Source organism: Akebia trifoliata, chromosome 11 (genome assembly GCF_017979445.1).
Source record: "Akebia trifoliata isolate Shusen 1 chromosome 11, ASM1797944v1, whole genome shotgun sequence".
NCBI lineage: Eukaryota > Viridiplantae > Streptophyta > Magnoliopsida > Ranunculales > Lardizabalaceae > Akebia > Akebia trifoliata.
This window is the reverse complement of record NC_141385.1, coordinates 30,051,088-30,103,312: the sequence shown is the minus strand read 5'-3', so window position 1 is coordinate 30,103,312 and position 52,225 is coordinate 30,051,088. Positions and strand designations below refer to the sequence as shown.

Genomic DNA, 52,225 nt, shown 5'->3' with positions numbered 1-52,225 from the left:
CTCATGTTTCCCCTCTCTCCCATATCCCTATCAATCTCATTCTTCTCCTCTTGCTCATTTACCTGAGAGTTCAACCTTTGTTTTTGACAGCAAACAAAAAAAAAAAAATGAAAAGAAAGAAAGAGAAGAGAGAAGAATAGAATCACAAGAAGGAGGAGACAACAGCTCCCATTGCTATCTTCATCTTCTCTCTCAGCCCTCTCTTTACTTTATGTACCTACTACATTCGTCTATCTTCCACCTTTCTATAATACCACGTCCCAGCATACCCATTTTTCTATCCTAACTCTTCAACTCGCTACGAAGGTACATACAAAAGCATCTCTCTTAGCCCTCACCTTCAACAACATCCTACATTGATTATCATCTCGGATTTTTCCTGCAATTTGGCGTCTCACGTTATTTTGAAGTTCTTTCTTAAAGGAATCCAAACATCCGAAATTATTCGGCAAAGGTAATTTTATTTATTTTTATTTTTTTATTATTTCTTAATTTTGTATGCATTTGAATTAATTCGTCGATTTTTGGGGTATATATGGCACCAATGGCAACCTCTAAACTTCTGAAATATTAGTGGATCGATTCACTCATTTTTGTTGATAGATTGATTGAACCAACTCGCTAATATCAAATTGGTGGACTGACTCATTGTATGTTAACATTATCGGGTTGATTCATCGATTTATGATGTTATTGGCCCAACTCGCTAATATTGATATTAATCAACTCATTGATTTTTGTATACATGAAAATTTTAAAATCGATTTTCTCAATAAAAATCAACAGGTCGACTCACTGATTTTGTATATTGTAAATTTAAAATAAAAATTTTCTATGAAATGGGTACGTGAGTCAACTCACTGATTTTGTATACATTGGAAGTTTGAAATAGAAATTTTCTATGAAATGGGTATGTGAGTCAACTCACTGATTTTGTATAAAATAGAAATTTTCTATGAAATGGGCACGTGAGTCAACTCACTGAATTTTTATACATTGAAAATTTTAAAATTAAAATTTTCTATGAAATGGGTACGTGAGTCAACTTACTGATTTTGTGTACATTAAAAATTTGAAATAGAAATTTTCTATGAAATGGGCACGTAAGTCAACTCACTAGATTTTTGTGTGCATTGGAAGTTCCAAATCGAAACTTTCTATGAAATTGGGCATGCTAGTCAACTCACTAATTTTTATGTGCATTGAAAGTTCCAAATCGAAATTTCTATGAAATTGGACATGCGGGGTCGACTCACTGATTTTTGTATGCATTGGAAGTTCTAAATTGAAATTTTCTATGAAACTGGGCATACGGGGTTAACTCTATGATTTTTGTGTGCATTGGAAATTACAAATCGAAATTTTCTATGAAATTAGGCATGTGAGTCGACTCATTGATTTTAGTACACGCGACAATTCAAAAAATCAAATGTTTTTTATTAATAAATATGTGGGTTAACTCACTGATTTTAATACACGTGACAATCGAATTTCTTTGGTTAAAAATATGTGAGTCAACTCACTGATTTTAATACATATGGCAATTCATAGAATCAAAATTTCTTGGGTTAAAAACATGTGAGTCGACTCATTGATTTTAATGCACGTGACGATTCAAAAATCGAATTTCTTTGATAAAATGTCGTCAATGAGTCAATTCATTAATTTTGTGTACATAGTATTAAAAATTGATTTCACATTCTTCCAAATGTGACTGAATCGATTCACTAAATTTTGGTGCCATATAAGCCTTATTAAATCATGGGATTCCATTATGCGAAATTCGAGAAATAATGTAATTATTTTAGCCGTAAGATTTATTTAATAAATTCAGTACAATTTGATGATGATTGAGCCCTAGTTTAACCTTTAGTCTTTGAATGTCGACCATAGGAAAATTTTGGATCGTAGTAGAGATTGGTCATCTTGATCAGGCAGGTTTAGTGCCTAATACCTTCCGAAATTCGTAATCTAACCCCTTACCCATTACTCGTGGACCAACTCGATCTATTTTGGAGTTATCTATGGTTCCTAGGCCTAAAGTAGGTGGCAACTCCCTATTCTTTTAAAAATCTCTGATTTGCGTAATCGGACCCTTAGTCGCTTTTTAGCGGACAGCCGGGTCGAGGCGATTTCAGGTTTTAGTTGATTTTGTTTAGATTACAAGTTTGTAATGGTAGATATTCTTACAAGTTCAAGAAATTGGTTTGTTTAGGGTTTGGATTTGAAGTTAAAGCCCTTTTTTTCCTTATATTTTTATTGGCTATTATTATCTATTAGATTTGATTTTATGAATTTGTAGTTTAAATTTTTATTTTAATAAGTTCCATTAGATGAATGATACTCTCCTGGATTGATTTCAAGGAACATAGCCTAATTTTAGAAGGAATTAAATTTTAATATAGGTGTTTTTTAATAGATTTTCTGTTACTTATAATAAAACAAAGAAGAAGAATGAAGCTTATTCTGCATCAAGGCTTTATTTTTCCAGGACCCAATCAGAATTCAATTGTGAAGCGACAAAGCTTAGAGTATTACTTTATTAAAACCTATATAACTCCACCAAGACTATCTCTAAACCTAACAAAAATATATACAATACAATTGAAGTAGTCTCATCCTGCTAACGAAGAAGGCAATGGTTTCACAAATCAGATGGAAGCATTCCAGCTATATGAACCACGGTGAAACCACATGACTAGCACTTCTAGTCTCATGTTTGTTGGAGCCATGACTCACTAGTCACATTTGAAGTTTAAATCCTCAACCAAGAGAGAGAGAGAGAGAAAGTGTGTGTGTGTGTGTGTGCGCGCAGGCACGTGCATAAACCTCTTTGAACCTTGTATTGAAGGAATCCATAATTACTTGATGTGGGTCGGAACAAAAAGAAAGCTAGGGTACATACACCAAGTACCATAGTTTTTAAAATATCAATGCGTCCTTTTTTCTTGTTTAACACACATGCTAGTTTTCATGCCTGTTGTGACTATGCACATTAGTCTTGGTCTTGTGGATCTCCACTTATGGTCTTTTACATGATATATAGGAAGTCCACCAACAAAACAGCACCAAACCCAATATTTCATTACTCTTACCAATCTCATCTATTCAAGCATTTCCCCAAAACATGGCTGCAATGATTTAACTTAATGAGTACTGAGCAAGGAGATTACAGTGATTTTTCTCATCCTAAACAAGAAAATGAGTTGACCAACTCATCGGCCAAAAATAGGTGATTGGAGACATATCATACATTAAAAAATTTAATGTAATGCTGATTGAGTCAATGCATAAATTTTCAACCTAATGAGGAATACATAACAATGGAAATTAGAATATGTGAATACATAATTTTTCAGCAAATTCTATTTTTTTTAGGTCAATGTTCAAACAATTACACAGACCTGTAAAGGACCATATAATTTTTCAACAAATTCTGTTAAGTGCCTTGTTCCCATACACTTTCATGTCAAGGCGTGCAATGTGAGATCTAATCTTTATAGTGGTAATGCGCAAGTTGGATTTCCACCATGAATTGACCTCAATTATTATTTTGTTTAAGAATTTTTTAAGAAGTTGATTTTAAGAATTTCAGTGTTTGTCTATCTATAAAATATATGATTTTGTGTCTATAACTTCTATTCATTGAATTTCTAACCAAGACGAAAAAAGAAAATTATTGTTTAAACATGTATACATAGAGGTACAGAATAAGCTAACACCCAAATAATCTGAATTCAAGAGTTGATCTTGAGGAAACACTGTCATCAATAGAGGAATCATGTCACGTGCAAGTGTTTGTTATAGAACGCTTGAGAATGTGTTTCAACTTGGCCATTAGGGTAGCAAAAGCATGGTAGATTTATAAAAAATCTCAAGGTTTTTTATATGGTGGATGAGGCTTAGAGTAAGCCCTTTTTCCTCACTGAATTCTTTTTTGGGTGACAAAGCAAATTTGAATTTCAATTGAGACTTTAGGAGTTCATAGAACTTGTTAGAGCAGATAACAACTTGCAAACGATCACATATGCTCGGAAGTACCTTGCACCATGGAGAGCTACCCATATGAAAGAATTACAACGTGTCATGGCAACATTGGCCTTCAAGAGTAATACTGAATGTGCAACATACAAGGTAAACCTAAATTGTATAGTGTTGTTTATTGTTTATTTTTGTATATATTACTTCAATTGGCTATGAAAATATCTTCTATTGATTTCACACTTCCTCTTAATTGGTAAAAGAATATGATTGGTAGTCATCTAGTTTAGAGTAATGCTAGCGACACTCCTGCAAATTGGGAGAAAAAGAGAGGAAGCAACCGCTCACCCTCTTTGTTGAAAATGCATACATGTATAAGTATTAGTAAGTCCAACAATGGAGAAGTGGATTCATTTTTATACTTGCTAGCCAACATTCTTCTATAGTTTTTTGTTTCCCTTTCTCTTTTTTTCCGCAGCATTCATGAAAGAGTTGATGTGTTATTTTGCATTCTGCATTGTTTTTAATCCATAAATCTTATTGTTTAAGAACTTTGTGGTTGGAATTGGAATTGGACTGAATTTGTTCTCATTTGGCTAGGATGGGGGCATTAAAAAAAAATGAAAAAAAAATTGTTGTTTACGATATCACAGTTAACACACATACATATAAATAGCCAAGCCTGTTAACAAATCTTGAGTTCAAGTTTTTTAAATTGGTTTTAAGAAGATATTTTGGTTTTGACTTCCATGGATGCTCTCACTACTTCAATCCTCGACCATCAATACCTTAACCAAAAAATTGATTGTTGGTTGAACTAATCAAGTTTCTATTATTTAATTCTGCACGTTTACTGTTAATTCTAGTATGTTTGTATCCTCTCATACTACTTTGATCCACATCATTTTTTTATGTGCCTTTTGTTTTACATGGCACTCTAGAAACACTACTTCACTTTAGCCATCCAAGTCTTTACATTTTTGCTAAATGGTTGGCATATTCGTGCTCATTCAATTTTTTTATAGATTTTAAGTTGGTTAAAGTTAATTTCCTTCCATCAAGGGTTATAAATCAATATCATATTTTACTAATTCCTTAATCAACAGCAAGAGCTTATTTTATTTTTATATTATTGGTTTGGTTGGATTCCGTCATACTGACTACCATTTATCTTTGTCTTCTTTAGGGTTGTGTTTACATTTTTGAAGCATACAAGATTTACTGGACTTGCTGTGTCAAAGGGGTTCACACAGGACAAATGGTTCTTCAATTAGTTGAACTTATTGGTAAGATTCTTTAATCTTCTCAGTTACTAGAGTTTGATGTTTGTTCGGTTAGTGTTTTGTCATTATCTTTCAGGTTGTTTTTATTTGCACACATTTTCACTTGCTGCATGTTTGATTGTAATTGTATTTGACTTTTCAAATTTATGAGGCTATGACAAAGTTCATCCCCTTTTCTTTAAAAAGTATGAGATCAATAATTGATTTTGTTTCGTTTATTTTGGATCTTTCTCTTCCATAGTTCTTTGAGTCGGAGTGACTCTTACTAAGCAAATTGAGGTAGAGTTCTTAATGGTTTTTCACCTAACTTGAACTAACCCAACTCTAGAGATGGAGGGGAAGAAGTTTTTGTTGTTCGGCTCCATACTCTTCTCCCGTAGTTGTAGAAGCCTAGAGAATAGGAATCTAAGAAGACCAAAACCATGAACAAGAAGCCCAATTTGATCATATAACAGTTTCTTGAGGTCAAATAGTAGAGAAAACCCTCGAGGATTGGTTTGTCTAATTGTCTTACTAAATAATCTATACTTATCTGTTGTTGCTGAAACATGCCCATTTTTTCACATTTCTTTGTCTTACAGGTAGAATTAGAGAACTTATTCACCCATGCAAGCCCCCCATTAAAATAAGAAGTCTTCATACTTTTAATGGTTTTACATAAAAAATTCATAAGCTGTCCCTCAACTTCCCACCCCCCATGCATTTTGTTTGTTTAGTCCATTTGTGGACTCTCTTGTGGGACTTTTGGTAAGAAAATGTTTGTGAGGCATAGACTATCTTGAAGAAATATGTCAATTTTAAAAAATAATGACTTATGATAGCATCCTCAATAATTTAATGCAACCTTCTTAGCTTGATTTAATAATACTAAGTTTACGGTATTTTTAAGAGCTAGGAAATTCACTAGTTTCCAACAAAATTGTAGACACCCCAATTTGAACATGCCCTAACTCGAAAGAGCCCAAAAATACCAATTTTTCAATAAAATTTACCAACGGGCCTCAAAGGCCCAAATCATTAAAAAACTACACTTTGATCAAACTGAGGTCCCCAAGACCCCCTGAGGGTCTAGTGGGCCTACCCAAAAAGATTTGGTATACCCCCCATCTTCACCACTCCGCTTTCGAAACCAAAAATACCGGATTTCAATAAAAATCGCCAACAGGCGTAAAAAGCCCAATTTGCCAACACGCAACATTCTGATTAATCCAACTATTCCAAAAATTCCTAAAAGGATAAAAAAAAATGTAAAATGAGACTTGGGATACCCACTACCTTCCACCGCTCCACCCCCGAATCCGAAAAAATCCTAAGCCCACCTAAGGCCCACAAACCTTCAACTCTCCAAAATTAATTTCTCACCTTATCCCCTAACCTAAATCCAATCCCACACCACCTAAAACTTAAAACATACCCACCCTCAAAAACACATTCCTAAAACAACCCTACCCAATCCTCAAATCTTTCATAACCCAAGCCCAATACACTAAAAGGCCCACAAACCCTTATCCATATCCAATTTATATCTAACCCATAACCCTAACCCAAAAACCACTATCCACATCAACCAATCACCATTTTGATCACCAAATATGACACATGTCATCACTCCCTCTCACCTCCCTCATCTAACCACCTACCTCCATCACTTTTCTCTAACATTCATCTACCCACATCATCTTTCTCCAAAAATCATCTCAACCCATACCCTTCCCTAACCTACTCACCTCACCTTCTCTAACACCATCAACCACCCACATCACAACCCATATCCCCTACACCCTAACCCATCACATTTCTCTAATCACTCCACCAACTCACATCACAACCCATACCTCCCCTCATCATTTCTTACAAAACCATTCTTACAAACCTAACCAACACTCCTCTTCTCTAAGCAAACACCTACTCTCACCAATCAATTCATATAATCACCCCATCTCCCCATCATTTTAACACATGTCATCATCTCATTAACCCTCTCAAAAATCCAAACACCTAACCCTTACACTACCCATTCTTCTTCTAAATATAAATACCTTACCTCTTCAATCAACATAACACTCAATCAAACACCTAATACCTTATACCCCCATTCTCTCTATCACATATAACTCATCTCACCTCACCAAACACTACACCCAAATAAATTGGGTAAGATCCAACCATTTGGATCCAAATACTACCTATTTTTCACTCATTACACAATTACCCTCCCCTCCACTCTAAATTTCATACCCCTCACCTTTAAAACCTATGTCATTCTCTACTCTCCCAATAATTCACCCCATTATATCCCTAAGTACCCTCAAAACACCTATAAATACCCCCCTCCCCTTCCAAAAATGGTTACCAATTCTCCTCCCAAATCTTACATAAAATATTATACTTAACTCAATTTTCTCATCATCTCTTTCCTACTCCTTCAATCACACAAAAGAGGTGACATTCTTATAAACCATTATGGACATAAAGAAGAAGAATCTAAGAATAAGAAGATTGAAGCTTCAAGGTGGGTTCAAAGATACCCTCCTCCCCTCTCTCTCTCTTTACCCTCTCCACCTCCATCTTCTATTATCCTTTCCTCTCTTTATTTTATTTTTAGATGGACTTAGGATGAATGTTCCCCCTCCCTTATCTCCGATAGATTAGGCTTCGATTTAGTCAAAAGTATAAGGGTTGTAACCTATTTCCAAACAAAATCGATTTTGAACCCTTTAAACTGTTTTGAGGCAACGATATTTGAATCCTTCTCAACTCATAAAAATGGGTGTATAACCATGGCCAACACTTTTCAAATATTGATTATGTCCAAGGCTAATGCCCTTTTGGATCATCCTTTTCGATGAGATGACCCTTACAAACTAAAGCCAAAAGCAAGTCCCTACTTAGGGAACAAGTCCCCCAACATGTGGCAATTCATTTTATTTTTGTTTTCAATTAAAATGATCGAGTTGAGTTGAGGTGACCACCACTTAATGGGGAGAAAAAGGTGCCTAACACCTTTCCTTTTTTCCAATCGAGCCGTTTACCCCGATCTCAAGGTTTGATTAGTACTTATTCAAACGAGAGTCATTAAACGTCAAAAATTACATTATTTTAAAAATGTACATTCTGGGTGATCATTCATACCTACTTACAATATGAATGGTGGCGACTCCAATCCTTAGTAGATGTGATACTCGTAATCGAAAATCACATATCTACAGTTGATGACTCCACTGGGAAAGCTAGGCTCACCCCTCGTGACAACTCGATCATTTAAAAAAAATAGATTTCTATTTGTTAACGTTGTTTGTTTGTGGTTTGTTTCTTATGTTTTGTTTTTTATTTTTTTACATGTCCAAACTGTAATATTTATTTACTTTTGTTGCTTTCATTACATGTTTGTAAGGGGGTCGATGGAAAGGAAAAGAAATGAAAAAATCTTGTTGCACGTGCACTTACGAGCATAGTCCCATTGCAAAAATCATCCCACCCTCAATATATCTAACCCCGATGCTTAGTAGTTCTACGGCTTGAGATCGTTATTTCAAGTATCAGGGATGAACACATCAAATCCAATCACCAAAAGTCAAAGTCCTAATAGAATTCTAATTAAATAATAACTTTATTTAATAGAATTCTAACTAAAATATAACTCTACCTAAAACAATTCTAATTAAAATACAACTCTACCTAAAATAATACTAACTAAAATATAACTCTAACTAAAAGAATTCTAATTAAACACTAATTCTATCTAAACAAACCCTTAAAATAATCTATAAATAGGGGTCCTCACACCCTATTTTCGTATCAAATAATAAACCCTAAGAGAAGTAGGTCAAAAAGCTTCCCTAACCTCCCATAAACCCTAATTTTAAAGTCCCAACTCCTTACCTAAGATCCATACCCCAATTTTAGATAACAAAACTCCCCGAAAGCCTTTCCAAAATACCTCAAAATCCATAAAAAAATTAGAAAACTCATAGATCTAAGAAGGAGATACTTCAACTTGGAGATCTGAAACGAATTCGGTAACAGAACGAAGCAAGGAGTGTTGTACCAGGAGCGGTTTTATCAGATCTGAGGCAATAGAATCGTTGCGTTCGAAGGTAAAATTTCTTTTATTATTTTTTTTTATCTAGATTTTTTGTTAGCAATGTAGTCTTATTTGGGATAAGTAGAGACCGACATTGGCCGGGCGGGGTTGGTGCCTAACACCTTCCAACCCCGTAATGTGATCCCCAGACTTAGTATTTCTTTAGTAGATTAGTCGTTTTTATCCGTTTCGAGTTTATATTCGGTTCCTAGACCGTAATAACTAGGTGGCGACTCCCAAACCTCAAAGGTCAAAAGTGGATCCGCGCACCCCGCGGATCGAGGGCGCTTTCAGTGGCGACTCCACTGGTGACCTTGAGGATCAGACTTGAAAATCCCCAAGTATGGGAAGTATTGCTAGTAGAGACCTTTTATTTTTTTATGTTTTGTTGTTTGTTTTTTTATATTTTATTTATTGTTTTAGTTTATCTGTCTATTTTTATGGTTTATCCCTCTCGTGCCTCTATTAATGATCATTATGTTGAATATTGTGTTTAGCCCATTTTTTATGGTTCAATAAAGGACCATTCGGAATGGCCCTAGATGATGCGAAATTTCGAAAGATAATTTTATTAAGGATAATGGTTAATAGATCATGGGGATCGTTAAAATTTTTATTTTTATTTTTTTGTCTTTCTAAGTTATTATTCATTATTCAATTTTTTTAAACACATATGGATCCATTCTTTAGCCGTGTTATTATTGAATTTTTTTTTTTTTAAAGATATTTTTTAGGTATGTGCAAGCAATTTTTTTTTAGTCTTTTATTATTTTTTTTATATTAAATTGTTTGGTTAATTTTTCAAAAAATAAAATAAAAAAAAAGTTTTTCTATGATTAGGCGTGTTGCCCCTTTGACAGCAAGGAGGAAAATTGAAAAAATAACAAAAAAAAAGTTTTTTTTAGGCTCTGTCAACAGCACAAGTTACTGGAGTGGTTGGGGTGCCTCGAGTAAAATTATTTTTTATGTTTTTTTACACCACATTAACAGCAACGATATGCTGGTGTGAGTGGTATGTTATAAGTAAAATCGATTTTTTTGCTCTACCCACATCATCTTCTTAAAAGACATTCACTTGGTTTCATTAACAGAAACCGATTTATTCTCTCTGTTCAGTTGATGGAAATCAGCTTAGATCAACATAAAATTAGCATAAAACACTAATTTCTTTCCATAAGGAGCTACGAAGTTTCCAATCGACAACCCCCTAGAAATCTATTCGAACTAAAACGATTTTAATGGAAAGTCGCCATTTCTTTCATCTGTTGAAGAACATTTCATGGTGTGCCGGTTCGAATCGTTGGGAGACGTTTTGACTTGAAATATTGGATCCTGCTTGTGAAAGTGCCCTCGATCCGCGGGGTGCGCGGATCCGCTTTTGACCCTTGAGGTTTGGGAGTCGCCACCTAGTTATTACGGTCTAGGAACCAAATTTACTCTAAGAAAGGTAAACATTACTAATCTACGAAAGAAAAAAGGGTCTGGGGATCATGTTACAGGGTTGGAAGGTGTTAGGCACCAACCCCGCCCGGCCAAAGCCGGTCTCTACTAATTTTCCAAATAAATTACATTGCTAAAAAAAACCTAGATAAAAAAACTTAAGAAATTATACCTTCCCGAAGATAACTTTATCGTTCCCTCAGATCTGATTAAGTAATTCCTTACTTCGGTCTGTCTCCGGATCTGATTTCTGATCTCCGAGACGAGGTATCCCTTCCTTAGATCTGGATTCTTCGAGTTTGTTATGGATTTTGGGGTGTTTTGGAAGGGCTTTTAGGTATTTTTTAGGCTAAAATCGAAGGAGAGATGTTAGGTAAGGAGTTGGGACTCCAAAACTAGGGTTTATGGGAGGCTAGGGGGGCTTTTAGACCTACTTCTCTTAGGGTTTTTGATTTGATCCGAAAATAGGGTGTGAGGACCCCTATTTATAGATTTTTTAGAGGTTGATTTTGATGGAGTTAGTGTTTAATTAGAGTTCTTTTAATTAGAATTGTGTTTTAGTTAGACTTGTTTTAGGTAGAGTTGTATTTTAATTAGAATTATTTTTGGTGGAGTTGTGTTTTAGTTAGAACTCTATTAGATAGAGTTATTATTTAATTAGAACTCTATTATGACTTTTGGTCTTATTTGATTGACTTTTAATATTTTGACTTTAGTCTTAATTGATTGACTTTAATATCTTGACTTTAGTCTTGCTTAATTGACTTTAATTTTGACTTTAGTCTTACTTGATTGACTTTTAATATCTTGAATTTAGTCTTGCTTTATTGAATTCAACTTTTTGGAACACCCCCCTCTTTTATATCTTTAATTCTTTGAACCCCCAAATGGAGGGGTCCTTAAAGAAATATCTCACGAACCCTCAATAATTTTTCATGAGAGCCCGATTGATCGATATTTTTAGTTCAAAATTTTAAATTAATTTCATTAATGTTTCAATTTAATTATTTAATGTTTTATCTATTAATTTCAAAAATTTTAATTATGAAAATTGTGAAATTACCGTTTTACCCCCGGAGAGGACTTTTCACGTTTTAAGTTGATTTTTAATGTTCTAGGATGTTTTAGAATCAATTTTTCGTAAGGAATTCAATGAAAATATTATTTTGTGTTATTCATGAAATTTTTTGTGTGAAATGATTGTGAACTTTATGAAGGGCATTTTCGTAATTTTGTCAAATTTTGTGAAAATTGGCGAAATGATTTATTTGGTTTTTATTTGTTGTTTTATGTGTTTGAGAGAGTTTTCTTAAGCGTAACGTAGGCTCTAGGGTCATTTTGATGTTAGGGGTATTTTGGTAATTTGGTCAATTTTTAACGATTTTTATCATGAAGCTTCTTTTCGTTTGCAAGATGATGATTTCTATGTTTCCAGAGTCGTATTTTCCTAGCGTAACGTGATTTCTAAGGTTTTGTCAGTTCGAGATACCTCATCCGAATTTTTGAAACACATTTGGTAACAAAATAAAGCAATGGAATACACATCCATCATTGGGAATCATTGCGATCGGGTTGACGAGTTGATTAATCAGGCAAGTGAAAAAATGGGGTGTCTACAGATGCTCCTCTTTGGCAGAGGGTTGAAGCAAACTAGATAGCAAATCTATTTTGGTAGATAGAGCGATATCTGAATGCCAAAGCTAGTGACAGTTCATTTTGCAGTCTGATTTAGCAATTCGTCAGGATGTTTGGATCCTTGAGCGTAAAACTCTCTCCGAACTAAAAAGTTGTCAGGTCCTTGAGCGTGAGCTCTCACTGACAGTATCAGATCCTTGAATTTTAGAGAATTCTCCCTAACTAAAAAATGCAAGTGTGAGTGTATGTATTGTGTGAAACTGAGCAAAGATTGAGAAAAAAAACTAAGCATAATCTGAGCAAAGTGAGCATAATCTGAGCAAAAGTTGAATGTCTTCCTCTACCTACCCTAGGTGAACGAGTAATAAACTAATTTTTTGAAAGTCCTACTCTACCTGCCCAGGGTGAAAGAGTAATGAACTAATTTTTTTGGGAAGTTCTACTCTACCTACTCGGAGTGAAAGAGTAATGAACTAATTTTTTTCTGGAGTCCTACTCTAACTGCCTAAGGTGAAAGAGTAATGAACTAAAATTTTTTTTTTTTGGAAAGTTCTACTCTACCTACTCTGAGTGAAAGAGTAATGAACTAAGCTTTTAGGAGTCCTACTCTACCTGCCCAGGGTTAAAGAGTAATGAACTAATTTTTTTGGGAAATTCTACTCTACCTACTCGGAGTGAAAGAGTAATGAACTAATTTTTTAGGAGTCCTACTCTACCTGCCCAGGGTGAAAGAGTAATAAACTAATTTTTTTGGGAAGTTCTACTCTACCTACTCGGAGTGAAAGAGTAATGAACTAATTTTTTAGGAGTCCTACTCTACCTGCTCGGGGTGAAGGAGTGATGAACTAATTTTTTTTTGGGAAGTTTTACTCTACCTACTCGGAGTGAAAGAGTAATGAACTAATTTTTTGGGAGTCCTACTCTACCTGCCCAGGGTGAAAGAGTAATGAACTAATTTTTTTTTTTTGGGAAGTTCTACTCTACCTACTCGGAGTGAAAGAATAATGAACTAATTTTTTTGGGAAGTTATACTCTACCTACTCGAAGTGAAAGAGTAATGAACTAATTTTTTGGGAAACCTACTCTACCTGCCCAGGGTGAAAGAGTAATGAACTAATTTTTTTTTTGGGAAGTTCTACTCTACCTACTCGGAATGAAAGAGTAATGAACTAATTTTTTGGGAGTCCTACTCTACCTGCCCAGGGTGAAAGAGTAATGAACTAATTTTTTGGGAAGTTCTACTCTACCTACTCAGAGTGAAAGAGTAATGAACTAATTTTTTTGGGAGTCCTACTCTACCTGCCCAGGGTGAAAGAGTAATGAACTAATTTTTTTTTTTTGGAACGTTCTACTCTACCTACTCAGAGTGAAAGAGTAATGAACTAATTTTTTGGGAGTCCTACTCTACCTGCCCAGGGTGAAAGAGTAAGGAACTAATTTTTTGGGAGTCCTACTCTACCTGCCCAGGGTGAAAGAGTAATGAACTAATTTTTTTGGGAAGTTCTACTCTACCTACTCGAAATGAAAGAGTAAGGAACTAAGCTTTTTGGGGATAAATGGGGGATTTACACCGCATTTGATTTTTTTATAAATAAAAAAATGAATTTTATGAAGGTCCGGTAAACATTTTAACTCTTTTTGAATCTGAGAAGTTTTCAAAATTGCTATCAAGAGGGTAACCTTTAATTCAAAGTTAACCTTATCCTTTGGGGTTGAAATTGACCAGGCATCAGAACAAAAATGCCCCTAGTTTGACAAGGAACATTGCACTTGGGATAATTGAACATAATTTTGAAAACGAATGCCCCTAGTATAAGGGGGAAACTATATTCTTTAGAAAAATGAAGTGCCCTTGTTATGAAAGTTTGAAATCCTTGATTACCGCAAGCGCAATAAAGGTTTAACTTTTAATTTTGACTCTTTATATTGAAGATTTTGAGTCAGGCTCAAAGAAATTGGAACAAAATATTTCTTTCTGAAATTCATCATAGAATTTATTCTTTCTCCCCGTCGGTTCACTTAGGGACATGAAACTCTTCAGATCAATCATAGACAAGATACTTGTATCCCCTGAGTCTATATTTGGTTCAAACTGAAATTTGATCACTCGGACTTCTGATGTTTTTGCTCGGACTGTCTTTTCAGCTTCTCAACTCAACTGAGATTTTCTTTTATTTTTTTTATTGCTCTAAGTTTTGCCTAGATTGCCTTTTCAAGTTTTCAATCTAGCGAGAATGCTCTAGCTTTTGCCTAGATCACCTTTTTAGGTTTTCGATCTAGCGAGCTTACAATTTTTTCTCTTTTCTTTGCTCTGATTGTCGCCAAGGTCGTCCTTTCAGATTTTCAACCTTGCGAGCTTGCCTTAATTTTTGCCTAAGTCGTCCTTTTCGGGTTTTCAACTTAGCAGACTTTTTTTCTTCTTCTTCCCTTCTGAACTTCTGGAGTTACTGTCTGATCATGCTCTACTACCTTCCTTGACTTTTTTCACACGGTACTTAAGAGGACTTTTATAGGTAGGCTTAGGACTGGGCATAAAAAGAAAGGAATCTTGAGGCTCAAAAACCCAAATGCCCCTTGTGTGGCATTTTCTTTTTAATTATTTTCTTTTTCTTTTGAATTTTCTTCCTACTTTGACAATTTTTTTCTTTTGAATTTTTTTCTTTTTAGATTTTTTTTTTGTCGAGGAATCTATTTTTTTTTTATTTTGATGTGGTCGGGCCTGAAGTAACTTCTCAGGTTGCCTACGTACCCCAGAATTTTGGGATCAGACCAAGACGTAGTTCAAATTTTTCCCTCCCCTAGGTTAGGTGATCAGGCTGAGAAAGAAAAATGCATCATTTTTTTTAAAAGGCTACAAAGGGCTGAGAAAGGAGATATTGAATTGGGTAGCAGGAAAATTGATTTTGCCAAAGATGGCCTCCTTAAATGTAATACCGTTTGATCAGGTCAAGGTTGGTTGACTCTAGTAATTCGATTCCATCATGATCTTGAAGTCTAACAATTTTTCCAGATAGTATTTCCTTAATGATTGAATATCTCCAATTAGGTTCAAACTTTCTATGATCGAGGAAGAATGCTCAATTTTTTTTTGGTAGTTTGATGCTTAGATCCTTGACTTATAAGTGATGAACTTTGACTTTCTTGTCAAACATGCGAGTAACTCCTCTCCATTGACAGACCCAATCTATTTCTAACAATTGACTTCCATCAAGACCTTGAGATACATGATTTTCCCTTTTAACCGGTAAGATTACTTCCATATCATACTAGAGTGACTCTAGTAGAAGACTGTATTGAAGTGTAATATGTCCATAATGCGAATGATAACTTCTCTGGCCAATCCCGGTGTGATGTGTAATTGACACATTTTCACGATGATTGTCTTGAGATTTTTACTGGCTGCTTCAACTATTCCATCGATTTTAAAATTCCAGCACTGATATATTTTATAATCCCTCCTCTGACTATGTCGGTTTATTCTGGTTTGTATATGTGGTGTTCTCACAGGATGGGTATATATTTCATGTTGAACAACACTCCAGATTTAACCGACATATCCTCATAGGACCATGTAAGCAAGTCTTTTGAATTTTCTGAATAAATTCATCATCTCTTTGTGCTCCTCTGGGGATAAGTTAGTTCCAATCTGAATTTCTTGGGAATTATTTTTGTTCCGAGGTCAATGACCTTTAGTTCCTCGAGCAAGACATTTATCTTCTCATTCAAGGGGGGTTCCTTTAGAGAAATTTCTCCTTAAAGCCAGTTATTAGTTAATTCGTTAATGCGCTCGAGGTATTCAAAAATTTTCTTTATTCAGTTAAATTTAGATGGGGCGACTGACACCAATGCAGACTCGACAAACTAACTTGACTAGAACAAAATAAGAAATAAAAAGATAGACTTGATTACTGAATTGATAGAAAGAACTGGACTCAAGACTCATAAACAACTAAAAACAATTACCCACAACGGGCTTGATTACAGACTGAGACTCGAGAAACTATTTCCACGCGATTGGACTGAGTCTTCTTCTTCAGATTCTTTGCATTCTTCAGACTTACTTTCTCTCTCTTTGCCAAGACTGCATTTGGTGGTGAAAACTTCATTAGGGACCGTCACTCTGGTAAGAGGGGGGCTAGGAGGTTTATGATTGACTGATAGGATGAGAAAGATTGGGTCAAACGAGAGTTGAGTATTGGATATCATGTTCAAAGTCTGAGGAGGTTGGTAAATGGGTAGAGGGTTGGTAATAACATTTGGCTGCTCAAGGACAGGAATAGTAACTTTTTTGGCATCAATGAGGTCTTGAACTGTATGACGAAGAGCAACGCAACGATCAGTAAGATGACCAGAATTTTGGTGAAACTCACAAAATAGGTTGGGATTGTGAGAAGTAGGGAGTGGACTTGGTAAAGGTCGAGGTTGGAGAGATGCAATGAGCCCTTTACTTAATAATTTTTGAAAGACAATGCTCAAAGGCATACCAAGATTGGTGAATTTCCTATGTGGTCGAGGTTGATTAGGGTTAACTTGGTTACTAGGCAAGATAGTAGATTGGATGGGTGTAGTAGACGTATGGGCTACATAGGCGTGATCAGCGCTAGACTTGGAATTGGTGAAAGGCTTTTTGAACTTGTTGTCCGAAGGATTGGAAAGGATTCCGGAAGCGAAAGCATCTTCCAATTGGTTACCAACTTGCAATAGAGACTCGAATGTAGGAAGGTATTGGGAGACTAGATGTCGGGCATACCCTTGCGAGAGATTTTTTAAGATAATAGCTACTTGTTCTTTCTCTGAAGGTCTATCCCACATTTGTGTAGCCTTGGCCCTCCAACGACCGATGAAGTCAGTAAATGTTTCCCCATTCTTCTGTTTAGTTGATTCCAAGTCCCTTCTTGAAGTTTCAATTTCGATACTGTATTTGTACTGATGCCAGAAAGCCTTTGACATATTCTCCCATGTACCTACTGTAGTTGGGTCTTGAGACATCAGCCATCGTAGAGCTGATCCTGACAGAGTTCGTTGAAACAGTAATGTCATATGCTCGTCGCTAAGCCCAACAATGCGCATGCTAGTAACATACACTTTAAGATGCGTTTTTGCACAACCTACCCCACTGAACTTGTCTATTTCAGGCATCACAAACTTCTCTGGCAGATGAATTCTAGGGATACGGTTCAGGGCTTCAATGCCCGCTGCAATTTCATCGATACCCTTTATACTCTTCATAGCTGACTCCAGTTGAGACATTCTATTGGCTAACACTGGATTCTTATACTCTTCGTCTCCATCGAGTTCGAAGACTTCATGGGCACGTCTCGCTGTATTTTCTTCTACCCTTTTTCCTTTAGGATCATCAATGGGATTGCCAGTTGATTCTGAAATCTGTTCTAAGACTTCCACTTTGCCCTTTATACTGTTGATATCATTGGCAAAGGTTGCCAAAATCTTACGAATTTCTGTGAGCTCAGATTCTGAAGCCATTTTTGCCTGTTGACTTGGTACCAACGTTCGTTCTAACCGACTGGACTTACGACTCCAACTAGGAGGTGGACGCTTGAGTTTGGGTGCAATGATAACCCTGAAAATCCCATCAAAGGTGGATTACTAGTTATGGATCCTAGAGTAGACTTTTAATAAATAGAGGTTTCTCTTGATAGCATAGGTTAAGTTAACCCCTAGATTCAAAATCTCTAACTAATGAAATATTTCGATCAAAAAATACTACATGAATATGATTTACTGATCTTGTTAAGTATGTAATATTCAGTCCATTAAATTAAACTGGCCGATGCAAGGTGATTGGGACAATGTACCCATTTAAGTTTGGCCCGGTTTGACCCAATGGATCTGAATATTCTACTTGCATCACTTCATCTAATATTTTTAAGTCAATTAGTTCAACCGATCCATATGTTGATCCATAAGATCCATTTACCAATTGGACAAATTGGTTTAACTTGATATTGACCAGTATGTCTCATCAATTAAGTTTATTGGGTTGGACCGATATTGCGGGTTTGATTGGAGCGATGTGGACCGATCCACCCACTTACCTTTTGGTTGGATTAAATAGAGCAACCCGGGAACACCCACGATAAGTTCGAGTTGTGACCTATAGGGGAGGTTTCTAGACTCTAAGCTTACTATGTGCAATGCATTTTATCTGGCCACCCTTGCCCAAGTACACCTATATACCTCTTGAGCGTACTCAATCAGACGGTACGTGGTGACTTGGTTTGATATACCGTTTAGGTGATAATCTAAAATCTCAACTCACTTCTCTGAAGCCAAAAACAGCCAGTTTGATCTCCAGTTGAAAGGTGGCGCACGATGCTGAGCAAGGGCCCACTTATGCTGCGTTTGGAAAAGCCGTGTGAAGGCTAATTTCATCCAAACACGCTCGGTTTTTTGGAACTTCAGTGTTTGGGATGGAGTAGGACTCTTTTTATTTGCCGATTCCTTCGTCAAAAACAGTCGACTCTCTCGACTTCCAACTCTTCAACGAGTCTCCGCAACATCACACGGTTCTTCCGCAAAAACAGAGTGTCTCGACTTCCAACTCTTCAACGAGTCTCCGCAACATCACATGGTCATCTCTCTCTGATTTTACAAGCAAGAAATCTTCTCTGCAACTCCCTCAGGTAAGTAATTTTTTTTTATTTTTCAATATTCGCGTGTTAAAGCAATCCTTCCCACAGCATGTTATTCATTGGAAATTTTAAGAGAATCTAGAAGGAAAAAAAAAAAAGAGAGAAAAAAGAGAAAAAAGAGTAAAGTCAAAAATTTACCTCCATTCACCCATTGATTTCAATGCTCACTCACCCACAAACCTTTGGTCTCAACACCATTGTCATCTTCTCCAACTCAATCGAAACCAAACTCACCCTCATTCTCTTCGTTCCAACACCTACAAGAGCATCATATTCATCTCCCTCACTCACTCATATTCACCATTAACACACAAACATCATTGTCTTCTCACCCATCACTCACAAACCTTCATCATCTCATCTCCTTTTAACTCCAAATGCTCAGCTACACAGCAACACCGCAGCCATCCATTAATGGCCAACGCAGTATCAACACCCTCTCTCACTCACGACTCACCCATGGAACCCATCTTCGTCACACTCAACTCACCTTTGGGCTCTCGACAGCATCCACAAGATTCACCCACACAACTCTTTGAATCTGAATTGAACTTGAGACAGCAATGTTCTCCCGCAACCAAAGAAACATGTGGTTAGAAACAGAGTTAAGAAAAATAGAGTTATATTGCCACACCAACTTTTGTTAACGCACGCCAACTTTTGTCTAATAGTTGACATTGACCTTTTAGTTGATTTAAAGAGTTGTGTGGGTAGAGCTCTTGCCAACGGGCTTGCCAACTTTTGTCTTATTTTTCATCCATGAGATGGATGACCTCATCTGGAGAGTTAGAAAGTAGTGGTTATCAAAAAATAAAAAAGTTTGAATTACAATTGCCTTTCAATTTCAAGAATTTGTTACATGAATATCATTTTGAAATTTTTAGAGAGTTGTATGTTGATCATTTGTAAAGAAACTTGTGTACAGTTTTTTTTCTTTTTTTACACCAATTACAAATACTAGATCCACATGAAAGGGTAGGAGCACGTCATTTTGGTCAAACTACGTTGAACCCTTGAAGGGTGGCATTGAAATAGGTACAAAAGGATGACCTCAATGGTCAATTGCCTTGGATTGGGTCTCAACAAACTAATGATAAGATGGTAAATGTCTTTTGGGAGAGCGAAAGGTCAAGGCATGAATACTTGCTCAATAAACACCATCAGCAACGGCAAGAACTCCCCCATTGTAACCACTCACTAAAAAAGCATATTCTCCACCTCTGTCAATCTTAAGAAAGACCAAAAGAGATATGCAAGTGAGATGCATTTGACAACAAATCAGTAATTGATGCAAACATGGTAAACATTGAACTTTATTATAATCACACAAAGAAAAAAATTGAGGTAAATAACAACGAATTGCTCGAACATAAATCCAGAAGACTAGAGTTTCACAATGGTCACTCTACCTTATTTGGGTGTGGTATGAGGTGAGAAGATGTTTATGACTTGGAATCACCTTTATTTTATTGCTTATTACCAAAGTTGAATTAAATATGTGATGGGTTGTATTACGTAATTATAAATTGTTGTGTTGGATGCGAACATAATGAGAAAAAATGGGGGGGGGGTGTGGAAGGCTACCATATGTGAACTACAACGTTACAATCACATCTGTACTCAGGCCCAAAGGACTCTGATCCGTTGGTAAGTGAAGGACCAAGCAAAATTTGTATTTTAAAAGGCCTTTTTGAAGCCTTAAGTCTCCTCTTGATGGGCCATTGGGCATTTTGAAAGAAACTTAGGCCTAGCCCTACCCTACGGGTGTTTGGGCTCTCAGGTTCGGTTGGTGTTTACATGTCTTGATTGTTGATATGAATATTGTACGAGATGAGATTGCTCAACAAATTTATAATGCCATATATACATGATGTAAAATTTTATTTAATTATTTATTTGATAGACATTATATATGTTAGTATAGAAAAAATGAAATTGAATTTTTATTTTTATTTTTTAATATTAAATCCTATGTTTATACTTATTGTTAACATATTATTACTTATATCAGATAAATAATCTTTTTTTTAAATATTATTTTTAATTTCATCCAACAATTTTTAGACAGCAGGTTACCAAACAGTTCAACATCTTAACAGCACAGTTAGACAGCATGTTACCAAATAATATACTCAATTCAGCATGTTGCTTCAGCAACAGCAACAGCAACTTTTTCTCAGCTTCAGCAACTTAATTCAGCATCAGCAACTTTACATACAGCTTTTCCAAACGGAGCATTAAATACCTCTCGTCTAGAATAGACGTAGTCTATCCCCCTCGTACAGTAGGGTACAGTGGGGCAAGATCTCGCTTAGGTACCGGTTTTGACCAAGAAGTGCAGTTGATATACTTAGATTATCTTTTACATACCTATGGGTACGAGTCAAGAGTTGTAGCTTTCATAAATGATTTGGCATCCCACGAGGGGACCGACCACGTACTAGTACTACGTTGGCAATCGCGACATGTGACTGTGTGGCTTACAATAGGTCAAAGGCTCAGGTCGCTCCAGCCTGGGTGCATCAATATATCTTTCAGAATCACCTGATCAGACGGTACTAAAGTCCCAGTTTGATATACCCTAAGGTACGTGACTGGAGTTGTGGTTTTCATGAATGACATCGCATCTTCGAAGAGATCGGGCCACGCACTAGTGCCACGTTGGCTATATGGGACGTGTAAGTGTGCAAAACAGTAAACGTGCATGTGGTGTGTGCAAAACAGGGTGGGGTGTGCCCAGGGCCTTTTTCAAACATTGGGTTGGATCCAATCATCATACTATGACTATCTCATAAATATTAATCGAAACTATTACACCAAGACATGCATATCAAAATTATCTAATAATCAGGATCGCGATACATTGAATAGGCAAAAATCAATGATACAAAGATAATTAATCCTAGGCCAATCAATTAAGTTAAAAAAATGGCTTTTTCTCCATGGCCCAATCGAGGACTATTTTGGGTAGCCCAAAACAATTCGGGATTTCAAAGAATATTACATTGAAGATAGAATGATGGTTGTTGAGGCAAAGAGTGATTTATTTATTTTTAAAAAAAAACTAAATAAAAACTAAAAATAAGAGTCTAAATAAAAATTGTGTAAGAGACAAATGAGCCATTATTGCCATACCACCTTTTGTTAATGTCCCACCAATTTAGAGTTCGTAATCACAAACAAAATTAGCTAATATTTTAGTGATGGGGGATAAACAAAAATTGGTATGACAATAAAAGTTCAAAAGGGATCAACCAAATAACTACTATGTTCACCAATTACAAAAAATTATCCAAAATTAAATTCTTTTAACTGTTATTTCATCCAATCCACCGGTTTTGATCCCAAAAATTCTAGTAATTCACCAGAAGACTTCAAGTCCCACTTTCACTATTCGAGCGATGCCCCAAATTGAATTGGCATTTTCAGTAATTTCTTTGCTTTGCTTTTACTTTAAAAAGTGTAATCACCAATATATATATATATATATATATATATATATATATATATATATATATATATATATATATATATTTTAGGAAAAGCCGAGAAGAAGGGAAGGAGGTAGATTACAGAAGATCGGGCAACAGATGTAGACCGAAATTCAAACCAAGATCCGTGGAAGATTCCTCCTCATTTTCTTTGGCTAAAGAGATGATTGGGGTTTGATTTAGTTATTAGCTCCAGATTCGTTTGAGGATAATTGAACCCATCTGTCGAAGAAATTCAGCCACCTCTAACTCAAAGCCACAAAAGCTACACCAGAAACTCTAAAATCTCCGATGACAGATCTTAGGACTAAATTATTACGAACCATTTCGAATTTAATATCTGACAATAGACCCGAATTAAAATCTAAACAAACAGTTCGCCAACTGAAACACCCCTACAGATATTCAGTCTCAGTGATGCTTACCTCTCAGAAACCTCACCAATCCATTTTTTTGGGATTATGAGTCTGAGACGCATCAACAGGGGATGGAGATGTGATTTCGATGTCTTTAATTAACCAGAAGATAGTTTTTCTTCAACGATTTCTTTCGGACTCAATTGATCGGAACACTTTGACTTGAATAGAAAATCATATGGGTTTGGTTTCAACCGAGATCCCTTCCGCGATTTAACAAATTATTGTAAATGGAGCATCTTTGATCACCAGCCCTCAGATGCAGTTCGTTGAATCTCAAATCTAGAAGATACCGTTGGGATGAATGAAGAGAGTTTAGATCGAGGACACCAAAAGCTTCGACTTGCTCTATGGTCACTGGAGATGAAATGGTGACAAACTTGATCGGTTTAAGTGTTTGAACAATCTGTCAATTAGACGAAAAAAGCTCCTACAGCTCGAGAGTAAACTCCGATCTTTGATTGGGGTGGACATGTTGGCTGCTTTCGCAGAGAGAGAGAGAAGGATGAAGGAGAGACGTTCTCTCTTGTTGTGTTCTTCTTCTCCTTTGAGAAGAAGATAGAGAATAGTAAGAAGACGTTTCTGCTAACAGCACACCCCCCAATTATACTAAACACATTAAGGGTTTGGTGATTAAAGTTAACTTTTTGCTAAAGGCACACCAATGCTTGGCAGCAACTTAAAAACCAATTTTTTTATTGGGTTTTCTTCTTGCTGCCAATGGACAGCATGTTAAAATTTTTTAATTTATTTTTCTTTAAAAAAAACAAATAAAAAAATGTTGTCGAAGGGTACATCGCACATCGGCCATCAAATAAAAAAATGTTGTTGTTCCTAACAACAATTATTTTATTAATTTTTTTTTTAATCGAAATATACTTACATGTGTAAAAAAAATCATGGTCCAAAAACCATTATCCCGTCCTCAATAAGACTATTCCTTTGAAATCTCGCATTATTTAGGGTCATTTCGAATGACTTTCGATTGAACCATAAAAAAATGATAATGCAAAAGCAGAATATCCATAATCCAAAAACACAATCAATAATTGAATGAAAAAAAGAAGAAGGATAAGAACAAAACAAAATAAACAAGCAAACTAATAGCTAGAAATAAAAACAGTCCAGGTCGTTTTAGCAATGCTCCCATACTTGGGGTTTTTCAAGTCTGATCCTCAATTATCCCCAGTGGAGTCGCCACTGAAAGCGCCCTCGATCTGCGGGGTGCGCGGATTCGCTTTTGACCCTTGAGGTTTGGGAGTCGCCACCTAGTTATTACGGTCTAGGAACCAAATTTACTCTAAGAAAGGTAAACATTACTAATCTACGAAAGAAAAAAGGATTCGGGGATCATGTTACGGGGTTGGAAGGTGTTAGGCACCAACCCCGTCCCGCCAAAGCCGGTCTCTACTAATTTCCCAAATAAATTACATTGCTAAAAAAAACCTAGATAAAAAAATTAAGAAATTATACCTTCCCAAAGACAACTTTATCGTTCCCTCAAATCTGATTAAGTAATTCCTTGTATGGAATTCCTTGCTTCGGTCTGTCTCCGGATCTGATTTCTGATCTCCGAGGCGAGGTATCCCTTCCTTAGATCTGGATTCTTCGAGTTTGTTATGGATTTTGAGGTGTTTTGAAAGGGCTTTTAGGTGTTTTTTAGGCTAAAATAGAAGGGGGGATGTTAGGTAAGGAGTTGGGACTCCAAAACTAGGGTTTATGGGAGGCTAGGGGGCTTTTAGACCTACTTCTCTTAGGATTTTTGATTTAATCCGAAAATAGGGTGTGAGGACCCCTATTTATAGATTTTTTAGAGGTTGATTTTGATGGAGTTAGTGTTTAATTAGAGTTCTTTTAATTAGAATTATGTTTTAGTTAGACTTGTTTTAGGTAAAGTTGTATTTTAATTAAAATTGTTTTTGGTGGAGTTGTGTTTTAGTTAGAATTCTATTAGATTGAGTTATTATTTAATTAGAACTCTATTATGACTTTTGGTCTTATTTGATTGACTTTTAATATTTTGACTTTAGTCTTAATTGATTGACTTTTAATATCTTGACTTTAGTCTTGCTTAATTGACTTTAATTTTCACTTTAGTCTTGCTTGATTGACTTTTAATATCTTGACTTTAGTCTTGCTTGATTGACTTTAACTTTTTGGAACACCCCCCTCTATTATATCTTTAATTCTTTAGACCCCCAATGGAGGGGTCCTTAAAGAAATATCTCACGAACCCTCAACAATTTTCCATGAGAGCCCGATTGATCGATTTTTTTAAGTTCAATTTTTAAATTAATTTCATTAATGTTTCACTTTAATTATTTAATATTTTATTATTAATTTCGAAATTTTTAATTATGAAAATTGTGAAATTACCGTTTTGCCCCTGGAGAGGACTTTTCACGTTTTAAGTCGGTTTTTAATGTTCTAGGATGTTTTAGAATCGATTTTTCGTAAGGAATTCAATGGAAATATTATTTTGTGTTATTCATGAAAAATTTTGTGTGAAATGGTCGTGAACTTTATGAGGGGCATTTTCGTAATTTTGTCAAATTTTGTGAAAATTGGCGAAATGATTTATTTGGTTTCAATTTGTTGTTTTATGTGTTTGAGAGAGTTTTCCTAAGCGTAACGTAGGCTCTAGGGTCATTTTGATGTTAGGGGTATTTTGGTAATTTGGTAATTTGGTCAATTTTTAGCGATTTTTATCGTGAAACTTCTTTTCGTTTGCAAGATGATGATTTCTATGTTTCCAGAGTCGTATTTTCCAAGCGTAGCGTGGTTTCTAAGGTTTTGTCAGTTTGAGATACCTCATCCGAATTTTTGAAACACATCTAGTAACAAAATAAAGCAATGGAATACACATCCATCATTGGGAATCATTGCGATCGGGTTGACGAGTTGATTAATCAGGCGAGTGCAAAAATGGGGTGTCTACAGCTTGAGGAGCCAAAGATCTGTGTTGGCTTTCTCCGAATATCTGATTCGTCCCTTCGGATAAAAGGGGTAGTTTCGATCTCATTCGAAACGTTAAATTGCAAGTGGAAGTGCTGGACCTTGTGTTTTAGAAACAAAAGCTTTGGGATTATTTTTGCACGGATCAAATCGAACCTGGTTTTGATCAATTCCTCTTTCAACCAAATTTTTTTTTATAGAAATTCTCCTTTTTTGCATTTTCGTTCAGAATATCAAAAAAAAAAGCAAAATTTCAGAAAATAAGAGGAATTAATCCAGATTTCTATGGATTTGGAGATGGGAAGGTCAATCTAAAATTACAGATGAATATCTGGGTTCATCAGCTTTGTTAAAAACCGTCCACTAATGTGGAAATTTCTAGATTAACATGTATTGGAAGCCTTGAGTTCAAGATCGATAGAATCATTAAACGGAGAAAAGAGTCTTTAGTTCGATCCAATAAAATCTAGATTTTAAAATTTCAGATCCATGGGCGAATCGAATCTCTTTGGTTATCGAACATCTTTACATTAACATGTATTGGAAGCTTTGAGCTTTGGGCTTTTCTTTCTATTTTTTTTTCCAATTTTCTTATTTATTTTTCCTTACGGTAAGTATGGTTGGCAGTAGCAAAGGTCCATTTTGGTCCCCTCATACTTCTATGAAAAGAAAATTTTTAGGAAAATCGATTTGTCTAATAAAAATAAAAAAAATCACTCTTTGCCTCAACAACGTCAATCTATTTTCAATGAAATATTCTTTGAAATCACGAATTATTTTGGGCCATTCAAAATAGTCATCGATTGGGCCATAGAGGAATAGCCATATTTTTTCTTTATTTATTGATTTGACTTATGGTTGATTATCTTGGTGTCATGATTTATGCTTATTCGATGTATCACGATCCTGATTGTTAGATAATATTGATATGTATGTTTTGATGTAATAGTTTCGATTAATATTTATGTGATAATCATAAAGTGATGTTTGGATCCGGCCCATTTGTTTGGAAAGGCCCCGGGCACACCCCACCCTGTTTTGCACACACCACAAGTATATTTATCGTTTTGCACGCTTGCACATCCCATATAGTCAAACGTGGCACTAGTGCATGGCTCGATCTCCTCGGAGATGCGACGTCATTCATGAAAACCACAACTCCAGTCACGTACCTTAGGGTATATCAAACTGGGACATCAGTACCGTTTGATCAGGTGACTCTAAAAGGTATATTGATGCACCCAGGCTGGAGTGACCTGAGCCTTTGACCTATTGTGAGCCACACAGTCACATGTCCCAATTGCCAAAGTAGTACTAGTACGTAGTCGGTCCCCTCCTGGGATGCCAAACTATTTATGAAAGCTACAACTCTTGACTTGTACCTGTAGACACCCCATTTTTGCATCCGCCTGATTAATCAAGTCGTCAACCCGATCGCAAAGGTTTCCAATGATGGATGTCTATTCCAATGCTTTATTTTATTACCAGATATGTTTCAGAAATCTGGATGAGGTATCTCGAACTGACAAAACTTAGAAACCACGCTACGCTAGGAAAATACTACCCCAGAAACATAGAAATCATCATCCTGCAAACCAAAAAGAAGCTTCACGATAAAAATCACTAAAAATGACCAAATTACCAAAATACCCCTAACATCAAAACAACCTTAGAGCCTACATTACACTTAGAAAAATCCATTCAAATACATAAAACGACAAATCGAAATCAAATAAATCATTTCGCCAATTTTCACAAAATTCGACAAAATTATGAAAATACCCCTCATAAAATTCACGACCATTTCACACAAAAAATTTCATAAATGGCAAAAACCAACATTCCCATTGAATTCCTTACGAAAAACTGATTCCAAAACATCCTGGAACATTGAAAAATGACTTAAAACGTAAAAAAATCCTCTCCGAGGGCAAAATGGTAATTTCACAATTTTAATAATTAAAATTTTTGAAATTAATAAATAAATCATTAAATAATGTAAAGTGAAACATTAATAAAATTAATTATTAAAATTTAAACCAAAAAATTGATCTATCAGGCTTTCAAGAAAAATTGTTGATGATTCGCAAGATATTTCTTTAATGACCTCTCCATTTGGGGGTCCAAAGAATCAAAGATATAATAGAGGGGGGTTCTCCAAAAATTTAAAGTCAATCAAGCAAGACTAAAGTCAAGATATTAAAGTCAATCAAATAAGACTAAAGTCAAAATTAAAGTCAATTAAGTAAGACTAGAGTCAAGTATTAAAGTCAATCTCATAAGACTAAAGTCAAAACTCTAAATCAAAACCCTAATCTAAACTAATCAAGTCAATCTCATAAGACTAAAGTCAAAACCCTAAGTCAAAGTCCTAAAGACTAAGTCCATCTCATGAGACCAAAGTCAAAACCCTAATTAAAACTCTAAAAGAAACCCTAATCAAACCCTAATGCTTCTAAAAACTTTATAAATAGGAGCCTCCACACCCTATTTTCGTATCAAAGAAAAAATCCTAGGAAAAATAGGTGAAGAAGCCTCCACAACCTCTCCAAAACCCTAATTTTGGAGCCTCAACTCCTTACCTAACACCCCTGCTCTGATTTTAGCCTAAAAAACACCCAAAAACCTCTCAAAAACATCCTAAAAATCCACAACAAATTCGAAGCACCCAGATCCAAGAAGGAGATACCTTACCTCGGATATCAAAAATCAGATCCGGAGATAGAACGAAGTAAGGAATACGGTACAAGGAGCCGTTTTCACCAGATCTGAGGGAATATCACTTTTGCAGATCGAAAGTAAGATTTTTTTTTATTATTATTTTTTAATCTAGGTTTGTCATTAGCGATGTAGATTTATTTGGGATAAGTAGAGACCGGCAATGGCCGGGGCGGGGTTGGTGCCTAACACCTTCCAACCCCGTAACATGATCCCTGGATTCAAATTTTCTGTAGTAGATTAGTTTTTATCCATTTTAGAGTCAGTTTGGTTCCTAGACCACAATAACTAGGTGGCGACTCCCAAACCTCAAGGGTCAAAAGCGGATCCGCGCACCCCGCGGATCGAGGGCGCTTTCAGTGGCGACTCCACTGGGGACATTGAGGATCAAACTTGAAAAACCCCAAGTATGGGAGCATCGCTAAAATAACCTAGGTTTTTTTTATTCTTTATTTATATCTTTGTGTTTGTTATGTATTTTATTTTATTTTTTTTTTATTTATTGAGCATGTGTTTTAAATATTTGACTTTGACATACTATTCTTGTGAGTTAATCAAGGGTCATCTAACGTGATCCTAAATAATGAAGGATTTCGAAATGGTTGGTTGTATGGAAGATAATATGATGATTGGTGGACCATTGGCGTTTAATTTTTACGTGTGTAGGTTTTTTCTTTTATTTTTCATTTTTATTTTATTTTATTTTATTTTTTAAGGGTGCGTGCCATTGATTATTAGATAGTGTTGTGTTTTTTTTAGTTTTTTTTTTTTTAAATAAAAAAGGAATAAAAAAAACAACATGTGTAATTAGTTTTAAAATAGTTTTTTGGGTTAAGAAAGTAGTGCTGTCCATTGACAGCAAGAGGGAAATTTTTTTTTAAAAAATTTGAAAAAAAAAAGAGAGAAAATTTTTCGTTTTGAGCTTCTGTCAACAAGAGATTTGGGTCGGTGTGTCATTAATAATAACGATGGCTTTCGGTTTACACACCCACTTAATAACAACGTTTGAGAGTGTGAAATGGGGTGTAATAAACAAAATCTTTTTTCTCCTATTCCCACATCATCTTCCCAAACGGTTTAAAAACGAGATCAGCGTCCTCAATGGTGACTTCTTTTGCAAATCTGTTTTGTTTACATCTTATTTCATCGTCCCCAACAAAGAGACCATTTTGTTAAAATCTGTTTCTGCATCTTGTCTCACTTTGTTGAAGAAACGACTCCACCCGATCGGTTTAGATCATAGATCTAATCGATCTATGGGTTGGAGCATCGAAAAAAAAAATAGATTTTTTTTACAGAAAACTCATGGATTCTTCCTCTGTTATTGGGTTTACAGAATTGAAACAAGAATTGTATTCAATATACAACGAAGAGGGGAAGTGAAACCGTGGTTAGTAGAGTTTATGTAGATTTTTTTTTTTCACTTCGAGCTCGAGCTTTAATGGGTCGTTAATGGTAGTAGTCTGATTGTTCTTTATTTAAAAAAAAAATCCAATTTTGGAAATCACAAGAGAGGGATACCCAGTAGATGCAATCGGATTCTCTTTTCTTTTCCCTTTCCAATAATTAATTTTTTTTTATGAAGTCGCAAGTTGCAGCCGAAATTCACCGCTACACTTCGGTTTTTTTTTGTTCGGTTGGAGCATGTTTTGAAAAGTAATTTTCGGTTTTAATGGCTGTTTAATTCAGAAAGTTTGAGTTTTAATGTGTTTATCTCATCAGCTTTTTCGAGATTTCGGATCTTACAATATTGAAAATTGAGAGAAAATTACAGATTGTAGTGGAATCAAATATTTTGAAATCAGTTTTTGTGAGTCGCGGTTTAGTTGTACGGTTCGCGCTCTAAAGGGGAACATTGCGTGAAGTTGATTTTTGAGCTGATTGGTTTAAATCGATCTCAATGAGATTGATAATTGGTTGAGGCAACCGGCCACTTCGTTTCCGATTTGTTTCCATTTTTTTTTTTTTAAATAAAAAATGTGGTATCACGTGTTGGGTAGACGAAATCTCGCACATCCATTTTTTGTGATTTACCTATAAGATCGTGGGTGTTTGGCAAATATGGCAAAAAAATAAAAGGACTAATTAGCAGCTCTATGGTTAAATGGAGAACAATTCTGATTTCTATGTGAGTTGTTATTGACACACCAATTCTTTTTAATGTTACTTTGATCATAGTAATTATTTACTGATTTACATGGAAATTTGGGTGACATTAGCAAAAGATGATGTGTCAATAACGATCCACTTATGGGTTAAATTTTAGGATTTTTTTTTTTAAAAAAAAAAAGGGGGGGGAAAGGGGGTTATTTGATTTTAGATCTCCATGCTAGCAATTATCCATTGATCCTCGATCCATGGTGCCTTAAAATTCTGAATTATTTAGGACCGTCCAAAATGACCCTTAATTGAAATACATGAATAGATATTTCGGATTAAAATGTTTGTTTCTAATACGGATATGTGCTTGGTATGCTTATCTTTAATCATGTGTTTAGAATGCCGCTGATCTTGATTAAATATCTATGCGTTTCGAATGGTGTTGATCTTGATTAAATATTCATATGATTCGAATGGTGTTTGATTTGATAGAATATTCATGCGATTCGTGATTGGTTAGTTGGACCCATGGGCCCATTTGTTTGAAAAGGCCCCGGGCACACCCCACCCTGTTTTGCACACACCACATGCACGTTTACTGTTTTACTCACTTACACGTCCCGTATAGCCAACGTGGCACTAGTGCGTGGCCCGGTCTCTTCGGAGATGCGACGTCATTCATGAAAACCACAACTCCAGTCACATACCTTAGGGTATATCAAACTGGGACATCAATACCGTCTGATCAGGTGATTCTGAGAGATATATTGATGCACCCAGGCTGGAGCGACCTGAGCCTTTGACCTATTGTAAGCCACACAGTCACATGTCCCGATTGCCAACGTAGTACTAGTACGTGGTCGGTCCCCTCGTGGGATGCCAAACCATTTATGAAAGCTACAACTCTTGACTCGTACCCGTAGGTATAAAAAATAATCTAAGTATATCAATTGCACTTCTTGGTCAAAACCGGTGCCTAAGCAAGATCTTGCCCCACTGTACCCTACTGTACGAGGGGGATAGACTACGTCTATTCTAGACGAGAGGTATTTAAGTGGGCCCTTGCTCAGCATTGTGCGCCACCTCTCAATTGGAGATCAAACTGGCTGTTTTTGGCTTCAGAAAAGTGAATTGAGGTTTTAGATTATCACCTATACGGTATATCAAACCAAGTCACCACGTATCGAAAGGTATATAGGTGTGCTTGGGCAAGGGTAGGCAGATAAAAATACATTGCACGTAGTAAGCTTAGAGTCTAGAAACCTTCCCCGTAGGTCACGACTCGAACTTATCGTGTGTGTTCCCGGGTTGTTTATTGAATGGAGCATGTTGATTGATGAAGGTATGTGAGTGATGTGAATGGTGAGATCAGATTGTATGATTGTCCTCAAGGATCAAAAATGTTGCTTTTGAAAATAAAAATGGGTGCACCGACCCAATAAAGAATCCATTTTTTGCAATAATTTATAATGACCCAGTCCATCTCGATCCAATAATCATGATGGGTCGGGCCATTTAAATCAAAATGGAAATCAAATTCTTTTCTAAATTCGGGTTTCAACCCATTTTTAAAGAAGAGAAATGGTTTACAAAAGGAAAGTATTTTCCAGAAGAAGTATTCTCTAAAAAAACTATATTTTCCAGAAAAGGTGTTTTCCATAAGAACAAGATTTTTCAAAGAAAAAATGTTTTCTAGAAGAAAAGAGAATGAAGGAAAAATGATTTACAAAGGATATATTTTTGCATGAACCTTGAAAGTTTTCTTTTTTGCATGGATTGTAAAATTATCAAAATATGTTTTTCTAAAAAGAAAATGATTGCAAAAAATAATCAGAATTGTGAAAATCGTTATTCAATAAAAAAATTATTTTCAAGAGTGCAATAAAATTATTTTCCTTCTAAATAATCATTGAATGGATGAATTGTTTAATGGATTGGTGCACAAAATTCAATAAAATCTCAGGGTTCATTTAAAATGTTATCAAGGGGGTGACACTGAAATTGGTTAAATTCACCTTCAAAGAGGTTTTAAGGGTTATCATTGTATCTAAGCTCAATCGTTAATCGTCTAGCTAGGGTTGTAAATCCGATCAGTTAGAGTAAACGTCAATATCAAGTCAACAGTCAGAAATGACCTCAGAATTTCTCAACATCGCCCAGTTGTTCCCTAAAAATCATAGTGCTTCAATCCTACCGGTTGTAAGTAATATCTCAGTCCTTAGTCCTAATCAAACTCATGTGGGTACTTGCCTTGAGTTTTCATGAGTCATTTGGGTTAGCTCGAGTCCTTTTTTCCAGCAAGGTCATGTCTTCCTTAGATTGAGTCTACTATTTCCTATTGAGTCAAGTTAGTTCATCGAGTCTATAGAGGTGTCTGTTGCCCCATCTGAAATTGATCGGATAAAGGAAATTTTTGAATACCTCGAGCGCATTAACGAATTAACTAATAATTTGATAGATTTCATTTCTGAATAAGAAGATAAGAGTCGGGCTCAACCTTTAATCGAGAAAGGAAAGGTCTTTGACCTCGAAACAAAAAATAATTCCTAAAGAGATTCAAATAGAAACCATCTTATCCCTAAAGGAACACGAAGGGATAATGAATTTACTCAGAAATTTCAAAAGACTTGTTCGTGTGATCATATAAGGATATGTTAGGTACAAGCTTGGGTGTTGTTCAACACGGAATAGATACTCGTCTATATCGATGGAATCAAAAAAGATGTTATAAAATGTATCAGCACTATCCTTACTACATCTTGAGTTTCAAATTACATATTATCAATCGATATGGGGGTACCTTTTGAACTGATCTCTGATAATGGGTCGTACTTTAAAGCATAAATCATTACTCTATGTTTAAAGTTGAAGATCCGGAAGCACAAATCATCCCCCTACCGTCCTCAGATCAATGGAACGGTTGAAGCAGTTAGTAAGAGTCTCAAGACTATCATCAGGAAAATGTGTAAATCACATCGAGATTGGTCAGAGAAATTATCATTCACTCTATGAACATATCGAACTTCAATTCGATCATCTACTGGAGCTACTCCCTACTCCTTAGTGTATGGCATGGAAGCAGTCTTGCTAGTTGAAATGGAAATTTCGTCTCTCAGGGTCTTGTTGGAAAATCATTTGTTAGAAACAGATTGAGTTCGTCAGCAGTATGAAGAATTAAACTTGATCGAAGAAAACGAGTTAAAGCCCTGTACCATGTGCAAGCTTATCTAAGAAGAGTCACCCGTGCATTTGACAAAAAGGTCAAAGCTCATCATTTACAAGTCAAGGATTTAACTATCAGACTTCAAAGAAAATTGAACACTCCTCCTCGACTATAGGAGAAAGTCTAAACCCAATTGGAGAAATTCATTCATTAAGGAAATACTGTTTGGAAAAGTCGTCAGACTTCAAGATCATGATGGAAGTGAACTACCAGAGTCAACCAACCTTGACCGGATCAAATGGTACTACATTTAAGGAGGCCATCTTTGGCCGAATCAATTTTCCTGCTACCCAGTTCATTATCTCTTTTCTCAGCCCTTTGCAGCCTTTTCAAAAAAAAAATGATACCTTTTTCTTTCTCAGCCCGATCACCTAAATTAGGGGAGGGAAATTCCGAACTACGTTTTGGTCTGATCCCAAAAATTTGGGGTACGTAGGCAACCTGAGAAGTTACTTCAGGCCCGACCACACCAAAATAAAAAATATATATTCCCCGACGAAGAAAAAATCTAAAAAGAAAAAAATTCAAAAGAATGGGGAAGAAAATTCAAGAAAAAGTTTAAATAAAATGTCACACAAGGGGTTTTTGGGTATTTGAGCCTCAAAATCCCTTTCATTTTATGCCTAGTCCCAAGCCTACCTATAAAAGTCCTCCTAAGTACCGTGTGAAAAGGTCAAGGAGGGTAGTAAAACATGATCAGACAGTAATTCTAGAAGGTCAGAGGAAAAGAAAAAGATTAAAAAAAAATGATGAAGCCTGCTAAGTTGAAAACCCGAAAAGGGCAACTTAGGCAAAAATTAAGGCAAGCTCGCAAAGTTGAAAATCTGAAAGGACAACTTTGGCAACAATCAGAGCCAAGAAAAAAGAAAAAGATCGCTAGATCGAAAACCTGAAAAGGCGATCTAGGCAAAAGTTAGAGCAAGCTCGATAGATTGAAAACCTGAAAAGGCGATCTAGGCAAAAGTTAGAGCAATATAAAAAAAAATCCCAAGCTGAGAGCGGTTCGAGCTGAATAATCAAGTTCAATACTCAGCTTAAACCAGGCATAGATTCATAAGCCACAAGTATCTTGTCTACGATCGATCTGAAAATTCTTACTTTCCCAAGTGAACCAATAGAGAGAAGGGTGAATTCTATGATGAGTCTCAAAAGAAAATATTTTGTTCTCTTGAGCCTGACTTAAAATCTTTAATAAAATTAATCAAAATTAAAAGTTGGATCTTTATTGCGCTTGTGGTAATCAAATATTTCAAACCTTCATACAAGGGGCATTTTTCTTTTTTCTCTAAATATGTAATTCTCCCCTTATACTAGGGGCATTTTTTAATGATGTGTTCAATGCCATGTTTATTGTCAAACTAGGGGCATTTTGTTTTTGAGCAATGTTAATCCTAAAAGATAATGAGAACTCCAAACTTAAGGTTACCCTCTTGATAGCAGTTTTTCGAAAAACTCTTGAGGTTCAAACTCAGGTTTTAAATTTATAAAACTTTTGGATAAAACCTTGAGGTTCAAACACATGCATTTTAGATCTCACATAGGAGATAGGGCATCTATTCTGTCCTAGATCTATTCATTCCCGGATTCAACCCCTCTTTTCCAGATTTCATTTTCAATCATTCTTTCCTAGATTTATTCCTTCATTCTCAGTTTTACTCAGCCAGATGCCGCCAAGGGTTTTCTTGGAATTATGCTCAGATGCCGCCAAGGGTTTTCTTGGAACTATGCTCAGATACCGCCGAGGGTTTTCTCGGAACTATGCTCAGATGCCGCCAAGGGTTTTCTTGGAATTATGCTCAGATGCCGCCAAGGGTTTTCTTGGAACTATGCTCAGATGCCGCCAAGGGTTTTCTTGGAATTATGCTCAGATACCGCCGAGGGTTTTCTTGGAATTATGCTCAGATGCCGCCGAGGGTTTTCTCGGAACTATGCTCAGATGCCGCCAAGGGTTTTCTTGGAATTATGCTCAGATGCCGCCGAGGGTTTTCTCTGAATTATGCTCAGATGCCGCCAAGGGTTTTCTTGGAACTATGCTCAGATGCCGCCAAGGGTTTTCTTAGAATTATGCTCAGATACCGCCGAGGGTTTTCTCGGAACTATGCTCAGATGCCGCCAAGGATTTTCTTGGAACTATGCTCAGATGCCGCCAAGGGTTTTCTTGGAATTATGCTGAGATACCATCGAGGGTTTTCTCGGAACTATGCTCAGATGCCGCTAAGGGTTTTCTTGGAATTATGCTCAGATGCCGCCAAAGGTTTTCTTGGAATTATGCTCAGATGCCGCCGAGGGTTTTCTCGGAACTATGCTCAGATGCCGCCAAGGGTTTTCTTGGAATTATGCTCAGATGCCGCCAAGGGTTTTCTTGGAATTATGCTCAGATGCCGCAGAGGGTTTTCTCGGAACTATGCTCAGATGCCACCAAGGGTTTTCTTGGACTTATGCTCAGATGCCGCCGAGGGTTTTCTTGGAATTATGCTTAGATGCCGCCGAGGGTTTTCTCGGAACTATGCTCAGATGCCGCCAAGGATTTTCTTGGAATTATGCTCAGATGCCGCCGAGGGTTTTCTCGGAATTATGCTCAGATGCCGCCAAGGGTTTTTTTGGAATTATGCTCAGATGCCGCCAAGGGTTTTCTTGGAACTATGCTCAGTTTATACTTACTTCATGCTCAGATTTGACTCATTTCCAACTCAAACTCTTTGAAACCTATCTCATATTTTGAGTCCACACACTTGCACAGTGGTTACATCAGTCAAGGAGAATTTTCCAAAATTCAAGGATCTGACACTGCCAGTGAGAGCTCGCGCTCAAGGACCTGACATTTTTCTAGTTTGGGGAGAGTTTTACGCTCAAGGATCCGAATACTCCGACGAATTGCTAAATCAGGCTACAAAATGAACTGTCACTAGCTTTGGCATTCGGATATTGCACTATCTACCAAAATAGATTTGCTTTCTAGTTTGCTTCAACCCTCTGCCAAAGAGGGGCATCTGTAGACACCCCATTTTTGCATCCGCCTGATTAATCAAGTCGTCAACCCGATCGCAAAAGTTCCCAATGATGGATGTCTATTCCAATGCTTTATTTTGTTACCAGATATGTTTCAGAAATCCGGATGAGGTATCTCGAACTGACAAAACTTAAAAACCATGCTACGCTAGGAAAATACTACCCCAGAAACATAGAAATCATCATCCTGCAAATCAAAAAGAAGCTTCACGATAAAAATCACTAAAAATGACCAAATTACCAATACCCCTAACATCAAAACAACCTTAGAGCCTACATTACGCTTAGGAAAATCCGTTCAAATACATAAAACGACAAATCGAAATCAAATAAATCATTTCTCCAATTTTCACAAAATTTGACAAAATTATGAAAATACCCCTCATAAAATTCCCGACCATTCCACACAAAAAATTTCATAAATGACAAAAACCAACATTCCCATTGAATTCCTTACAAAAAAACTGATTCCAAAACATCCTGGAACATTGAAAAACGATTTAAAACGTAAAAAATCCTCTCCGAGGGCAAAATGGTAATTTCATAATTTTAATAATTAAAAGTTTTGAAATTAATAAATAAATCATTAGATAATGTAAAGTGAAACATTAATAAAATTAATTATTAAAATTTAAACCAAAAAATTGATCAATCAGGCTTTCAAGAAAAATTGTTGATGATTCGCAAGATATTTCTTTAATGACCCCTCCATTTGGGGGTCCAAAGAATCAAAGATATAATAGAGGGGGGTTCTCCAAAAATTTAAAGTCAATCAAGCAAGACTAAAGTCAAGATATTAAAGTCAATCAAATAAGACTAAAGTCAAAATTAAAGTCAATTAAGTAAGATTAGAGTCAAGTATTAAAGTCAATCTCATAAGACTAAAGTCAAAACCCTAAATCAAAACCCTAATCTAAACTAATCAAGTCAATCTCATAAGACTAAGGTCAAAACCCTAAATCAAAACCCTAATCTAAACTAATCAAGTCAATCTCGTATGACTAAAGTCAAAATCCTAAGTCAAAGCCCTAAAGACTAAGTCCATCTCATGAGACCAAAGTCAAAACCCTAATTAAAACTCTAAAAGAAATCCTAATCAAATCCTAATGCTTCTAAAATCTTTATAAATAGGAGCCTCCACACCCTATTTTCGTATCAAAGAAAAAACCCTAGGAAAAGTAGGTGAAGAAGCCTCCACAACCTCTCCAAAACCCTAATTTTGAAGTCTCAACTCCTTACCTAACACTCCTACTCTGATTTTAGCCTAAAAAACACCCAAAAATCTCTCAAAAATATCTCAAAAATCCACAACAAATTCGAAGCACCCAGATCCAAGAAGGAGATACCTTACCTCGGATATCAGAAATCAGATCCGGAGATAGAACGAAGTAAGGAATACGGTACAAGGAGCCGTTTTCACCAGATCTGAGGGAATAGCACTTTTGCAGATCGAAGGTAAGGTTTTTTTTTATTATTTTTTAATCTAGGTTTGTCATTAGCGATGTAGATTTATTTGGGATAAGTAGAGACCGGCAATGGCCGGGCGGGGTTGGTGCCTAACACCTTTCAACCCCGTAACATGATCCCCGGATTCAGATTTTCTGTAGTACATTAGTTTTTATCCATTTTAGAGTCAGTTTGGTTCCTAGACCACAATAACTAGGTGGCGACTCCCAAACCTCAAGGGTCAAAAGCGGATCCGCGCACCCCGCGGATCGAGGGCGCTTTCAGTACCCATAGGTATATAAAAGATAATCCAAGCACATCGATTGCACTTCTTGGTCAAAATCGATGCTTAAGCGAGATCCTGTCCCGCTGTACCCTACTGTACGAGGGGGATAGACTACGTCTATTCTAGACGAGAGGTATTTAAGTGGGCCCTTGCTCAGCATTGTTCTCCACCTCTCAACTAGGGATCAAACTGGTTGTTTTTGACTTCAGAGAAGTGAGTTGAGGTTTTAGATTATCACCTATACGGTATATCAAACCAAGTCACCACGTATCGAAAGGTATATAGGTGTGTTTGGCCAAGGGTGGCTAGATAAAATGCATTGCACGTAATAAGCGTAGAGTCTAGAAACCTTCACTATAGGTCACGACTCGAACTTATCGTGGGTGTTCCCAGGTTGTTTATTGAATGAAACCTTTTGATTGATGAGTGTATGTGAATGATGTGAATGATGAGGTTAGAGTGTATGATTGTCCTCAAGGATCAAAAATGTTGTTTTTAGAAATTAAAATGGGTGCACCGACCCAATAAAGAATCTATTTCTTGGAAAAATTCAATAATGACCCAGTCCATCTCGATCCAACAATCATGATGGACCGGGCCATTTAAATCAAAATGGAAATCAAATTTTCAAAGAAGAAAAATAGTTTACAAAAGGAAAATATTTTCCAGAAAAGAATGTTTTCCAAAAGAAGTATTCTCTAGAAAAAATATTTTCCAAAAAATGTTTTCCGTAAGAATAAAAATTTTCAAAAAAAAAAAATTTTACATGGACCTGGGAAGTACACTAAAATACCCTTTTGTGTTAGACCAGGATGTTAGTTGCAGACAATAATCCGATCGACCAGTTAATCAAAACAACCGTCATAGGGATGCACCCTGTAGAGAAAATCAATTTTGGGAGATTCATGTTGAGGAGTGCTCTCTACTTCCACGAGTTTGAGATAGACTGGAACCTCTTACGTGCTATGGCTAAGCGCTGGAACCCCTACCTTCACATATTCCATATTGGGCATATGCATTTGTGCCCCACTCACGAGGATTATTGTGGCATCATGGGGATATCCACTTCAGGACCTCATTGAAGACCGGATATTCTGGTGACCTCGCCACAGGACTGAACATTTCCAAGGAAGAAGCCAAGACCTTAGTTCATAACGGGATATTGGACTTAGTATCTTTATATTGCTCCCGCAGTCACCCTATCAATGTAAAACCAGAAGCCTGACGAGTCACTAGAGACTATTGATTATGTCTAGGAATCCTAGCCCAATACATACTGACCTCTAATAGTGATGGCCAAACTATCCTTGAGTCCTTCATAGATATAGCCTCTCAACTCTACAGGAAAGCCAACCCAGTACCCCTCATCCTAGCTGAAATTTTCTCAGGTCTAGATGCCATAAAAAATGGTGAACATGAAAGCTTCAAATTACGCCCCTACTTACTCTATATGTGGCTTTGTGATCATCTCAAAATTGTAGATGTTCCTTCAAACCTTGAGTATGGGCCAGAACACTTTTCCAAAAGAAACCTGTTAGTGCGTCACAACTCAGTCAAGGCTTGAAACAAATGGTTAGACTCTCGCCTTGCTCGTCATATCGATTTAAGATGTCCTTGGTGGATGATTGATCCCCCTGTTCTAGGAACCAAAGGATCCTACAATGTCCGTCTGATCAGTTTAGAAGAAACATCTTTTTACCATCCTAATTTGATCCCAAAACAGTACGACGTACCCATAGAGTTATCTTTACCTCAGAACAAAGCTTTCTTTCCCCCCAAGCCTTTGACTGAAAAATTAGTGCATCTCATTGAGAAGGTTTGGAACAAACACACCTTAGGGCACCCAGACAGACCAGTAGAATTCAAAGAGCCAGTTATTAGAACTAAGAGGATCAAGCCTGACAGCAATCCTGATGACCATCAAGACAGAGCCAAGCGTCCATGTAAAAATTGTTCAAGTCAAATTTGTTGAAAGATGTTTTAATAAGAACATTTTCTTTGTCAATCATTTTCAATAAAGCTATTTTTCTTTTGAATAAATATTTATTTCCTTTTTGAATATTCATTGTGTGAATGGATTAATTAATGGATGGGTACACAAACCTCAATAAAATGATTCTTTAAAATGTTATCAAGGGGGTAATACAGAAATTGACTAAATCTACCTTTGATGAGGTTATATAGGATTATCATTGTGCCCAAACTCAAGCATCCACCTCCTAGTTGGAGTCGCAAGTCCAGTTGGTTAGAACGAGCCACAGTACCAAGTCAACAAGAAGAGATGGTTTCAGAATCTGAGCTCACAGAGATCCGTAAGATCTTGGCAGCCTTTGCCAATGATATCAACAGTATAAAAGGCAAAGTAGAAGTGTTAGAACAGACCTCAGAATCAACGGGTAATCCCCTAGATGACCCAAAGGGAAAAAAAGTAGAAGAGAAACGTCTATGTGAAGTCTTCGAACTTGAAGGAGACGAAGAGTATGTTGATGAAAATCCGGCATTATCTAATAGAATGTCTCAATTGGAGTCAGCTATGAAGAGTATAAAGGGTATCGACGAGATTGCAGCAGGCATTGCAGCTCTGAACCACATCCCTAGAATTCATTTGTCAGATAAGTTTGTGATACCTGAAATGGACAAGTTCAGTTTGACAGGGTGTGCGAAAACACATCTTAAGGTGTATGTTACCAACATGCGCACTATGGGGCTCAACGACGAACAAATGATGTTATTGTTTCAAAGAACTTTATCAGGATCAACACTACGTTGGCTGATGTCTCAAGATTCAGTTATTGTGGGTACATGAGAGAACATGTCAAAGGCCTTCTGGCATCAATATAAGTACAGTACCGAGATTGAGATTTCAAGAAGGGATTTAGAAGCAACTAAACAAAAAAATGGGGAGACATTCACTGATTTCATTAGTAGCTGGAGAGCCAAGGCTGCTCAAATGTGGGATAGACCTTCGGAGAAGGAACAAGTAGCGATTATCCTAAAGAACCTCTCACAAAGATATGCTCAGCACCTAGTGGCCCAATATCTCCCTACTTTTGAGTCCTTGTTACAAGTCGGAAGCCAACTCGAGGACGCATTTGCCTCTAGGGTTATTTCTAACCCCTCAGATAATAAGCCTAAGAAACCTTATGTTCCCAAACCCAATATCAACCATACTTATATCGCCAATACCTCAGTTAGCCCAGCTCAACCCCCTGCCTGGACTAATAATCAGGTTCACCCAAGTCAACCTCGAACTCCGTGCCAATTTACCAATTTAAGGATGACCCTTACCGTGGCTTTGCAAAAACTGTTGAATAAAGGGTTGCTTACCCTGATTCAACCCTGACCTTTACCAAACCCCTTGCCAGCCGGACACAACCCTAACTTATTCTGTGAATTTTATCAAAATCCTAGCCATCACACGGATCGATGTATCACCTTGCACCATGCCATTTAAAACCTTATTGACAACAAAAAGATCATAATCCCTAGCCCACCAAATGTCACCACTAATCCACTACCTACCTATCAACCTCCACCAACCCTGAACATGGTTTCTCACACCCCATTGCCATTCGATCCCGTCTCTCTTATCCATCCAATCCAAGTCAAACCGCCTAGTTACCCCCTTACTGGGATAACTTTTACTGATGAGGTTTTCACTACGAACTATGAATCATTTGATCTCACATCGGATGATACGTATTGCTTATCCCTACCTCGCTACAGTAGTCCTGCATTCACTAGTTACCTGTTGGCTCAAATGAACCTAAAAAAACCCTGTATCTTTGACAGATGAAGATCCATACTTGTTGACTGAAGAAGATGAGCCTTTCTCCCTCTCTTGTGATGAAGTTAGACATATGACTCGAGGAGGAAGAGTTTTTAAGCCACAAGAACTCTGTGTTGATAATCTTGTAGCCCTGGCAAGAAAAGAAGGAGAAGATCCCATCAAAGAAAATATCGAAGAAGATAACTATGTGATTAAACAGTTGAAGAAAAAATCAGGGACCAATATCTCAGTATGGGGTTTACTCATGGCTTCCACTGCTCATAGGGAGGCTGTTCTCAAAGCACTAAACACAGCCCAAGTCTCCTTTGACACTTCTCCAGATCAACTGGCCAGTATAGTAGGGGCAACTTACGTGGAGAATATCCTATCCTTCTCGGACTCAGATCTCCTAAAAGAAGGGGCATGCCATACTAAGCCGTTGCACATCACAGTCGACTGTAACGGGATGAGGGTACCGTTGGTTTTGATTGATAATGGGAGTGCACTGAATGTTTGCCCTTTGAAGACGGCTACTTGTCTCGGGTTTAAGGCTGAGGACCTCAAACCCACTAATCAAGGTGTTAGGGCCTATGATAACACCAAGAGGGATGTACTGGAAATTTTACACCTTCGATTGTCCACAGGCATAGTAGAATTTCCTGTGGAATTTCAAGTTATTGATATCCAGTCTTCTTTCAATTTACTGTTAGGGAGACCATGGTTACACCAGATCAAAACCATCCCCTCCACGCTACACCAGAAGGTCAGGTTTATCAAGGATGGGCTAGTGATTACTCTTCATGGAGATGCTAAAATTGTAGGAATCGTAAACAGTACTGAGGCCAAGAATGAGCCACTGCTTGAGATTCAGCCAGAACAACAGGGGATAGAACTTAGCGGGTTCGAATTCGAGAAGATCTGCTCAGTTCAATGGGATCACTCGGTGAACGAATATTTTCCTATTGAGAACATCTCTAACTATTATATGGACAATATGTTAAAAAAAATGAGATTTTTCCCGGGTATGGGCCTAGGTCGCAAACAACAAGGTATCAAAGAGGTACCAGTGATTAAAGAAGTCATTGGCACATTCGGGCTAGGATATAAGCCTACTAAGGAAGATTGGGCCCAATACTAGAAGACAAAGCGGAAAAAGGCAATTGCAAAAAGGCAAAGGCGCACCACGAATCTCATTAAAATGAAGCCCTATCGAAAGACCCTCAATAGTTATTTTGTGAAAGAAGGAGAAGACTTCCGTTACTGTGGGTTCCTAGAGCCGTTCATTGATCACATCACAGGCACTCGTCTGCCGGGGTTTGAAATCTTCTTTAGCATGGAATGGCCTGAAAAAGAAGCAAGCACAGAAGTTAAAGAGAAGAAAGTTGAAGACTGGCAGCTCGATCTGGACTCCCTCAACATTGATCAGCTATTCCTTGAAGATCACAGTGTCCTAATGTTGTCAGTTGAGGAGGGGATCCCAAATCCTCAGTCTATAATCAAACCCACTGTTGGGTGTCACTCTAACTATCATGTAATTAGTCTTGTGTTGCACGTCAAGGCTGGGTCTGTCAGTCCTATTATTCCTGTTCAGTCTGACATGCCAGTTGAGTCCTGTATTTCTGTTGAGTCAAGTAAGTTAGTTGTTTCTGCTGAGTCTGTTATTTCTAGTGAGTTTGTTTTTCCTGCTGAGTCAAGTGAGTCTGTCAAGTCTACAATGAGTCCTGTTACCCCATCTCTTTTCAATGAAATGAAAGAAATTTTTGATTACCCCGAGCACAATAATAATTTAACTAATAATCTGACTTCGGAGGGAGAGCCTTCTAACGAATAACCTCCCCCTAAAATAATCAAGTTACTTGAACAAGAAGATGAACGTCGGGCTCAACCTCTAATAGAAGAAGTAGAGATTATCAACCTCGGAACAAAAGAAAGTCCTTAAGAAATTTGGATTAGGGTCACTTTATCTCCAGATGAACGCAAAGGGATAGTAGACTTGCTCAGAAAGTTCAAAGACGTATTCGCTTGGTCTTATGAGGATATGCTGGGGGTAAGCATAGACATTGTTCAACATCAAATTCTGTTATATTCTGATGCTCTACCAATCAAACATAAACTTCGATGTATGAAGCCAGAATGGACTCTGAAAATTAAAGAAGAAGTTACGAAGCAGATGAACGTTGGATTTTTGAAAGTAGTAGAATACCCTGAGTGGATTGCCAATGTCGTCCTCGTGCCAAAAAAGGATGGAAAAGTCAGAATGTGTGTGGACTTTAGAGATCTAAACAAAGCAAGCCCAAAGGATAGTTTCCTTTTGCCACATATAGATGTTCTAGTAGATAGTACAGCAGGGCACGCTTTGTTGTCCTTCATAGATGGTTTTTTGGGGTACAATCAGACAAAAATGGATCCTCGATAAATGTAAAAAAGGTCGTTCATTACACAGTGGGGAACCTTTTGCTACAAGGTCATGCCTTTTGGTTTGAAGAACGCTGGAGCCACCTATCAAAGAGCAGTTACAACTTTACTGCACAACATGATACACAAGGAAGTCGAAGTCTATGTAGACGATATGATAGTCAAATCCAAGGAACGACCGAGGCACGTTGCTGCATTAGAAAAATTTCTGACAAGGATTCAAAAGTACCAACTCCGCTTCAACCCGTAGAAATACCTATTTGGAGTAACTTCTAAAAAACTATTGGGATTTGTGGTCAGTCAAAGAGGGATCGAAGTAGACCCTGTGAAGATTAAAGTTATCCAAGAGATGCCACCGCCTAAGACTGAAAAGCAAATTTGAAGTTTTTTGGGCAGAATCCAGTATATTAGCAGATTCATCTCTCAACTCACTAACGTCTGCGAATCTATTTTCAAGCTTCTCAAGAAAAATGAACCAGTAGTTTGGAATGAGCAATGTCAAAAGCCTTTCGACCAGGTCAAGGAGTATCTCTTGAACCCACCTATTTTGATCCCACCTACACCGGGTGAACCACTTCTTCTTTATCTGTCAGTCACAGAAGAAGCTATGGGATGCATGCTTGCACAGTATGACAAAGATACTCGCAGAGAAAGGGCTATATACTACATCAACAAAAAGATGTTAGAGTATGAACGAAAGTATTCGGTCCTAGAAAAAACTTGTTTGGTACTGGTATGCGCTACTCAGAGACTCCGGCACTATATGCTATCCCATTCAATTATCTTGTTATCTCGGATGGATCCTCTCAAGTATCTTTTCGAGAAGTCGACATTGACAGGGAGAACCGCGCGATGGTTCTTGTTGTTATCAGAATTTGACATCACGCACGTTACACAGAAGTCTATCAAGGGTAGAGCTGTAACAGAATACTTGGCAGATCACCCTGTAGTAGAAGGGATAAGGCCTGTTGATCAATTCCCAGATGAAAACATCTTGCATGTTGAAGAAGAGTCTAAGAATCAAACATGGCAGCTGTACTTTGATGGAGCCGCCAATCAGAATGGGTATGGAATAGGGGCAATCCTGTTTTCTCTAGAAGGATGCCACATTCCGATCGCCATTAAGTTAGTTTTTTCTAACACGAATAACACAACTGAATATGAGGCATGCATCGCGGGGCTCGAAGCCACTTTAAACCTGGACATTACAGAAATTGAAGTTTTTGGGGATTCAACCTTGGTCATACATCAGTCATTGGATGAATGGAAGACAAGGGACGAAAAGTTGAAGCCTTATCATGAGTATCTGTTAAACTTAGTGAGTAAGTTTAAAGTTATCCTGTTCCAACACTTGTCAAGGGAAGATAACAGATTTGCTGACTCTTTAGCCACTCTATCTTTAATGATCCATTTCCCCCTGGCATGGAATTGAGGCCGATCACTGTCGAAGTCAAAGACAAACCTGCATATTGCCATCAGATCAACATTGCTACTCGACTACCTGATGGGAAGCCATGGTACACAGATATAAAGAGAGTGTTGGAAAAATAAGAATTCTCAGAAGAAGCATCGCGGAAGGAACGACAAACCCTACTAAGATTAGCATCTCAATTCATCCTGTGCGCAGGAAGTTTATACAAAAGGTCTTATGATGGGATTCATTTGTCGTGTGTTGATGAAGATCAAGCTGAATAGATAATGGTTGATCTACATTCAGGAGAATGTGGCCCTCACATGAGTGGGAAAATGTTAGCTAAGAAAATTATGAGACAAGGGTACTACTAGCCCACGATGGAAACAGATTGTTACCACATGGTCAAGACCTGTCATAAATGCCAAATACATGCGAACCTTATACATGTGCCACCATCTCAATTAGTTGGTCTTACTTCACCGTGGCCATTCTCAGTTTGGGGAATTGACATTATTGGTAAAATATCGCCTAAGGCATCAAACGGGCATGAATACATTCTAGTTGCTATCGATTATTTTACTAAGTGGGTTGAAGCTGCTCCTTATGCTGTCCTCACTGCGTCTCGAGTTGCAAAGTTTATCCAAACAAACATCATCAGTCGATACAGGATACCTTCTGAGTTGATTTCTGATAACGGGTCATACTTCAAAGCTGAGGTTATTACATTGTGTTCAAAGTTCAAAATCTCACACCACAAATCATCTCCTTACCGTCCTCAGACTAATGGAGCAGTCGAAGCAGCTAATAACACATGACATTCATCTACCCACACCATCACTTTTCTCTAACATTCATCTAACCACCTATCTCCATCACTTTTCTCTAACATTCATCTACCCACACCATCTCTCTCCAAAAATTATCTCAACCCATACCCTTTCCTAACCTACCCACCTCACCTTCTCTAGCACCATCAACCACCCATATCCCTTACATCCTAACCCATTACCTTTCTCTAATCACTCCACCAACTCACATCACAACCCACACTTCCCCTCATCATTTCGTACAAAACCATTATCACAAACCTAACCAATACATCTCCTCTCCTATCAAACACCTACTCTCACCAATCAATTCATATAATCACCCCATCTCCCCATCCTTTTAACACATGACATCATCTCATTAACCCTCCCACAAATCCAAACACCTAATCCCTTATACTACCTATTCTCCTAAATCTAAACACCTTACCTCTTCAATCAACATAACACTCAATCAAACACCTAACACCTTACACCCCCATTCTCTCCATCACACATCACTCAACTCACCTCACCAAACACTCCACCCAAGTAGATTGGGTAAGATCCAAACCATTTGAATCCAAACACTACCCATTTTTACTTATTACACAATTATCCTCCCCTCCACTCTAAATTTCATACCCCTCACCTTTAAAATCTATGTCATTCTCTACTCTCCCAATAATTCACCCCATTATATCCCTAAAGTACCTTTCAAACACCTATAAATACTCTTCATCCCCTACTAAAAATGATTACCAATTCTCCCCTCAAGTCTCACATAAAAATATTATACTTAACTCAATTTTCTCATCATCTCTTCCCTACTTCTTCAATCACACAAAAGGGGTGACATTCTCATAAATCACTAAGGACATAAAGAAGAAGAATCTAAGAAGAAAAAAAAGAAGAAAAGAAGATTAAAGCTTCAAGGTGGGTTCAAAGATACCCCCCATCTATCTCTCTTTACCCTCTCTACCTTCCTCTTCTATTATCCTCTCCTCTCTTTATTTTATTTTTAGATGGACTTAGAATGAATACTCCCCCTCCCTTATCTCTGGTAGATTGGACTCCGGTTTGGTCAAAAGTATAAAGGTTGTAATCTCTTTCCAAATAAAATCAGTTTTGAACCCTTTATATTGTTTTGAGGCAACGGTATTTGAATCATTCTCAACTCATGAGAATGGGTCTATAGCCATGGCCAACACTTTTCAAATATTGATTATATCCAAAGTTAATGTCCTTTTGGGTCATCCCTTTCGATGAGATGACCCTTACAAGCTAAAGCCAAAAGCAAGTCCCTACTTAGGGAACAAGCCCCCAACACGTGGCAATTCATTTTATTTTTGTTTTCAATTAAAATGATCGGGTTGAGTTGAGGTTACCGCCACTTGGCAGGGAAAAAAGGGTGCCTAGCACCTTCCCTTTTCCCCAATAGAGCCGCTTACACCGATCTCAAGGTTTGATTAGTCCTTATCCAAACGAGAGTCACTAAACGTCAAAAATTACATTATTTTGAAAAATATACATTCCGGGTGATTATTCACACCCACTTACAATATGAATGGTGGCGACTCCAATCCTTAGTAAATGTGGTACTCATAATCGAGAATCACGTATCTACAAACAACACATTGAGATTATTTCAATTTATCAAATAATTAAAAGATTCTTAACATTCTTTAGAGTGAAGGTTTGAGTTGTTTTTGTACTAGATTCTCTTCCTTTTGAATTTGGAAGCATACATATGACTTCGTAACCGAGGCCAATTTGCTTCATTGAAAGTTTCAATAGTTTTATATTCTGTTATCATGTAAGATTATAGCTTTCCTTTACAGATTGAGTTGGTGGTGTTAACTTCTGTTCTTAGTGCAGATGTCTATCTTGCTGGGACTCTCATGTTAATATTTGGCATGGGCTTACATGTATTATTTATCAATAATGTGTCTGTTGATGTACCTTCCAACGTCGACCGTGTTCTCAAAGGATCTTCTTTGTTTGGGATGTTTGCTCTTAAGGTATTTACAAACTCGTTTAAGCCGATACCTTATATCGAGATTAAAAAGAACCACTCATTAATTAATTCTTTTTGTTATTCATCTTTCTAGTATTGCCTTTTTCTAATTGCGCACGATTATTTGGTGAAATTCAATTTTTTTTTTTTATCGTGGTTATCCCATCCTTTTGGGTGAGACTAATCCCACGGTCACACGCATCGCCCCCTCGGAAAGTCTTATGTGCAATTGGTTGAGTCACCCCAAGGGATTAATTACTTCGTGGGGGGTTTCGAACACTTGACCTACCTTTCTTGAGGAACTTATCAAGGCTCGGCTTGCCAGTAGGCCAACCCCTTGGGGTGAAATTCAGTTACCTTTGTATTTAGATCTCAGGTTGTCCTACCCATAAACACCTCACATCCCACCAATTCATTTATTCTTTCCATTTAACTTAAAAGGGCACATGTATAAGTTCTAATTACTAATATATAAAATTGTAACATTGAAAGTTTCACTTTGGTCTCGGCTAAAATATCCGAGGTGTCACAAAACTTCAAAACATGATTGTACCTTCTCGAAGAATAGTGCAACAAGTGCTTTATGACTAACTGCAAAACTGGTACTCTCCTTCACTAGAAAAGGATTACAAAATTCTTTACGACTACTATCACAAATGGGTTGATTTTTTTATTTTTTATTTTTGTAAGAGAGACCTAAATGGATGAAAATTAGCTCACTTGACGAGTTAAAGACAAAAGTGGGACACGTTATTGTTATGATTCTTCTGGTAAAGATGTTTGAGAGGAGCAAGATGGTACAAATAACTATTGGTGTGGATCTTCTAAGTTATTCTATATGTATTTTCTTGTCATCTGCTTCTTTGTACATTCTCCATAATCTTCACAAGTCAAAGTGATAAAGTTCAAAGATTGCTTCTTTGAATTTTTAATGAAATTTGGAAACTTGTAAATATCTTTTATTATTATTATTATTATTATTATTATTATTATTATTATTATTATTATTATTATTATTTATATGAGACTTTTCTTTTCGGAATGGGTTATTTGATAATCTTCAAAGCAGCAATGACGATCGTATTCGTGTGCCCGACATTAAATTGGAAGTGAATGAGCCCAATGGGGAATACAAACACATCACCCTTGTAGAGGACCTTGGTGATGAAGTGGTTATTGTTGGCATTGGAAGTGAATGAGCACTGGAGATATTTTCATGTGACAAGATTGGGACACTAACCAACACTAATGATATGTTGTTGTATTGTGAAAGTATGCATTTGTGGAAATATGAAGGAAGATGATGGCCCTTCTGTGGCTCTTAGTTTCTGCTCAAATGGACAACCCCTTGGTGGCTCCAAATTACAGTTGTAATCCGATGGACAACTCCTTTCGATTCTCAGTGCAACAGATGACACCATCATACCTGCTACTTCAGGTACAAAATTTGTTCTAATTAATTATGTATAATTAAGAAATTTTTCATTAAATCGGATATTGGTTCTAATTATAGATCCTAATTATCATAACAACAAGGAATGACAAGTACTGGCACTAAACCGATTCAGTGAAATCAGTATCTAGGGAGTCTGGCAAGCTCCTTATCATGGACAATGCTACAATAGACACCAAGTAGGTCATTTAGCAACTATAAGGTACCAGAATCTTTCATGGGCTGCTATTTCCTTTTTAGATAAATAAAACAGTTATTTATTATTATTTTTCTTGATTTGTTCAGATATTGTATATTAATCAAAGATAACTAATTGTGTGAAATATTTTAGTTAGTAGAACGCCGAGGCGTGCTGAGGATTGATGCGGACATGTCGATTAACCTATGAACAGCCTCAATGATGGCAGGATTTTCTCTTGATAAGGATGATTTCTTTTAGGCTTTCACATATGTAGTAGATTTTAAGTGAAAATAATGATGTAAAAGATATAATGTAGCAGATTGAAAGAGGTTTATAAGGGATGGAGCCATGATTGTCAACCATGTCACATTATTGGCTGCTGCAAATTCGATATGGATCGATAACTACCTTCTCCTTTTATTTATGAAATTTATATTTTTCTAATGATTGTGAGATTGTAGTTGCAAACTTGCCTTGCATTTAGCAATTCAGAAAGAGAATTGCTCACACCATAAATCATGGGATAGATGATCTATTTGTACCTCCTGAATTTTCTTTGTAACAGGGTTTGCTCAGTGCCTCAAAAGATATACCCGTCACACCCATTGTGTGATTTCAATGAACAAATATAGCCTTTATTTATTTATTATCAGATGCTTCAGATTGAAGGGAATTGTCTATGATAAATTAAGCTTATAACAGAGATTTGATCAGTACATATGAAAATCCTTACCTGTGAGGTCCAATGGAGAATAATTAATACTTGAAATAAGCACATTAATACTTCTGTATAAGCATGTTCACAATCCTCTATGTTTTAATTAGTTGGATATGTTATTAACTTATTTATACATTAAAAATAAAAAATAAAAGATACAGTTAGAATGTAGTACTTCATAGTTTCTTCATGCAGAAACTTAATGTTTTTCATTTTCACTTCTGCTCATAGGAAATAGAACGTTGCTAATATTTATTTCCACGTTCCATATGGTATTGTTTATTGTATATTTATTTTCAACGTGTGCAGGTTGGAGAACATAGGTTAAATGTAATATATATATTTTAAAAAATGACTTATTGCAGCAGATATTATTATCCGCCGTTATATGTGTTATATTTTATTTTAAAAAAAACTGACCTATTGCAACGGATATTAATATCTGTCATTATATGTGTTATATTTTTATTTTTAAAAAAATGATCTATTGCAACGGATATTAGTATCCACCGCTATGTGTGTTATATTTTATTTTTTTAAATGACCTATTGCAATGGATATTAATATCCACCGCTATATGTTTATATTTTATTTTTAAAAAAAATTACCTATTGCAGTGGATATTAATATCCGTCGCTATATGTAATACATTTTGTTTGTTAAGAAAATAAACTATTGCAGCGGATATTAAAATGTGCCGCTATAGGTATTACCTATAATAGCGGAACAAGG

General features: G+C 36.7%; 1 pseudogene; it reads left to right on the top strand.

The window, feature by feature from the left end:
* The first annotated feature begins 4,086 nt into the window (after positions 1–4,086).
* On the top strand, positions 4,087–50,125 carry LOC147391238 (uncharacterized; annotated as a pseudogene).
* The last annotated feature ends 2,100 nt before the right edge of the window (positions 50,126–52,225 follow it).